General features: G+C 39.0%; 3 protein-coding genes across 9 annotated transcripts; all 3 read left to right on the top strand.

Annotated features, from left to right (window-relative positions):
* Nucleotides 1-10,055: 10,055 nt before the first annotated feature.
* Nucleotides 10,056-18,883, top strand: LOC136230148 (chaperone protein dnaJ 1, mitochondrial). 7 transcript variants are annotated; one of them, XR_010689284.1, is made up of 20 exons: nucleotides 10,060-10,217; nucleotides 10,345-10,450; nucleotides 10,584-10,676; nucleotides 10,778-10,869; nucleotides 11,350-11,433; nucleotides 11,611-11,649; nucleotides 11,879-12,049; nucleotides 12,142-12,183; nucleotides 12,260-12,347; nucleotides 13,022-13,086; nucleotides 13,213-13,275; nucleotides 13,357-13,429; nucleotides 14,101-14,192; nucleotides 15,152-15,223; nucleotides 15,734-15,790; nucleotides 16,284-16,332; nucleotides 16,413-16,482; nucleotides 17,305-17,400; nucleotides 18,084-18,263; nucleotides 18,584-18,883. XR_010689284.1 is itself a non-coding variant. In XM_066019098.1 (19 exons), exons 1-19 carry the CDS (start codon nucleotides 10,188-10,190, stop codon nucleotides 18,181-18,183), a joined length of 1,386 nt encoding a protein of 461 aa, XP_065875170.1. In that variant the 5' UTR covers nucleotides 10,056-10,187; the 3' UTR covers nucleotides 18,184-18,883. The 7 variants fall into 7 exon arrangements, 4 of the variants coding, with proteins under 4 accessions (XP_065875170.1, XP_065875169.1, XP_065875172.1 ...); XR_010689283.1 differs by having other exon boundaries at nucleotides 18,536-18,883; XR_010689282.1 differs by having other exon boundaries at nucleotides 18,376-18,883.
* Nucleotides 18,884-37,607: 18,724 nt separating this feature from the next.
* LOC136229022 (probable nucleoredoxin 1) lies at nucleotides 37,608-40,367 on the top strand. The gene is made up of 4 exons (XM_066017564.1): nucleotides 37,608-37,787; nucleotides 38,350-38,829; nucleotides 38,906-39,385; nucleotides 39,526-40,367. Exons 1-4 carry the CDS (start codon nucleotides 37,686-37,688, stop codon nucleotides 40,186-40,188), a joined length of 1,725 nt encoding a protein of 574 aa, XP_065873636.1. The 5' UTR covers nucleotides 37,608-37,685; the 3' UTR covers nucleotides 40,189-40,367.
* Nucleotides 40,368-41,760: 1,393 nt separating this feature from the next.
* Nucleotides 41,761-46,869, top strand: LOC136229023 (probable nucleoredoxin 1). The gene is made up of 4 exons (XM_066017566.1): nucleotides 41,761-42,059; nucleotides 43,551-44,039; nucleotides 44,526-45,005; nucleotides 46,040-46,869. The coding sequence occupies exons 1-4, from the start codon at nucleotides 41,967-41,969 to the stop codon at nucleotides 46,457-46,459; spliced, it is 1,482 nt and encodes a 493-aa protein (XP_065873638.1). The 5' UTR covers nucleotides 41,761-41,966; the 3' UTR covers nucleotides 46,460-46,869.
* Nucleotides 46,870-72,089: the final 25,220 nt, after the last annotated feature.

Raw genomic sequence — 72,089 nt, 5'->3', positions numbered from 1 at the left:
ATGTGCCAGATGAAGCACTGCTCGAAGTTCGACGTTGAGGAAGTGGAGTTGACCTTTGGAAAGAGGAAGTTGGTCAGTATGTAATGGGCCATCTTTTGATTCTGACCCATGGAGGTACTCGAGATTTCCCCGACATAAGCGGCAGGTTTGCAAAACTCAGTGGGATAGTCAATTTTTTCATGGTCACCTGTTTTTCAAAGTTTAGCTCCTTCAGTTTTCAGTTTTAGCAGTTTGGCAAGGTAAGGAGGGTTGATGAAGATATCTTTCCCTTGAACCTTGGTGACCATGTAGTCCCGGTCATCATCAGTGGCTCTTAGGTTAGCGTAGAACTCCTTCACTAACTTAGGATAGGTGGCTTCTCGAGTCGAGAATAGCTCGGTCCAGCCGTTCTTTGAGATCCACTCACAGAAGGATTGCTCAGCTTCCACAAATCCCTTTGAGAACCAGCGGGAGTGGTCAACCTTATATCCCCTTATGCTGTTGTAAACTAGAGAGTAGGTACGTTCCATTAGTTTCTTTCCCTTATCCTGCTTCTGTTTCCCTTTCGAGGAGGTAGCTTGGTCAGCGTGGGATTTCTTGCTTGGTGTTGTGACCTTAGAATGGTCATGCTGACCTTCTCCTTGAGATTCAGTTAAGGTCTCCTCGTGTTCTTGCTCAGTTTGGTACGATGGATTTTCATCGGAGTGGTTGTCATTGTAACCGCCTCCGGAGAGATTCTGAGAATCCGACATGATTTTCAGAGAAATTTGAGAGGTTTGAGAATTTTAGAAAAGAGAGGATTTGAATACCAGAAATTTCTAAGCGTAAAGAGGTACAAGTGGGAATTCGTCCACTATTTATAGAGGTGTCGAGTTGATCTGAAGCGTTGAGGTGGCAGTTTGACCTCGAGATACCGACAATGATTCTAGCATTTATGACACAATCGACGCATGTATTTTCTAATTATTGCGCTTACGTCATCCTAGGTGGCTATTTAATTTGCGTGTTTAGCATTAATTGTGCAATGGATCTTTACTCAGTGTTAAGAATTCTAAACGTTTAATGTTTTGAGTAGTCAGTTTTACGCAAAGGAATTATTCGTGTGCTTAGTAACTCAGCTTAAGATAACCACTCAGCGTGTATATCTACTCAGCATGTAATAGTTATTGATTTAGCACAAATCACTCAGCATGGTAATCAACTCAGCATGCATATATCACATATTATACTTGGAATTTATTGAAGAGGATTAAACATACCAATGGCTTCTCTAAGTATGTTGAATTGCTCACGAGCCAGTGGCTTTGTGAAGATATCAGCAAGCTGCTCACCCGTTGGGACATAGGTCAGCTTGATCTCTCCCTTGAGTACATGATCTCTGATGAAGTGATGTCTTATACTGACGTGCTTCATCCTGCTGTGTTGGATTGGGTTCTTTGATAGGTCAATAGCACTTTTGTTGTCACATTTGACTTCAATTGTTTTAGTCTGAACACCATAATCTTCCAGCTGTTGCTTTATCCAGAGGACTTGAGCAACACAGCTTCCAGCAGCAATATACTCAGCTTCAGTGCTTGACAGGGCTACTGACGACTGCTTCTTACTGAACCAAGACACAAAATAGCTTCCAAGGAAATGACATCCTCCTGAGGTGCTTTTTCGTTCAAGATTGTCTCGTCCGTAGTCAGCGTCAGTGTATCCAATGAGTGTGAAGTCATCAGTATTGGGATACCATAAACCTGCATTCACTGAGCCTTGCAAATATCTAAGGATTCTTTTTACAGCTATGTAATGAGATTCCTTAGGGTTAGATTGATATCTAGCACAATAACATACTGAGAACTGAATGTCCGGCCTGCTAGCAGTTAAGTAGAGTAGAGAGCCAATTATACCTCGGTACAGTTTGCTGTCTACTGACTTACCATTTTCGTCAGCACAGAGGACAGTGTCAGAGCCCATTGGAGTAGATATTGACTTACAGTTCTCAAGTTCATACTTCTTCAATATCTCCTTAGCATACTTGGTTTGACTGATAAAGATGCCATTTTTCCCTTGTTTGATTTGAAGTCCAAGGAAGAAGTTGAGTTCTCCCATCATTGACATTTCAAACTCAGTCTGCATCTGCTTACTAAATTCCTTGCACATGGACTCATTATTGGCACCAAAAATAATGTCATCAACATATATCTGAGCCAGTAGGGTATCTTTACCCTTCCTCTTAATGAATAAGGTTGTATCAGCTTTACCTCTGACATAATTTCTAGTCAGCAGGAAACTGGCCAGCCTCTCATACCAAGCACGTGGTGCTTGCTTAAGACCATACAGAGCCTTTTTGAGCTTATAAACGTGGTTTGAGAACTTGGGATCCTCAAACCCTGGAGGCTGATTAACATAGACTTCCTCGTTTATAACTCCATTAAGGAATGCACTTTTAACATCCATTTGAAATAACTTAAAGTTCATGTAACTTGCATATGCACATAGAATTCTTATAGCCTCTAGCCTTGCCACTGGGGCGAAGGTCTCACCGTAGTCAATACCTTCTTGCTGACTGTAGCCCTGAGCTACAAGTCTTGCTTTGTTCCTGACTATGTTCCCTTGCTCATCTAGCTTATTGCGGAAGACCCATCTTGTTCCTATGGTCTTCTGGCTTCTTGGGTTTGGCACTAAGTCCCATACTTCATTTCTTCTGAACTGGTCAAGTTCTTCTTGCATTGCACCCATCCAGAACTCATCGTGCTCAGCTTCAGAGAAGTTCTTTGGTTCCAGAACTGAGACGAATGCTACATTGCTGAGGTATCTCCTGAGTTGATTTCTGGTCATCAGGGTGTTTTGAGCAGCATCAAGAATAGCACTCTCTGAGTGTCCTCTTGGTATTCTGATCTCCTTTGGTAGATTGATGTCTTGAGCTGGTTATGTTTCAACAATCTCTGCAGGTATAGATTGGTCAGTGAAGATAATTTGAGTTTCGCTTTTACCGTTGGTCAGCCCTTGAGGTAGTGACTCAGCGGCTGTTTCTTGGTCAGCAGGTGCTGAGTATGGATCATCCTCAGTTATCTGCTTGTCTTTTCCTGCAGGGTTAGTTTCATCGAACTCAACGTGTACGGACTCTTCTAAGACCTGAGTTCGTTTATTGAAAACTCTGTATGCTTTGCTGTTTGTTGAGTAGCCTAAAAAGATAGCTTCATCTGCTTTTGAATCAAACTTAGCAAGGCTATCTTTAGTATTTAAAATGAAACATTTACAGCCAAAGGCACGAAAGTATCCAATGTTAGGTTTTCGTCCTTTCCAAAGTTCGTAGGGAGTCTTCTTTAATATGGGTCTGACTAGAGCCCTATTAAGTATGTAGCAAGCTGTGTTGACAGCTTCTCCCCAAAAGTACTTTGGAAGCCTATTCTCACTCAGCATTGTCCTGGCTATTTCAACCAAGGTTCTGTTTTTCCTCTCAACAACCCCATTCTGTTGAGGCATTCTAGGAGCAGAAAAATTATGGTCAATGTCGCTGGCTTCACAGAATTCAACAAACTGTTGATTTTTGAATTCTCCACCATTATCACTTCGGATGTGAGCTAACTTTAGGTCTTTATCATTTTCAAGTTTTCTTACTAATGTTAAAAACGTCTCAAAGGTTTCATCCTTGCTACTCAGCAAGATGATCCAAGTGTACCGAGAAAAGTCATCTACAATGACCAAGGAAAATCTCCTACCACCCAAGCTCAGTGGCTGGACTGGTCCGAAGAGATCCAAGTGTAGCAACTCTAGTGGACGCTTAGTTGAGACGATGTTTTTACTATGAAAAGATTTTTTGGTTTGTTTTCCTTGCTGACAAGCATTGCACAATTGATCTTTTTCGAACTTAAGTTCGGGCAATCCCTCAACTAATTGCTTTCTTGCTAATTTGGCCAGGAGGTCCATTATTACATGACCAAGTCTCCTGTGCCATAGCCATGAATTTTCTTCCTTTGACACTAAGCATACATTTTTTGAAAATTTCTTTTCCAAATTCAGCATAAAGACATTATCCACACGAGTGGCAGTTAAAATTACTTCATTTGTTTTTCCCTCGAGTATTTTACATCCAGTGTTATCAAATATAACTTATCTGCCGTTGTCACATAGCTGAGCTACGCTCAGTAAGTTATATTTAAGTCCACTGACTAGGGAGACTGACTCAATAATAGGATTACCACCAACGGTTCCTGACCCTACTATCTTACCCTTTTTGTTGTCTCCGAAACTTACGCTTCCACCTCGTTTACGCACAAGTGTGATGAACTGAGTTTCATCACCAGTCATATGCCTCGAGCACGCACTGTCAATGTACCACATTTTTGACTTCTCAGCACACCTCAGGCTTACCTGCAATATAGCTAGTTATCTTTAGGTACCCAAGTCTTTTTGGGTCCTTGTTTGTTAGGCTCAGCAGGTAAAACATCATATTTAATCTTATGACGACACACTTGGATAGTGTGCCCATTTTTTCCACAGAAGTCACAGCTGACCTTCCGTTGGGGATATCTCACTGACTGGTCAGCACCCCAATGCTGAGCATGCCAGCACACCTTTGTGGTGTGTCCTTTCTTCCCACAGAAGTCACACTGGACATTCCGCTGAGGATTCCATCTCTGCTGACTAGTACTTCGGTACTGAGTGTTCAGAGGAATATTTCTTTTATTCGAAACTTTGAATTGGTTCTGAATAGATGTGATGTCCTTTCTCAGTTTCTTAGAATCTGATTGGACCTTTGAGACAAACTTGTGCATAGTTTCTATGTTGCTATGCAAAGTTGAGTTGTCTTGGAGAAGATATCGAAGGTCACTGAGTTTGACCTCTTCAATCTCGTCACATCGCCTGCTGAGTGCTCTAACCTTCTTATTACACTTTTTGATAAGTGTGTAGAGGTCACTCAAGGCATTTATCATTTCATTTCTGAGCAGGGGTAGTGATATTACCTCAGTTGAGTGTGCCTCATCGTCAGATGTAATGGAAGGGTCAGCATGCTCAGAAACACAAGGCTCAGCAAGCTCATCAGCCATGAAGCAAATCTTTGCTGACTTAGTGGCATCAGCTTCTGATGATGATGAATCATCACTGTCACTCCAGGTTGCCACCATTGCCTTCTTGCTGTTCTTCTTTTCCTTCCTCAAGGTAGGACAACTTGATTTGATATGGCCAGTTTGATGACATTCAAAGCATGTAATAGGCTTTGAGCTGTCCTTCTTGTACTTGCTGTCGCTGGACTCAGCTTTGTACTTGTCAAACTTCTTGTAAGGCTTCTTAGAATATTTGTCATTCTTTCTGAACAACCTTTTCATTTTTCTAGTGAACATGGCCATTTCTTCATCGTCCGTTGAGCTGCCATCAGTGGAGTCAGCTTTCATGACAAGAGACTGTTGCTTCTTGTCCTCAGACTTCTCCTTTACCTCAAAGTTCTTCATTGAGATCTCATGGGTCAGCAGAGATCCAATGAGTTCATCATATTTGTAGGTGGTCAGGTCTTGAGCTTCCTCAACAGCAGTTTTCTTGGCTTGCCAGCTTTTGGGAAGACTCCTCAGTATCTTCTTGACTTGCTCTTCCTCAGTAAAGATCTTGCCAAGTCTTTTGAGCTCGTTGATTATGTTTGTGAATCTTGAGTTCATTTCAGAGATTCCTTCATCATCATTCATTTCAAACAGCTCGTACAACCTCATGTGCTGGTTCACCTTGGACTCCTTAACTTTGTTGGTTCCTTCATAGGTGACCTCCAGTTTCTTCCAGATTTCCTGTGCTGACTCACAACCTGAAATTTTGTGGTACTCTGCAGCATCTAACGCACAGTGAAGCATGTTTATAGCCGAAGCATGATTTTGTAGCTTCTTGAGGTCATCCTCTGTCCACTTAGTTTCGGCTTTAACAACCGTTTGGCCGTCAACAGTTTCAACAGGAACAAATGGGCCTTGGACTATGGAAAGCCATGCACTCATATTTGTTGCCTGAATGAAGTTTTTCATTATGTTCTTCCAAAAGGTGTAGTTAGACCCGAAGAACAGAGGGGGCCGAGTAATGGACAGTCCCTCAGGAAGAATCTGAGTTGTCTGATTTCCTGGGAGAAAATGAGTGCTGTTCTCAGCCATTGTGGGGATCAGCTCAAGATAGTTATATCCTGCTCAGTGAGCTTTTAAGCTCTGATACCACTTGTTGGTCCCGTGTAACGTGACAAGATTAGTTCCAAGGGGGGGGATATGAACTATTCAAAAATTTTGTCCGTTAAGGCTGACTTCTTTTCTTTAAGAAAAGGTTTACACAGCAGTGCTGAGTGGTTTAAGACACAAGCTTAGTCAACTGGTGACTAAGTTTGTTTCTTTTGTTGAGTTAGGAGATAACACTTGAGTCTATCCCTGAACTCAGCTTCTCAATGCACTTAACTCAGCGTGAGTTCGTTACTTAGTCAGTTTTATAGCAAGCAATATATAAAGGAGTTAAGGGTTAGAAATATGTTACTCAGCAAACATATCCTGGTTCGGCCTCTCCGCCTACGTCCAGTCCCCGGAACTCGTTCCGAGCTTTTTGAATCCTCTACTGAGCTCTTTACAGGTAGAGCACGAAACCTTTTACAACAGAAGCTGAGTATACAAGAGTACCTTCTTCTATTCCTCTACTCACTCCTATTACTACCGCTGAGTACTATAACCGAGTACTCAGCTTCTCCTTTCTATACTTCTAGAAATGATAAGTGTTTGTCTTAAACAACAATTGCTAAGACTCTTTAGATGAATAAAATCACTCTAGACTTTTACACAAGATTGGAATTGGTGTAAGATTTGCTTTGCTTTTCTCACAGAACTTCAAGTATGTATTTGGTCAGCGTTTCGACTTAATTGAAGATCTGCATCGAATGAAGCATTTGAGAGGCCTATTTATAGTGACACTTCAAGCACCGGTGATTTCGAATTTCGAAATAACCGTTGGAGCCAAACGGCTTCCTGTCGCTTTCACTCAGTACATGCTCAGCGTCTTCGGCCAATCATATTCTTGTATCTTCTGTCTTCGCCAGTGCTCAACAGCTTTTCGTCAGATGAAACAGAATGTTCCCACATTTATGGCAAAGTCTTCCAGACAGCTTCCTGCGCCTTCTGAGCTTTACCCAAAGTAGAAATACTTTGTCTTGAAGTTTGTTCTGTTTTGCCACTGACCTGACTACCTTGTCGCTCAACTCAGCAGCTTCGTCTTGAAGCCATTTAGCTAAAGGCTTCTCGATCCTTCTTCATGCTGGGCTGGCATTTTACTTAGAACGACTGTGTTTTGTCTTCATGGGCCGTGAGGTCTTGATCTGTTGACTTGGGCTTGACTTCCACTTATGGGCTTTTAGGCTTTTTATCATCTTAATGTCTTATAAATCAAATAACTCAACATTGAACAAACACATCAGTATGAATAAATCAAAGCATTTAAATTTAATGTGTTGGAATATTTTTATCATACATAAATACTTTTGTCAAATCAAAATCATGTGGAAAGGTGTTTCAACACGAGTAGATTGAAAAAAATCGACGCCAAGCAGATGTCTGGAGACGCCACACGCACGCGCCACACACACTACGCGTGTGGGAGGTGGCCGACGACATTTGTAGGCCACGCACCGCCTTCCTGGCGTCCGACAGCCTCAAAACTTTATCCCATGAGAGGTTTTTCGGGGTCTATGAGTTTGATGGTGTGGTCGGTTTCGGTTTTTGGCGACTGGACATAGGCGTAATAACATAAACAGACCCTAATTGGTATGCGTTAAATCCTTAAATGCGCAGAAAATTTCATCAGCCACAGGGAGATTTCGGCAGACTAAAAACATCCCGAGATACATTAAAAACACATATTTAAGACATGACTCAACCAAGCATGCATTCATCCAATCAAACAAATTAATAGAATCATAAATCATTATAAAAAGTTCGTAACAGATGGAACACGGAGCTAAAAGGGCTCTGATACCAATGAAAGCTCTTTAAAATAGCCATAATGGATTTCTCTAACCTCTAAGGAACGGGTAAGGAATCCGGATACATGAATAAATAAATCAACAGATTTAGGATTACCTCTTGTAGCGCATATTCGTTGAACAATGTCGCAAGTAATCAACCTTGACTTCGTATCACCAATCTAGGAGGTTACACACTAAAGGAGCAATCTCCGTTGTTCCATGAACTAAAAACACAATCCGAGAACAAGAGGGGGCGGCAGCTATGCGAGAGGGAACATAGGGATTGTCTTATGCAGTTTCTCTGAGTATTGTGCTATTAGGGTATTAGGTTTAGTCTCCATAACTATCTATTTATAGGTTAAACCTAAAGACCCTAACTCTAACTGATTAGGTTACGAACGGGCCATAAATGGATCAGTAAATGGGTTAGAGACCGTTTACTCCATTTATTCACAAACACACACACACATATATAGAGTGTTAAGTGTCCACATCTTTTTTTTATATAAATCATTTTTCAGCCTAATAGAATGAAATGAGAGAATTGAAAATTTAAATGAGTTCTTAGATAGTTTATGATAAACCACTTAATATCAAATTTATAAACCATTAAACCCATCCAATAAATTATAACTAGTTTCATGGGTTAGATGAGTTGAGATAAGGTGGATTATAATAACTCATACAATTTTGAACAACCTTAATTCATCGTACTGAAATTTTATGTTACAAAAATGTTCTCTCCGCTTTAAATAGGAAGTAGGGCTGTACTCATTTTATCATAAAATACAATAGTAATTTTAACATAATTTTATCTTTATTTACCTTTAAACCAAATACAACAAACTTTATTAAACTTTTACCTTAATTTACCTTATAATTTAATGATACCTTATCTAAATACAATATAAGCATAAAATCTTATCCTATACTATTATGCAATCTTCACATTTTAATATAACTTTACGCTGTCGTCCATGGCTAATATGCTTAACCATTGGCGTTCCCTTATCGAAACACCTTTCCAGTTCTCATGCTAGACACTAATGGCCTTTTTTCATTCTCTGCCAATTGCAACTTACAAGTTAATCCTAATCTTTTCCATTGTTTTGATTTGTATTCAAGATATATGGTCTATTTTTTTTTGGAAATTGGATCTAGATAACGAGACATATACCAATTTTGAATTTAGATAAAATAAAAATCTTACATAGGGTCAAAGGTGGAGGCATATGGTGTCACACACCTCAACCATCATAAACTATATTTTATAGAGATAATCTCCATTTTCATTTGCGGGATGCTCATATATCCTAACAAATGAAAAGTTGTCCGTCTTTTTTTTCTTCACTAATCGTATCGAGATAAAAAAAATGGTACAGTAAAACCTCTATATAGGAATACTCTATATAGGAATAACCTCTATTTTGTTATAAAAAAACTCGGTCCCAACTTGGGCCAGTTATAAATAGGAATAACCTCCCAAACGTTATTTGTTATACACTTTTCAAGTCCCACCTTTAGAAACTATGCCTCTATATAATAATAATGATATATATATATATATATATATTGAAATTATCTATGAGTTGGAAACACAAACTACAACTTGAAATTATAAATATTTAGTATTCTCGTTGGTGTTTACATTTTTTCCATAAAAATCTTCCAATTATCTATATTTTGAAAACCTAAACTCTAAATTGAAATTCTAAATATTTAATTTGTTCTATTGTTATACATTATATATAAACCATGCATGCCTATGATAAAAAAAATTAAAATTTTATGTGTTGACCAAACTCTATTTAGTAATAACCTTCCATTTGTTATACAAATAGCCCGGTCCCAAGTGTATTCCTATATAGATGTTTTACTGTATCATGTTGGTCTTAGTAGGGCAAAAAGAATTTAAACCCAGGCTGAGTTTGCTTTCGACATTCCAATAAGTCAAATGTTGACTCTTCCATTGAGCTAAAAAATGCTTGGTATTAGAAATGTTGTGTTACATTAGTGTGTATATATACTTGCCCTAAACATCTAAGCAAATTTACACTTCTATTCCTTAATTTTTAATAACTAAACGACGCCGTTTTACTTTACTTTGGACCTAGAAGCCTCTGTACAGATATTCGTGAATAATCGGAAATTCATTTCTTGCTCAACACTACGGCAGCACGGCTCCGTTCCAGTGCCACCCTCATTTCTTTTACCTCTTTTCTTCTTTTCCGATTATCACTGTCTAAACTCCAAAATGGGAAGATACGGTTGGATATCAGCGCTAGTAAGTCTTGTAAAACCTATGTACTTAAGAAATTACAACCGATTTTTTTTTAAGCTCTTTGAAAGCAATGTTCCCTGCAAATTTGATACTTCTCATAGTTATTTGCTTGGAAATTTCTTCTGCTCAGTGCCGGCGGCATTTGATATCTTCTTCTGTCGTAGAATCGGCTGTCGATGGAGGACATTGGCTCCGGAATATCTCTAATTTACACCAAGACTTTTATCGTGATCGATGTATGTTCTTTGTCTCAAACTTGAGCTAATTTATTAAGTGCTAAATTTTGTGCGCTTGTAGTACTTCCATATGTGATTATATTTTGTCCTAATTTGTAATCCTTTAGCTTAAATTTATTTTTTCTTGGATAAGTTTTGCACAGTTGTTGTTTTGATACTGGGAAACGTAATGGTTTTATGACGGCTGAAATGCAGCTGATCAAGTGCAGATATATCCATGGCACAGGTCTTTAACTCCTTTTGCACTGAAGTAGGAGAATGCACCTTTATTTGAAGTTGAATTCATTGATAATTATATTTAATTTTTAATTATTATTCTGTTTTCAGGAATCCATTGCTCTAAGGAACCGAGTTACTATGAAGTTCTTGGTGTTTCTGAAAATGCTAGCCAAAGTGAGATAAAAAAGGCTTTCCATTCGGTGAGTACAACTTGAGAGTTGCATCTCTGGCCAAGATGCGATTTTGTGAATCTATTTCTTTGCATCAGTTTGACCTATGTAATATAGTTGCATCCATTTTACATACGACTTTGTAAGTGATTCTATTAAATGTGTTTCTACATAAAGAGCAATAATATTGGGTGAAGTATGGGAATACCTTATGGACTACTCCATGAAATTAATTAAACATTTATGATGTGCAATGGAAAAAGCTATTTGACTTCATGTTTATAATCAGTGTCAAATGTCCACCAACTAGAAGTTCCCTTGATTGCTCAGAAGATATATGCTGTGATCTTTGTTTTGCGTTTAATATTTGGAGAAAGTTAATGAATATAGGTTTTTAATATCACGCTCTCTTGGAGCCATAGAACATTTCTATCAAGATTTCTTTTAAAAGAAAGAAAAGAAACGAGTTCTACGCCTTTCTTCTCATTGCTCTTTATATTATTTCTGCAGCTAGCAAAGAAGTATCATCCAGATGCAAATAAGAATAATCCGTCTGCAAAGAGAAAATTTCAAGAAGTACGAGAAGCTTATGAGGTTTGTATTGTTTATTGGTTGATATATCATTTGTCATGATTTTAGTGCTTCCTCCGTGGTTTCTCTTAGCAAGGAATTACTATAGTTTTATCTCCTTGACGGTGGGAAAGTTTATCAGTTTGTTAGAAATTCAGTTATGTGATATTGATGTCTTTACCCTTGCTTTGTAAAATTCAGACATTGAAGGATTCTCAGAAGAGGGCCGAATATGACACTGTAAGAATTCTCTTTCTCTTTGAAGTTTTGGAAGTTCCAGAGGTTGTCCAAATCAATTTATGCTTTACTGAGTATTCATTAACTCTTTTCTTGTCTACACTGCTTTTATGCTGACTTCTAGATTCTTAAAGGTAACAGTCAACATGTGTTGACTTGAAAGCATGCATTTTGTGTTAACTCCCGTAAAGAACTAACTTAATTGCTCTTTTTATTCTTATGTCTTGTGAAGAGGCATTCTAGAAGCTCAGAGAGACCAGAATATGGTGGACATAATGCTGATTGGTTTGGATATGGTGCCGATGATGCAGCAAGGAATAGGTATGGTGCTGGAAATGCAGGGGGCTTTACATATTCATATCAAACTATTTTCTCTGATTCATTCCAAAAAATATTCTCGGAGGTACAGTGTAATCTCTATTAAACAGTTCAGCTTGATCTAGTAGTCCTTCATTATAGGGATCCTGAAACTACAAGTCATTTCATTCTTTGCAGGTTTTTGAAGATGAAACCAATCAGCTTTCACCAGACATCCAGGTGATTGTGCTTATTTTGAACTGATTTTTTTTTTTTTTTTGAGCTTGACACATGTTATTTTGTTGAAATGATATAGGCGGAGCTAGTTCTCTCTTTTACAGAAGCTGCAAGTGGATGCGTAAAGCACTTGTCTGTTGATGCATATGTTCCATGTGATTCATGTGGTCAGTAATTAACTGACACTTTATTAAAATCATATCGCATATGTGAGATCCTTGAAGCAAAACATCTTGAATAATGTGTTTAAAATTATGAATAATTTCTTTGCATGTTATCACTATTTGTTTTTCATATTTAATGAGATTGGGAATCTTGTTTCAATAATGTAGCCCTCACTGATTTGTTTCATTTATTTATTGGGTGGGAGAGAGGGCGAGCCTTGGCGCAACGGTAAAACGTTGTTGCCGTGTGACCAGAGGTCACGGGTTCGAGTCTTAGGAGCGGCCTCTTGCCAATTAAATTGGCAAGGGAAGGCTTGCCCCCAATACACCCTTGTGGTGGGACCCCTCCCCGGACCCTCGCTCAGCGGGGACGCGTAATGCGACCGGGCCGCCCTTTTATTTATTGGGTGGGAGGGGTAATGCGTAATTTGGAGCCTTTTGAAGGCTGAAATATGCTCCATGCTTCTAACATGGAAGATAAGAATTGGTGGGTTCTTTTTTTCTCTGTAAATTCATAGGAGGAACTTTTTTTGGAAGACTGAAAAGAATAAATTGGTAGAAAACATTCAGAAAAGAATATCTAGAATTAGCTTCTCTTTTTGTTGTGTGCTTCAAGTTTTTTAACATCTTGCTACGAATGATTGATTCCTAATTCCCTGTGTATTCCCATAACGCAGATGGGCGTGGCTTTCCAGTTGATGCCACAACCAAAATTTGCCCAATTTGCAGGGGCATTGGAAAAGTAAGTTTCAGTAAGATCTAAACCGATGACAATTAGTGTGTAATCAGCATGAAAATATTAACTTTTTTGTTACATAGATTTCTTTTTGTATTATTTTTCTATTATAACATGGAAGAATTCAACCAGATCACAGTTCCACCATTTACGTCAACATGCAGTAGCTGTAAAGGGGCAGGTCGAATCATAAAGGTTAGACTTGGGTTCCAGCAACAGATCCATTTAATTTTTCTATCTTAGATCTGTTAGTTATGGTTTATTCATTTGGTGCAGGAGTATTGTATGTCATGCAGAGGATCAGGAGTAATTGGAGGTGTTAAAGAAATTAAAGTTAAAGTACCGGCAGGTTGGTTTTCATGGTTCTGTGTGAAGGTTGGATGTGGGGGACTAGATCCTCTAAGATTTTCCTACTTATAAATGGGAAGGATGGGGTTAACTAAATTATTTCCGTGGACTTGGTCTCAACACAATTATTACTGCAAATCATGGCTCAGTATTCACTAGTCACCATAATTGTTAAACCAGCCATCACATGGTGGCGTAACAAAACATGGAATTTATGTCTATGATGAGTACTTCTGCCAGTAGCTTCATGATTTAGGAATATCATATTGTATCGTTAATTATTTTGCAGGAAGAATCTCCATCTGTTATGTATGCACTACCTCTTTTAGGTTTGTCTTTTAAAAAAAACTGTTGTCCAATAAGTATGAGTTTTGTTTCTTTATTGGACTTGTATGCAAGGCACCTTACTGAAGGACTTTTAGAAATTGAAAAGAATACAACTGAGGACCAAAATTGAACATGCTCTCCATGTTTAAATCCTAAATTTACTTTGGTTTCTTTATTGGACTCGTGAGCAAGTGATATGCAGGATGAAGTAAACAGGAGACATCTTGCTTTAGTACTTCTCTGTGTTTTGTATCTTCGGCACCGTTTATGATATTGTTCATGCACTTCTAATCAGTGTTCATCTTTATGTCTTTCACTCTGATTTTTATTGAATAAATGTTTTAGGTCTCGATTCTGGAGATACAATCAGTGTTCCAGGTGCTGGTAATTCTGGCGGACGTGGGCGTCAAGCTGGCAACTTATTTATTAAAATCAAGGCACATTCTATTTTTTATATTTAAACCTTTCATGCATTTCAGTGCTAAATATCTTTCTCAAGCAAGTCAATTATAAAACTTTTATTGTTGAAATTTTGCATTCTTTATATTGCGTAGATTATATGCTATTGTTTTAGATCCTTCATTTCTCTTTTCTGTTCATCTTCTTGTCTGTAATGTCTCAAGTTATTACCATGAGGAAATGTTGTTGACTATGAACTTCTTTGATTAGATATCACCTGGCAGCTTATTTATTAACATCAAGGCACATTCTATTTTTGATATTTTATCCTTTCACGGGTTACAATGCTAAATACCTTCCTCATACAAGTCAATCATAAAGCTTTTAGTGTCGAAATTTTGCTTTCTTTCTATTGGGTAGATAATATGCTATTGTTTTAGATCCTTCATTTCTCTTTTCTGTTCATATTCTTGTCTGAACGTTTAAGTGATTACCATGAGAAAATGTTGTTGCCTATGAACTTTTCTATGAGATAATTGGTTGTAACTTTGTTTTCATGTGCCAAAAGCTTGTAATTTTTTTTTTTTTTTTATGGAACCATTAGATAACTGCTACTCTGCCTGTCTTCACTAAGAAGATAACATTATATTTCCTTTTTTAATTGATGTTAAAGCCTCTTAATACTGGGAAACTCTTTATTAAAATTATTCCTCTTTATTGGTCTAAAATTCATGGCATATCTCCTTTTTATAATGTGTGGTAATCAGTTGTTATGAGCTCTCCCTTTAGTTGTCTTTATAGTTACCTGGGATATACGAGAGTGTGATGTTTATTTTTATGATAATTGGCAGTTGCCATTTTCCAGAAATAGAATATGACTCCATTTATTCTAGAATCGCTCTCTTTTTCTAGCATTGCCTTGTAATTTGGATCTTCAATGTGGTTAATGATTTTGCATTCTCGAAATTGAAATAATTTGCCTCTTGTGAAAATGCAGGTAGCCGATGATCTTATCTTTACTAGGGATGGAGCAGATATCTACGTGGATGCTAATATTAGCTTTACTCAAGTAAGAACTGAATTCACACGAAAAAGTAGCTTTTTTGTTTCCTTTAGATTATTTCCAGGGAATAGATATATACTCACTGCTTTTGATCACAAGTCTTTCTATTGAGCATTGACATGCATTGTTATTGTTTATGTGTTTTCTTTTTTGAAACATTAGTCAAATTGTCTGCATAGATTAAGCTTTACGATGCATGTGACATTAGAATCTAAAACGGATGTCTCTGTACTCTTTTGTGTTCCCTAAGTTTTGCATGTTGATGATCACTCAGTGCTGAGCTTTTGAAAATACGATTGAAGTTAGGTGGTTCTGAGTTTCTGGCATGGTAACCATTGTCTCATCCATACTGTTAATGCAACTGAATTCATAATATTCTGTCTTGGATCTTCATTTTAGTGCTAGGGATAAGTGCCAAAAATCCATGCATATTTATGCATTCATAGATTTTTCAATATAGGTATTTTTTGTCAATGGATCAAATTTTTTCTTTTCTTCTATATATTTCTCTTGCAGGCCATGCTCGGTGGTATGGTTGATGTACCAACTTTGGCTGGAAAATTCCAAGTGAAGGTAGAAAGTTTGTACCTTACAATTTTTTGAGTAATTATCAAAGTGAAAAACATGAACATTTTTGCTTGCAATTTTGAATAAGTTGGAGCATCTACATCTACTGTGATCAAGATTTAATGATTTCTACTAGGATTGGAAATGGATGCTTTATTTTGCTGATAAGAAAGATGAGAGGGATTCACAACATAGTCCAGTGTGCCTTGAATTCCTGTAGTTTGACGAGCTAAGTTTAGTAAAAAATACAATTTGCTTGAATATGGAAGCATGTTAAGAACTGGCATGGTTTGCTTGTGGATGTGGCAAAATTTATAATTGAAGGATATGGACAGTAAAGACTAACGATGAGCAAGTTAAAAATATATTGCCTTGTCCAATGATTTTGACCCCATAAATTATTTCTTCTGAAAATTTGTAACCAGCAACACTAGTTGTTTTCATAAGAGTTAACGCATTGTTCTGGTTACTGATACAAACTCCTCATGCCCTCTTTCAGATACCAAAGGGGGTTCAACCTGGACAATTGCTTGTATTGAGAGGCAAAGGTATATTATTGATACTCTGGCTTCTTCAATCTACACCTTTCATTCCTCAAAAATCTTCTTACATGTTTGAGTTCTTGTAGGACTACCAAAGCACGGTTTCCTTGTAAACCATGGGGACCAATTTGTTCGGTTTCGTATTAACTTCCCCACGTAAGCTCTCATGTTTCCTTTATCTTTTCCCTGGGAGGGAGGTTCATGTTAGTCAAGTTTCAGGTATCTTGTTCATATAAAGATGGGAGTTGTCATTTCAAGCTAGATTCTTATTCAAATTATTCTATAGCATGAATATAGCTTTGGGATCTGTTGTGGAACTGTGAATTTCTAAACCAAGATGTATTACACAAGCTAGATTCTTATTCAAATTATTTTATGTATGAACATATGCTATATATGTTACATAGTGCTTAGCAAGTGTGGAAATGAGATTACTTCTAAAAAGGTGCTGAACACTTGGGGCAGCAACAAGACTTTGGGATCTAGAGTATTCAAAACTAATGCCTAGTGGGTAGAAGTGTCACACATCTATAACATAAGCTGTGGGATTGGACCCAATGAAAACCTAAGACAAGTTTCAACTAAAATAAACCACCTTGATTGAATATGTCTCAGCTTAGCACATTTTTGTGTGTAATCAAATGCATGCCTTCTGGTTCCTTGGTGAATTCCCATTTAGGGTTATTTATATTTTGTTGCTGCAAAAGAGAGTTTTCACGACTAGGAGTGCAAAACTTTTTTTCTGTCAGGATACGCAATGCTTGTATCAATTTTCTTATGATCTACATGCATTGGTCAACCAGTGTGGCTCTCTTGATCACTTGATCTTTACAAATTTGTTTTTAGAATTAGTACAATATCTGAATAGGAAGCTCCATAATTATGCACTGGCATATGTTTTGCTATCATGTTACCAAGAGCAAAACATCAAAATAGAATGTGCAGATGATCTCATATCTTTTTTTTTTCTTATTCTAGTTATAGCGCACTAAATGAACGCCAACGTGCCATATTAGAAGAATTTGCTCTGGAGGAGATAAACAATCATAACAGAACCCTCAATGATAGTAATTGGTAAGCATGTGTTTTCGACAATGTTTTTTCTATCAGAGTCTGCCTGTGCTATATTTTGTACTATATTTGCTTTTTAATTTAATATATTTTAACCATGGTGTGATTGTTTATTGATAATCTGCTAAATTTACTTGCGTTGATGATCATGCACAATAATCATCTGATAGACGAGGTCTAGAGTGAAACAAATGCAAATTGATGTTTGACTTGGTAGTATGTACTATGCATGAACATGAACATGAATATGAACACTTCAAATAAATTAAAAGGAAAACTATTCAAATTGCTGCTGCTGTTAATATATAATTGTGATTGGTAATTTCATTTGGCCTCTTTTGGATCTTAGATGGAACTAAATTGACACTGATTGAATAAAGTTATTAGTTACAGATCTGTTTTACATTCCTTATCTTAATGACTGTTCTTTTGTCTTCCAATTGCGGCATTCCTTTCGAACTTAATCAATTTGTTAGCATTTTCGAGTAGTAAACTAGTATTGGTTAAGAGAACTAGATCGAACGAGTTATCTGATATTTCAATTTGGAGTAGTATATATCAAATGCCTAGATATTAACTGCAAATGGTTGGCTTCTTCAGTAAAATTTTCTTCTCACTTTATTTAATGAGGATCCTGAAATGGGTAACAGGCTTTACCAGCAGCTATCTACTGGTTGAACTTACAGGTGGCAGCATTTTCTTGAGCATATGATGAGCCCGAAATTTATGCTTGAATTTTCCGTGTTCATGCTAGTCCTGCTGTTCCTTAACAAAATCACAGGATGAATACGGACTGGAGGTGGCATTCCATCGAAAGAAGCATTAAACCCTCCATTTACATATAATGAGAAGTCTACTGATGGAAGGTATCTATTTCTAACACTGACATCAGCAGAAACACGATAGCATTTTCTCTTCGTCAATTTAAGTCGTCTTGCATTTTCTAATTTACGCCAATTGATCTACTTATTCGGGGAGGGGGAGTGCTTGTTTGGTATTATCAGAAATGATAGTTCCAAATCACAGTTGCAGCATTTGATTTATCAGTGATTCAAACTTAATCGAATAAAGACGGGGAGAGTTTTCCGAAAGAAAACTAGATGAAGATGAAATTTGAAAATTAGTTCACATTTTTCAGATGGTGGATAGTGCAATCTCTTTTATAACAACTCATTTTTACACTCAGATGAATTGGTGAGAATTGAGAAAAAAGCATTACTCAAGAAGATATGGATACAGACAGAATAAATCAATGTATATGATTCTTGAATCAAAAACATTATTTGATTTCCATTTGCGATGTAAATACCAGAAGCAGAACTCTAAAAATATTTCTCTGTTGAAGTAAATACATACAAGACTGTAACTTTACAATTGGGCCCGAATGAGCTTATTTGGGTGATTTTAGAATGGATTAACGTCGCTTGTCATTAGTATTATGTATTATGCTGGTCTGGATATATCCAATGGTATCTATGAGTCAAAATTTTTTTTTTTTCCGTTGTAATGCTATTTTTAACCATGTCAGATTACGTATGATACTGGTTGTCAGATTTGAGGTTCGATAACTCGGTCAAAATTTAGCACCTTATTGGTAGGTAATTTGTAAATTTCACTTTAAATATTTACGGAGGTTTGTGGTTTGCCTTGATTTTGAGAATGGGAGCGGGTAGATTTGTCCTTATCTAATTTTTTTTAATTGGATTCCTATAAATGTCTGTTTTGATATCTGGCAGTGTTAGTTCTGACACCTGGCACTGGCATCAGACGTAAAACCTGACATATAACATTTGTATTCAATGGATTATTTATATTGAAACAGGCATGAATTGTATCAGATATGACATTCACAAGTTCATTACATTTGAAAGCAATGTTTTAAACTTGTTTTGTACAACTTTAGGCCTGGTTTTGTACAACATCAGGGGAATATTTTTCTCAGCAAAGATTATTTTGTAGAAAATTCTCATCCTAAGGCTAAAGCATCAAGTTCCTTTTCACTTTCTCTTATTTTAGAATAAAGGGATAAAGTGCAAAAATACCTTTAATGTTTACAGCAAGGAGTAATTTTACCTCTAACGTTTAGAATGATGCGATTTTACCTGTAAGGTTGACAGTCTAGAACAATTTTTACCTCTAAATTGGACCAATTTTAAAAATAATTCATCGAACGGTTTTATCGGTCATGGATCTTGTCATCTACATTTTCTATATGTCTTCTCAGTCCCGCTCAATTGGACCTCAAGGACTGATAACATCGGGATATTATCTAAGGGATCAAAGAAGATATTTACCCAAACGACCGCGTATTGAACCGGTCAAAGAAGGCCATGGCGTATCAAGCAAAGACATCCGACGGGCGGATCATCAAAACTCCGCCACACGAGATCCGTAGTCCAACCTACGTTAGATCCGCCATCACCCTTCGATCCGCCAGTTGAACAGCTGAGCCGATTACTCAATAAAGGCAATTAATGAGCTATTAATAAGCTAACAGACATACTTAAAGGAAACCAGTAACCGCCATTAATAAAGCATTAATGGAGATTTTCTAGTTACTAAGGGTTACAACTTCATGACTATATATAGCTTGCATCTCAAGCTATCAAGGTACACATTCTCACAATCCTAGAATCCCTACTTTGTCAATTCAATTTATTCCCCCATACTTGATACTGACTTTGGCATCGGAGCTTCCCCCGTCGAACCCAACGACGCCCCCACAGGGACGGAAGCTAATCGAAAATTCTCCACTAGTCATCAATTGGTGCGGTGAAGGTGGAACCCTAACCAAATAAGGGTTTCGTTCACATTGTAAGATATGACGAGTGGAGGGTCTAATCCCTCAACAGGGATTGAAACACCATTAGTAACACCATCAGCCAATCCTATTGCGAACGCTGGTCGCGTTGATCCTGACGCTCCTACGGTACATGGTGAGGGAAGTATGTCACCAGATTCATTTCTTGAAATATGTGCGGGATCCATAGGAAGAGAGTTTGGCCCTGAGATGGAAAGCCGCTTACGGTCGTACATGTTAATTCCCCCGCTTAGACGTACGACACCAACTCCTACGGCATCCCAATGGCAAAATGTCACCATAGGACCAAACGCTCGTGATTCTTCGTTTTTTCAATCTCAACCCGCAGATTCCACAGTGATTACTCATGTAACAGCCAGTGACCCGCCAATAAATCGGCGACTGTTTTCTGACGGAGCAGAAGGGAGTCGGAGGAATGATCAAACTTTTCCTGAGGGATCTGCAAACCCCAGGATTAACATTGACGGTTCTCGAGCTCTTAATAACGCCAGGTCTAACCCCCCCGAGGGCGGACCAGAGGGTCGGAGACACAAAAAGCGTAGGAAAACGGATGGCAGGGGACGATCTAAATCTCCATCTCGCTTAAAGCATAGGTCTTCCCAACGAGGTAGATCTCCTCCACCCCCCGAGCGTCGGAGAAGTAAGCGGCCAGTTGAGGAGCCTCGTCAAGATAGGCAACACCCACCTCCGAATCAAAGAGCTAATGGGCAGGCTCCACCAAGAGGACGTGACGGGCGTGGTTCGCCATCGGATCCTTCATCTAATTCCAGTTCTTCATCTTCTCCGAGCAGATCCCCACGTAGAGGATGCTCCAGGGAGAATCCCGGGAATATAGCGGATCTAATTAGAGACGAGGTGCGCCGCCAGAATGAAGAGAATATAAGACATAATCCATTCGCCAATAGGGATTTGCCCTTTACAGCATGGATCGAAGCTGAGGAAACGGATAGGCATTTTAAATTCCTAATATCCCAGTCTATACGGGCGTGGACAACCCTGAAGCCCATGCCAGGAAGTACCGCATGTTGCTTAGCCTTAACCGAGCCAGTGAAGCGGTATTATGTCAGATGTTTATCACCACGCTTGGCGGACCCGCTTATGATTGGTTCCAATCTTTACCTCCTAGATCAATAGACAGTTGGGATCAGTTTAGTAGAGAGTTTTGTGCAAAATTCGCCGGGTGCATCCCTCCAGTGGTCAAATCGCGGAAGCTTTTTGAATTGAAACAGAAAGCAAATGAACCCCTTCGAGAATATGTAGATAATTTCAACAAATTGTGTATACGAATTGTTGATGTGGATGTCTCCATGGCAGTGGAAGCTCTAGTGAAAAACACCACGTGTAAAAGCTTGCAGGAAGATCTGATCAGAAAGAAGCCTAGAGATATGGCAGAATTGATAGAAAGATGCAAGGATTTCATGGAGGTAGATGACATCCGCAGGGAGTCGATTTCTCCGTCTAAGAGGGACAAGGGCGAATCTCGTAGACGGGATAAGGAGAAGGACAAACATCCGGACTCGTCATCCAGAGGCAGCCGTAGAGGCTCTAAGAACAAATCGGCATACATACCATCGTTTACACCATTAAACGCCTCCAAAACCGAAGTGCTGATGTGGATAGAAAACAGCCAGCACAAGCGGAGCATTTCATACCCCGAACCAAAAGGAGGGGAGTACACCAACACGGGGAAAAATCCTAAAAATTATTGCAAGTACCATAGGAGGAATGGTCATGATACAGACGCGTGTTGGGAGTTGGCCAGGGAGATAGAAAGGCTTATAGAAAGGGGAAAGCTAGACAGGTTCGTCCAAAATGATAATAAGAAAGGAGATAATGATAAGTCAAGGGATGATCAGAAAAAGAAGGCGAAAGGGACCATCAATGTCATAGCAGGCGGACCAGGATATCAACCCGTGCTGAAGAAGGCAAAGACCACCGCTATGGATAGAGCATCACTCAATCGCCCTTTTGCGGACGTAGGCCCGGAGGTTCCCCCTCACGCAGATGCTCTAGTCATTACCATGATGGTAGAAGGATGGGAAATGAAAAGAGTAATGATTGACACTGGAAGTTCGTGCAACGTCATTACAAGAGGAGCATTCGCCAGGCTTATGGTCGATCCTGTCCAAGTGGAAACCACTATTGTGGACATCCTAGGAGTAACGGGGCACACAATCCAAACGAAGGGACAAGTAACGTTAGATTGCGAGTTGGCGGACGAAGATCAAATCTGGAAGGGAGATCTGGAGTTCTCCATTATAGATGGACAATTGGCCTATAATGTCATCCTGGGTCGGCCTTTCATCTCTGAAGCAGCAGCTCTCATCTCCATCCGCCATCTAGCCATTTACATCCCCACGGCTAAGGGAGGAGTAATGGTCAGAGGAAATCAAAAAGTTGCTCAGGAGACATATTCGGCATCCTTGATGATTCGCCCACAGTCTAAAGATGAGGAAGAAGAGGAACTTGTCACCATGGCTCTGGGTGAAACAGAGATGTACCTTATGGCGGATGAAAAGCAGGTACGAATCGCTAAAGGGCTAAGAGGTGAGGTTAAAGAGGCTATTACAAAGGTTCTCCATGAGTCAGAAGATGTTTTTGCATGGAAGGATGAGATTCTCCCAGGGATTAATCCAGATGTGATCACTCATAAGCTCAATATTGCCGAAGACGCTGTCCCAATAGCACAAAAACGGAGAAACCATAGTCCTGAAAGACAGAAAGTAATAGAAGAGGAGATTGCTAAGCTTAAAAAGGCGGACGCCATCAAAGAAGTACTTTACACACAATGGCTGGCGAATGTGGTGCTAGTCAAAAAGGCAGGCGGATCATACCGCATGTGTATTGACTTCACAGATCTCAACAAAGCTTGTCCCAAAGACAACTACCCTCTACCGTGTATTGATATTCTAGTAGATGGAACTGCGAGACACACCATGTATTCCTTCACTGATGTCAAGTCGAGTTATCACCAGATCCCGATGGAGCCTTCCGACAGAATCAAAACTTCGTTCGTGACGCACCAAGCAACCTACTGCTTCAAGGTCATGCCCTTTGGGCTTAAAAATGCAGGAGCGACCTATCAACGGATGATGAACAAAATATTCGAAGAAAGCAAAGGTAATAACTTTTCTGTCTACGTGGATGATATGATCATCAAAAGTTCCACTGTTGAGAAACACGCGGATGATATAAGGGAGATCCTAGGTGTACTCCGACATCACAACATTAAATTGAATCCAGAGAAATGTACCTTTGGGGCGGCATATGGAAAATTCTTGGGATTCATGATCAGCCAGAAAGGAGTGAGCCCAAATCCGGATAAAGTTAAAGCAGTCCTGGATATGAAAACACCACAGAACATCAGAGAGGTGCAACGTCTGAATGGGCGTATCGTGGCCTTGGGCAGGTTCATCTCTTGTTTGGCTCGCAGATGTCAACCCTTCTATGAGGTGATCAAAAAACAAAAGACATTCGAGTGGAATGAGGACTGTAAGAAAGCCTTCGAAGGGATCAAGCGATTTCTCACGGAACCACCTCTGATGAGTCGGCCCTTGAAAGGTGAGAATCTTTACATGTATGTTTCAGTTACAGACAAAGCTGTTTGCACAGTCATGATCAGGGAAGAGGATGGACAGCAGTATCCAATCTATTATGTGAGTAAAGTGTTAAAAGACGCCGAGACCCGATACTCCAAATTGGATAAAATGGCACTGGCCGTTGTCACCACCTCAATACGTCTCAGGCCCTACTTTCAGGCACATACTGTCATAGTCCGCACAGGCATACCCATGAGGAAAGTATTACAAAAGCCAGAAACTTCGGGAAGATTGATGGAGTGGGCAATTCGCTTAGGCGAATTTGATGTTCGTTATGAAAGTCGATCTGCCCTGAAAAGTCAAGTCTTGGCAGACTTTGTGAATGAATTCACTGAGGAAGGGATGAATCTCCCTAAATCTAAAGTCGAAGAATGGACGATGTATACAGATGGGGCTTCTTCGGCGGAAGGCGCATGTATAGGCATCGTGATCAAAGGTCCCCAATATATAAAACTGCATTACGCAGCAAAAATGGACTTCCTCGCAACCAACAATGCAGCGGAGTATGAGGCCTTAATATTGGGACTACGCCTGTTGAAGGAAATCACTCCCGAGCGGATCGTAATCTACAGTGATTCCAAATTAATGGTCAACCAGGTAATCAAAAATTTTGAGGTGAAAGATGACATTCTGGCCAAATATGTTGAAAAGGTTAAGAAATTGCTGAACCACCTCGAAGCCAAAGAAACCAAGTGGGAACTGATCCATGTTCCCCGAGGATCTAACACCGAGGCCGATCACCTAGCTAAAATGGCTTCAAGCAAGGAACATTGGGCGGATCTACAGTGCCCGTTCGAGGTCAATACAGCACCGACATTCGCCTCAGAAGAGGTATCCTTACTTGCATCCGTCGAAAGTGATTGGAGGTCACCAATTCGCCAGTACCTGATAGATGGAACTCTGCTTCAGGATAAAGAAGAGGCTCGACGGACGGTAAGGAAGGCCGCCTATTTCTCCGGGATAAATGATTGCTTATACAGAAAGTCTTTTGGCCACCCCTGGTTGAAATGCATCGTGACAGAAGAGGGACAACAGATCCTCAAAGAGTTGCATGAAGGCACATGTGGAGCCCATGAGGCATCTGCCACCATTTTGAAGAAGTCCAGGTTAGCAGGATTTTATTGGCCCACAGCGGAACTTGATGCCCAAAAGTTAGTGGAATCTTGTCATAATTGCCAGGTGCATGCAAATGAATCCCACACAGCTAAACACCTTCAAAGGCCCATCATTGAAGGTCGACCCTTTGCATTTTGGGGAATTGATATCGTTGGTCCCTTTCCTCCTACCAAAAGACAAAGAAAGTATGTAGTGGTGGCTGTGGATCATTTTACTAAATGGGTAGAGGCCGAAGCTGTCTCCTCTATCAACGCCGAACGAATGGTGGAGTTCGTCAAGGATAATATCGTTGGAAGGTACGGGGTTCCCCATACAATTATCACAGACAATGGGACGCAATTCAATTGTGGAGAGTTCAAAACTTTCTGTGAAAAGCTGGGCATTCAAAACAGGTTCGCCTCTGTTTACTATCCCCAATCTAATGGGATGACCGAGGTTACAAATCGGACAATCGTTAAAGGAATAAAGAAAAGGTTGGGGGAGCATGATAAAAAATGGGCGGATCAGTTAATGAGCGTCCTATGGGCGTACCGAACCACTCCACGAACGGCCACGGGCGAGACACCATTCGCTCTTTCTCACGGCGTGGAAGCTGTAATCCCTGTTGAAATACAGGTCCCTAGTGACAGAGTTGCATTCTATTACGAGGATGAAAATAGCCGAAGGTTGAAAGAAAGTCTCGATCAAGTGGAAGAGAAAAGAGAGAAGGCGTATGTACGCATGACAGCCTACAAGCAACGGATCGCAGCTTATCATGATAAAAATGCAAAGCTTGTAAATCTGAATGTTGGAGATCTCGTGCTCCGAAAGGCGGATAAAATCCAATCTATGGAAGGAAGAGGAAAGCTGGGGATCACCTGGACAGGTCCATACAGAATAATCACCAAGATTGGATCCGCCACGTTTAAAATTCAAGACATAGAGGGGAACACACTGCCACGTACGTGGAACATCCAAAACCTCCGCAAATATTTCATCAGAGAATAGAATGTAATCAAGGTCTTGAGTACTTTTTTTCCTTTAGTAAGTTTTTATCCCATGAGGTTTTTCTTATTAAAGGTTTTAATGAGGCTCGCATGTAAGACCCACTTGCTGTAATAAGGCACATCGCCATTCAATAAAAAGCAACTTTTGTCCTATCAATTCTTTTTTAAGTATTTTCTTCTAGCAATATAAATATTCCAGATTAAAAAAGAAGAGGGCCAACACACGCATTCCCACACATGGGATAATGCTATCATGGCATAAACTACTTTCTCCTAAAAGATAGGAGAGCCATCTCAACGGTGGATCTATCTACCTCAAAGATAGGAAACACATTGATCCCCGTCAGAGATAGAGTTAAAACATTTCTCAGACGTGAGATCTTTACACTCTCGTACACTCTTTCCAAAAAAGAGTCCAAAGTCCTAGTGGCAGATCGATTCACCTCAAAGACAGGAAGCCAATCGATCGCCTAAGGCAGCTTAACTTCCTCTAAAGGAATAAAAGCTCCAAGCCTTCACAAAGGCTCACACTCTGAGGTATGGCTGGCCACCTACTTCAATTCAATCCTAAAACCTATAGATTTACTTGCTGAAAAACATAAAGCGTAAAGTAAAGATAAAGGGTTATAGCAAGGATTAAAAATTGTACTTAGTTTTACAAAGAACTAAACATCTAAAGGAGCATCCTCCTTAGCATCTTTTACACCAGATGTGCCCTCCAGTGGGGCTTCCTTCTCTACAGAAACAGTACCCTCCTAGGGAATGGTACAATCAGTTATCAGCTCCTCACTCTTATCACCCGCCTTCTGGGACACTTCATCAAGGTCCTCTGGTTCAAGATCGACAATGGGTTTACTCTCTTCGACGGATCCATTCATCACTTTGCGAATGTGATCACAGATGTAATCCTTCACGTTTGGAATTTTGCGATACTTAAGGCAAACCTCCACGTCAGGAACCACGTACTCCGGATCGGTAAAATCAATCTCGGGGTGAGCAAGTTGAACATACGCCATGATCCACTTGCCATAATAGTAAGCTCGTTCCCCTGCCAGGATCTCCGTGTCTAGTAAGGCAGCCTTATGCTCTTTAGCATCCGCATCTATCTTCTCCTTCAATCTAAGGATCTCAGCATCCTTACTCTCATTAAGAGCCACGGCGGAAGCAGCGTTTGCATTGGAAATAGCAAGCTCTTTCTCTAACCTCTCTATGGTTGCCTTATCTGCCACTCCTTGAAGGAGATCCGCTTCCATAGCACGCATGCGAGTGTATACCTATCAAGGCAAAAGCTAATTCAAACAAAAGAATAAACAACAAACTCTCCCTAAAAGAGATCACTCTTTCATCCAAAAATGCAAAAAAGGATAGAAGAAACTTACTGTAAGAAGCTCTGTTTTTCCCATCTGGACATGGGCTGATCCAGAGATCTTATTCTGGCTCTTCCGTACCTCGCCTAGTTGACCAAGAGCTTCGTCCAAATCATTGATGACAGATTCATTCTTTAATGATCCTTTGTCACCATATTTGGCGAACCAGTAACCTCCTAAGTCCGGCTTCACCACCTATACAAACATTAAAAAGCAGAAAATAAGATCCAAGTAAGAGAAGAGAAAATGATAAGATAGACGCACCTCTTCAAGCCTCGCCATTGGTTTCTCGGCTCTCATGGCATCCGCCAGTAGCTTCCTTCCACTGTTAGACATAGATTTCTCCTTTTTTGGGAGAGGAGGATCAACCATATCACCAGTAGGACGCTTCTCAGAACTCTTACGGGGATCCGCTACCTTCCCCTTCTTTCGAGCCTCCTCCTCCTTCTATTTCTTGCGTATCTCTACAAGGGCGCGACTGGCCTCAGATAAACCCCTGGCAAGGGAACAATAAAATAATCAAAGTTCAGGGAAAAACAAAATTACCTTCATCAAGTTGTGTAAACTTCGCGTAAGTGATCTTGTCCCCTTCCCGGCGGATCAAGGGAATGTCATTCATCATGAATTCCAAGGCGTCAGCGTATGTCCAGGCATCCGCCTTGATACTTTTCATGAGATCCGCCACTTCCTCATCACTGTCCGTCAATATACGCATGTCTCCAGCCATATGTAAAGGTTTGGCATTCCAAACCGACAGGAATCCTAGAGATTCGCCCTCTCTTATCTTTACAAAGAAAAATCTTTCGTCCCAAAGATGGACATTTGACATCTTACCGCAGAAGGGTGAATAAGTTTTGAATTTAGCGAAAGTGAGGAAAGATTCGGCCTTTCGCTTCGTCGGTTTGTGAAGAGACCGAAAAACACGAGGGTTACAAACTACCCCTAAGTTTGAAGCTAAATAACAATCCAGAGCTAGATCTAACCAACCATTTGGATGCAGCTGGCAGACAGTGATTCCAAAGTATGTCAAGATGTCCGCCATCATCTTAGGAAGAGGAAGCCGGAACCCTCTTTCTACATGACAACTGTACACAGACAAATATCCCCTTGGAGGACAGACGGGTCGCTGATGGGCAGCCGCCAATTCAGTCTCATAATTCTTAATCCATGGATAACGATTCGCCAAATTCGCTAGATCCGCGGTGCTCATACGAGACGGAGTGGACTCCGCACGTGGCGCCTTTTTCCTAGACGGGGCTGAAGAAGAAGCCTCCATCCCAGAAAACTGCCTAGAATCTATTGCCGGAGCAATGCGAGAAACGACGACGGGAAGGTTCTGAGCCCTACTTAAACGAGTTCTATAGTTACTACACACCGAGTTACACAACTCGGCTAGGTCACAACTGGGAGTACCTTCGGAAGAATCGGAATTTTCCGAAGAAGTAGTCCAGCTAATTACAGTTTCAGAGGAAGTGGTCAAATTAAAGAGTTCGAGGGTAGACTCAGAAGAAGAAGAACTCCTAAACATTCAGAAAACAGAGCAAAAGGATTCACTTACATGAGAGTTAAAGGCTTTGAGGATTCTAAACTCCGGAAAAAGCTCTGTAAAAAGCTCAAAGGAAGACGAAGGAGAAAGACGCAAATGAAGTAGAAAGAGAAAAGGGAGGGGGAAGAAGGCGTTTTCTCTTCCCTCGAGCATCGCGCCTATGACACCTGTCACTCAACGAATGGCATCGAACAGAGTGGCCATCAATGCAAATCATCATGACGACGCGCGAAGAAGCTCAAAAGCCCTAAAGGACTTTAAAGGAACTTTAGGGGGGCTTCTGATAACATCGGGATATTATCCAAGGGATCAAAGAAGATATTTACCCAAACGACCGCGTATTGAACCGGTCAAAGAAGGCCATGACGTATCAAGCAAAGACATCCGACGGGCGGATCACCAAAACTCCGCCACACGAGATCCGTAGTCCAACCTACGTTAGATCCGCCATCACCCTTCGATCCGCCAGTTGAACAGCTGAGCCGATTCCTCAATAAAGGCAATTAATGAGCTATTAATAAGCTAACGGACATACTTAAAGAAAACCAGTAACCGCCATTAATGAAGCATTAATGGAGACTTTCTAGTTACTAAGGGTTACAACTTCATGACTATATATAGCTTGCATCTCAAGCTATCAAGGTACACATTCTCACAATCCTAGAATCCCTACTTTGTCAATTCAATTTATTCCTCCATACTTGAAGTTGATACTGACTTTGGCATCGGAGCTTCCCCCCGTCGAACCCAACGACGCCCCCACAGAGACGAAAGCTAATCGGAAATTCTCCACTAGTCATCAAGGACCAAATTATATTTGGTCATTGACCATTAAATTAACTCTGAATCCTACGGTTAACAATTATCAATTAGTTTATATTTAATTTATTCCATTTTCTTTTTTTAATCAATTAATAGGCTAGAGATCCCTACACCAATTAATATCATAAAATAATTCTTCTTGAAAATAAACAACTGTTTATAGGGAGAGAAACCACCTCTTTCAAGTTCCATTTCGAAGTTCCATTTCGATCAAGTGACTCTTACTGATACAATCAAATTTCTATCTCAAATTTTCTGAAGTTTCAAGACCTTTTTCTGAAATTCTTTTGGTATTTTCGTTTAGGAGATTGAAAACACTTACAAGCATCGAACAACAAAAGCACAGAAAATTTATCAAACCCAGAACAATAAAAGCACATAAAATTCATCAAACCCAGAAAATTCATCAAGCACATAAAATTCATCAAACGACTCCCACCTAACTATTAAATTACTAATGAAAATATTTTGTGGTTAAAATTGTTGGAACCAAAAGCCAAAAATGTTTTGAGTTGGAAAATAATTTGGGATGAGTTTTGATTTATTGGTTTTTCAATTCCAGCAACTAACCAGTTCATGTCTAATCACTCTTCTTGGTCAAATTTTGCTATTATCCATTATCCACCTCTTGTGACTCAAAATTAAAAATTACAAAGACAATCTTTGTCTTCTTTTAATTAAACCAAATTGAATTGTCTAATAATTCCAGAAATATGTAGAAAACCCGACAAAATTCTGAAAGGTTTCGTTGTTTCGTTTCAGCGGTATCAGCCATAGTAATTTGATGAATTTCCTTTGCTGTTCAATAAATTCTTGTATCAATATTCAATATGCTAAAAGAAAATAACAAAAACAACCAGAAAAATGTCTTGAAACTCCAGAATTTTTCTGAGATGAATCGATTGTATTAGTGATAATCGAAAGAGGTGGTTTCTCTCTCTCTAAACAGTTGCTTATTTTCAGGAGTTATTTTATGATATTAATTGATTAAAAAGAAAAAGGAATAAATTAAATATAAACTAATTGAGAATTGTTAACCGTAGGATTGTAATGGAGTTAATCTAATGGTCAATGACCAAATATAATTTGGTCATTGAGGTCCAATTGAACGGGACTGCTTCTCTTCTTTTTTATTACTAATTAGTAACAAATCACAAACATGATTCGACGTGGGTTTTTAAAAAAAATTCAAAGAATATACTAATTTGCCAACATTAGGGATAAAGTTGCTCTTAGCAATTAACCTCAAGGATAAAATTGCACAATTTTAAACAACTAGAGGTAAACTTGTTCCTAGCTATAACGGGGCGTTTGGTATTCTATTGGGATAGGGATAAAGATAAAGGTTGAGATATAGACAAAGATAAATGGTTAGAATAAAGATAAAAATATAATAGTCGAGAAATATTATTCAATGTTTGGTACGTGGGATATAGATAGGGATAAAATAATACATTTTACTATTTTAACCTTATTTAAACTACATAACCTTAATTTGAGGGATAAGACAGACTTTTCCATCCTATTAAAATCGCAGAAGCTTATCTCATCTCCTTATACCATCTCCCTCCTGGGTATAGGATTTGAGGGATAAGAGGCTTATCCCTCATCTGTCTCACTCTTCTATCTCCCAAACAAACACGAGATAACTTATCTCGTATTTTTTATCCCCATCCCACCTCCTATATCCCTTCTAACAAACATCCCGTAAATATTAGGTGTATTTTTACATCTTATCCCTAGAATAAAAGTACGACCTAGCAAAAGAAGAAATCGCCCCTTCATCAGTATTTCTAAACTATTTATTTTTTTCTATGTCATTTTCTTTTTATTTTTTTCTCAAAATTTTAAACTATTCTTAGTGCTATTACTTTTTCATACTCCTTTTAAATAAGGGATAAAGTATTAAAATATGCTTATGATTTTTTGGAAAGTATCAATTTAAGTTTCACGTACAAAATAGTACTAATATAGGTTCAACGTTTAAAAAATGATACCAATTTAGGTCTCGATAATGAAATGTAACACATAATTCACATTACTCTGTTAAGTTCTGATTTTTCTCTCCACATACGATTGACAAAACTTAACGAAATAATGACTGATGTGTCATGTTCTGTTAATGAGGTCTAAATTGGTACCTTTTTAAAACGTCTGTATTGATACTATTCCTGAAATGATACTATTCCTAAAATGATATTTTTCCATGATACCTTTAAACAATAAAGAGCTTATATCTTAGGTGTTAATTACAATCGTGAAACAGTAATTTGCAACAATTAGCAATTCTGGCAATTGAAATCTTCGGAGATCCTTAATTTAGCTGTAATTAATAAAGAATTGAATTTAAAAATTTCTTCAGCTTTCATGCAAGTGCCCACACTTTCATTTTTTTTTTCCATTACATCACTTTAGAAATTGAGTTGATTTTTTTTAATGTGAACAAATCTTTTAAACATGATTCGCTAACAATATCAAATCTTCAATAATTATTCGATCATGGTCAATTAATTATTTGAAAGTTCTAGAAGAATAAAAATGTCTGAAGTAAGTACTGTAATTTATTCGGAGTATATACTTAGAAAATATAATCGGAACATGGACGGTGGTAGTAAATTTTATATAAAATGATTAAAGAATTTTAATACGTGGAAATGAAATTGCAAGTTAATTCGAAGTACAATTTTTATACGTTCGACTGATTTTACCTAGCTCTACAGGAAAAAGAAAGTATATTCTGAGAGTCAAGACTATAAAATTAAAAAAAAGGTTAATTTTGTCATTTCAGTAATTTTAACGGTGTTAGATATTTTGTTTTGATTTTGATAATAGAGCAAATCATAAAATTAATTTTAGGTAAAAAGAATCACATATACCAATTTACGAATTCATTTTTTTTGGTACGAATAGGAAAGGAAAAAACAAAACAAAGAACAATTAACCTGGGATTAGCCTAGGGAAGCTAACCCCAACCATATCTTCTAAAAGAAGAGAAGAGAGAAAGGTAGGGGGATCAGAAAGGGTAGTAACACCTAACATCCCCTCATGGTCAGCCGCAGCCAAGCGATCCGCAACACGGTTCTGCTCTCTGAAAATGTGACTGAACTTTAAAATCTCAAAGGAAGAGCAAAACCTCTTAATAGTTTTGATAAGGTTGCGGCTATTAAGACCAATAGCATGATTCTCAGTAATCATATTGATGGCCTCCATATTGTCAGACTCCACAGACAGCTTCTTAACGTCCAGGCTTTTAGCAAGCTTGATACCAGAGAGAATACCCCAGAGCTCCGCAGAGAAGGAAGAGCCCAACCCAAGATTCTGTGTGAACCCAGAGAGCCAGACGCCCCCCGCATCTCTAAGAACACCTCCGGCAGCAATCTTACCATTGATAAGGCAGGAGCCATCCGTATTTAATTTTACAACCCCCTCGCTCGGCCTGCTCCACCCCACGAGATGGACATCACTTTCCTGGGTAGACCTGGCAATGGAATCCCCTTTAAAACTCTCAATAATAGTGGAGAGTTTTTTCGAGAAGAATTCAGCTAAGTTTGGAATAACAACAGTTTTATTACCAAAAATCTCCTCATTTCTCCACTTCCAGATTTGGTGACAGATGATAGCAAAGAGAATGTCCCCATGCTCCATGTAAGTCAGTAACTTCCCACTAATACCATCAGAGAACCAGTCATACTCAGAGTGGGTCAGGAAGGAAGAGAGAATATGGTGAGGGAGAATTTTCTTCCAAACCTCTTTACTTTTAGAGCAAACCCTAAGAGCATGGCACAAAGATTCAACATGGCCACTGCATCTACTGCAAGCTCCTGAGTCCGCCAAATGCCGTCTGTGCCTATCCGAATTAGTAAGCAACATGTCCTTAACTCCCAGCCACAGGAAACTTCTAATACGGTAAGGGACTTTGAGGGCCCAAATAGATTTCCAAATATCCGAGGGAGGATCGGATCTGTTGAGGGTAGAAGCTTCAAAGGCAGACTTGCAAGAATAAACTCCATTATTAGTCAGCGCCCAGCAATGCCTATCCATGTCCTCCTCTTGATTACTAACCTTCACTCCCCGAATTCTAAGGAGAGTCTCCAGGCTAAAGAAGGTATCAAACTTTGACCAGATCCAGTCCCCCTCAAAGTCCACTACATCTACAATCCTCCAGTTATGGATGTCACTAGGAGGGGGGAGCTACAAACATCAATTAACGGTTGATCCCCAATCCAGGTGTCAAACCAGAAGCTGATGGTCTTACCATTACCCACCTCCAGACCAACCCCCAAGCAGAACTCTGCAAACACGGCGCTAAGCCCTTTCCAGAGGAAAGAACAATTGACAACTCTCTCCTTAGGGCCCCCAAAGATTTTGTCTTTCCTATACTTACCACAGAGAAGGCGAACCCAAAGAGAGGAGGGGCTCTGCCACATACGCCAAAGGAGTTTCATTAATAAAACTTTATTATTATCCTTTGCTTTCCTAATGCCCAGACCACCAGAAACTTTCGGCTGACAAACCTCACTCCAAGGCACCAGATGGATCTTTCTTCCCTCCACAGCTTCCCCCCACAGGAACCTACGGTTGATATTATCAAGATCATTAAGAACAGGACCCGGAAGCTGACAAGCCTGCATAATGTGATTGGGAGCTGCACAATTAACTGATTGAAATAACGTGAGGCGTCCAGCGAGAGAAAGAGTCTTGGCTTTCCATGTGGCACACTTCATATTAGCTTTGTCCAAAGTATCTTTAAAGGAAACTTTAGATACTCTCTCACTGTGGAGGGACATGCCTAGATACTTCCCAAAAGAATCAGTAAGAGGAATACCAGAGAGATCACTTAACCTTTTACAGACTCTCGGATTCATATTCTTAGAGCACATCATTTTGGATTTCTAGATATTAAGTTTCTTCCCAGAGGCCGAACAAAAGCAATCAAGAATATCTATAATAATACTCAACTGCTCTTCCTTACCTTCCAGGAAGATAAGGACATCGTCTGCAAAGAATAAGTGAGTCACCTGGGACAGAAGCTATTGATAGCTATCGGGTGGAAACTCCCATTATCAATTGCATCTTGAATCAGGTGCGATAACCTCTCCATAGCAATAACGAAAAGGAAGGGACTCATAGGATCACCCTGACGGATACCCCGGCCCGGGGAGAACTCCTCCGACATATCCCCATTAACCATAACTTGAAACACAGGAGAAGAGATACATACCTTAATTAACCTTCTCCAGCTGTCCGGGATCCTAGCTCTCTCCAAACTCTCCATCAGGAAATTCCAGTTGATACGATCATAGGCCTTCTCCAGATCCAGCTTCAGAGCCACAATGCCTTTCTTCCCCTTCCTAATCTTCATAGTGTGGACCATCTCTTGGGCAATCACCATATTGTCCATCATTTGTCTACCGGGCACAAAACTACCCTGATTCTGACAAATGATTGCAGGAAGAATGCCACAGATTCTATTAGCCACAATCTTTGTTTTTTTGAAAAAAAATTGATTTCATGAATTCATCAATCTTCACAAAAATAGAACTAAGTGTAAGAGAAACAATTAAAAAAAACTACTTTGCACTGTGAAACTAAAGTATGTGTATTATAGGTCGCAGTTGATGTAACTGCGAAACAGGAGTCAAACTGTGACTCCGTAATTTATTCAATCTCTTCATAGTTTGTAACTGTGAAACCACAAATCACCTTAGCACTCATGAATCTCTTCCTCAGTGGACACAATTGTTATGATTTTGTTTCACAATTTGCATCCACTCAGGAAGAAATTTATGACTCCGAAAGTGTCTTTATGGTGAAATAAGGTCATTTTTAACATTCAATATGCAAAAATACATCACAAATAACATTCTAACAAGAAATGACACTAAAAACGCAACAAAACCTTAAACCTTAAACCAAAATTGTAAAAAAAAAAACACTAAATGCAAACATACATTAGAAATAACATTATATATACATAAACCTTAAACTCTAATCGCAATATATATATAAAGAAATCGCAACAAATCCTTAAACCCTATATCAAATCGCAACAAAACAAAAAATGCAAAAATACAGTAAAAATAATGTTATAACTTATCTTGTTTTTGACCATTGCCATTGAAATCACAAAAAAAAAAAAAATCGCATAGAGAATTCGTACAAATAATAGAATATGTTTTCGCACAATGGTGAAGTGAAAGAATTGGTTAAGTTATTATATATATACACTAAAGATACAATGGTAAAGTCTAATTTAAAAGGTCTAATGCTCCTCCAGCCCCTTAACTTGTTCAAATTGGTAATTTTACCATTCCAAATCATCGAATGTTCTATTTACCCCATTAACTTTATAAAAATGATATTTCTCACCTCTTTAAATTGTCCAAATTGGTCATTTTACCCATCATCAACTCATCGAATATCCTATTTACCCCATTAACTTCATAAAAGTGATATTTCTCACATCTTATGTAAAGTATAACATTGTAAATCATAGAATAGGCAGGGGCTTTTATGTAAAATACTTCAACTCAGTTAGTTACAAATCAGTTGCAATTATGACTATATAAATGCAACTGATTCGCTAGATTAAACAAGCCGTCTTCTTCTTCCTTCGACTCTGTAATTGTACAACTCTTTCTCATTCTCCATTAATGAATTCTCCTTTCATATTCTTTTCATCTATGATTCTTTATATGTTGACATGGTATCAGAGCATTTAGTTTTCCGCATTTAGATTTTTTTTTATCTCTTGTGAGATTCGATTTCATTGTTGAAATTCCAATCGTTATTTCTTCTTTCTATTTCTCTCGATCCCAATTTTCTTGTGAAAATTCATCAATGGCGCAACGAATTACAGGGACTAGTCCGTATTATATACACCCAAACGAGAATCCTTCGCTTGTTCTGGTGTCTCCAGTGCTCACTGCCGCGAATTATCATACATGGTCGAGGAGCATGAAAATGACGCTTTTATCCAAGAACAATCTGGATTTCGTTGATGGAACCATAGATAAGCCTAATTCTACAGAGTCTTTATATCATTTCTGGAAAAGATGCAATAACCTCATCTTATCTTGGTTCGTGCACTCAGTTTGGCCCAATCAACTCCATAAAAGTGATATTCCTTACCTTTTATAGTGCAAAGTTAATAGGACTTATTCAAATGAGTTTGAAAATATATTTTTTTAATATCAACTTTTTATTTTTTGTAATTTGATAATTATATTGATCCTTCATGTGTTTATTAGAATAATATTGTATTACAATAATTAGATAATCAAAATTTAACTAGACAAAAAAGTTGAAAAGAGAAGAAATGAATAAAAATTTCTAGTAACAAAATATTAATATAAACAAGTTAAAAGACATTATATTTAGGAATAAGGTACCAAAATAGGCCTAGGTTTTTGAGGAAGTATCAGTTTAGGTTCCACATACAAAATAACACCAATATAGGTTTAACGTTTAAAAAATGATATCAATTTAAGCCTCAATAACGGATTGTAAGGGGTGAGTAATACCACTTTTATTGAGTTAATGAGGTAAATAGGGTATTTTATGAGTTGAAGGGATAAATGGACAAGTTGATGGGTGAGAAATATCACTTTTATGGAGTTAAGGAGGTAAATAAGACATTCGATAAGTTGGAGGGATAAAATGATCAATTTAGACAAATTAAAAGGGCTGGACAAGCATTGGGCGAATTAAAAAATGTCTAGTTTTGTAAAAAACGTACTGTAATGAGGCCGTTTTATAATTTATACTTTTGGAACATGTTTTCCATTTGTTGAAGAGAAATTCCAAGAAATTTCTGTAGAGTGAGAAAAGAACAAAAAGGAAAGTAGGATGACGATGATGGATGATGTGATGATCCTACTCGATGTGACGCATAAAACTCTAATTTGGTCATCTTTTCTTAATCATCAAGCAAATCATCTCATACTTGCTTCCTTTAAATACTTTTCACTCCAACCTTTTCTCTTCATCTTTCTTCTCTGTTCTACTCCGTAAAAATCCATTTCACTACTTATGGCCGCCGCCGATACGGAAGCTACCGGAATTTCTCATGATTTTGTCTCTCTTCTCTCCTCCTCCGAGAGGGATTACCTCATCCGTAACAACGGTGATCAGGTTTTACTCTCTTTCTCTCTTTTATCTGATTCCTTTTCCTTTTATTTATTCGGGACGAGTTTGTTGTAATTCCTTTTCGAACTATGAATTTCGTTTGGATTTGAATTCGGCTTCACTTTTTGATCATTTTTTTTATCAACTCGAACTATAGAAATGTTTTTTTTTTTGGCGAATTTACTGAACTAAGATTGACGATTGAAGGAGAAAAAGATGGTTGGTTATACTGTTCATTGAGTGTTTGAAAACGATTTTTCTGGTGTTTTTGCGTTTTAAACTTGGGTAAATTCTGGATTTGAAAGGTTTGGTCCTTTTGTATAGCTCGTCAATTGGAATCAGAACTCTCGCAATGCAGATAAAATGCTTGATAGATGGCCTCTTCAGACAGAACTACAGACTAGTTATATACATCAATTTTTATGAACTAATTTGAGTGAATTTGTGTATTGTTATTGGACTGTGTCTTTGATGTGCATTATTTCTAGGTTTATTGCTGTTTAGTAAAAATTGTTCGTTATTGGGATGACTTTGAAGGGGGTAATTCATAATGTTAAGCTTTTTACAGGTTAAATTAGACCAATTGAAGGGGAAGAAGCTTGGTTTATATTTTTCAGCATCATGGTGCGGCCCATGTCGAAGGTTCACCCCTACCTTGGTGGAGGTTTACAATGAACTTGTTCCAAATGGTGATTTTGAGATTGTTTTTGTCACAGCTGATGAAGATGATGAATCATTCAAAGAGTACTTTTCGAAGATGCCGTGGCTTGCAATCCCCTTCTCTGATTCAGAGACGCGTAATAGTTTGGATCAGCAATTCAAGGTCCAGGGCATACCTCACCTTGTGATCCTTGATGAACATGGAAATGTTTCAACTGAAGATGGTGTTGAGATCATTCAGGAATATGGAGCTGAATGCCATCCTTTTACTCTAGAGAGGATCAAAAAATTACAGGAGCAAGAGGAGGAAGCCAAGAGGAATCAATCATTGAGATCAATTTTGGTATTCGGGACTCGTGACTATTTGATCTCACATGACGGAAAGAAGGTTCGCGGAGTTCTTGTCATAGTTTTATACACATTTGATTTTCAGTTGACATGATTTTCTTTTCTTCTGATGCTAGGTACCTGTCTCTGAACTGGAAGGGAAGACAGTAGGCCTATATTTTTCGTTGTCCTCATACAAGTCGTGTGTTGAATTTACTTCAAAGCTTGCTGAGGTCTACGAAGAATTGAAAGTGAAGGGTGAGAACTTTGAGGTTGTTTTAATATCACTGGATGATGATGAAGAAACTTTCCAGCAATCCATAGAAAACATGCCTTGGTTAGCATTACCATTCAAGGATAAGTGCCAAGCGAAGTTGATCCGTTACTTCGAGCTCTCAACTGTGCCCACGCTGGTCGTTATTGGACCAGATGGAAAAACTCTCAATACCAATGTTGCTGAAATCATTGAAGAACATGGAACTGAAGCATACCCTTTTACCCCCGAAAAGCTTGCAGAGCTTGCTGAGATAGATAAAGCAAGAGAAGCTGCACAAACCCTGGAATCTGTTTTGGTTTCCGGGGACCAGAATTTTGTCATTGGGAAAGATGGAGCGAAGGTAAAATCTTATTCTTCAAATGTTTCCAACAGATCAGCACCGCTTCGTATTTTCTTTTTCTTTATCTAATTATCTCCCACACCTAGTTTATAGATTTTTTCTGTTTAGTGCAAATGATAACCAGAGTCTTTAACTTTCAGGTTCTCGTGTCTGATCTGGTTGGGAAGAACATCCTCATTTATTTCTCAGCACATTGGTGCCCTCCGTGCCGTGCTTTTCTGCCTAAACTCATTGAAGCATACAATGAAATCAAGGCAAAAGATGATGCATTTGAGGTGATTTTCATCTCGAGTGACAGGGATCAATCCGCTTTTGATGAATTCTTCTCCACAATGCCGTGGCTGGCACTTCCTTTTGGAGACGCGAGGAAAGCATCCTTGAGTCGAAAATTCAAGGTCCAAGGCATACCCATGCTTGTAGCTCTTGGACCAACTGGCAGAACCGTCACAAAAGAAGCCAGAAGCCTCATCATGCTACACGGTGCTGATGCTTATCCCTTCACGGAGGAGCACATGAAACAGATAGAAGCAAAATATGAGGAGATGGCAAAGGGGTGGCCTGAGAAGTTGAAACATCCTCTTCATGAGGAGCATGAGCTAGTGCTTGCTCGTCGGATGGGTTATAACTGTGATGGATGTGACGGAGAAGGAAACATATGGTCGTTCTACTGTGAAGAGTGTGACTTTGATCTTCATCCAACATGCGCCCTGAAGGAAGATAAGAAAGAGAAAGATGATGAAAATGGCGAACCGAGTGCAGAGGATGGGTGGATCTGTGACGGGGAGGTCTGTCGCAAAGCCTGAGAAAGCAAGCATTATTATACTACCTTAGACTGTGCTCACCCTTTTGTTGCAGATGGTTGTGTGTTCTTTTAAGTTTTCCTTGTATCATGTTCTTTTATCTCTGGGTGATTAGTATGTTCATCTTATGTTCAATTTTTCTTACTAAAGATGAAGTGAATGAAATTTCTAATGTTGTCCAATCGAGAAATACTGCCACATCCATAAGATGTCGGTGGCGGAATGTTGGGCAGTGAAACACTGCCACATCCATAAGATGTCGGTGGCGGAGATGCGTATGTTGAGATGGATGTGTGGTCACACGAGAAAGGACCGGGTGCGTAATGAAATAATTAGGACAAAAGTAGGGGTCACATCTATTGAGAATAAAATGAGAGAAAACCGACTAAGGTGGTTTGGCCATGTGAGACGTAGAGCGCTTGATGCGCCGGTTAGGAGAACCGAAGAGTGGCAAAGGGATGTAGTGGTGAGGGGTAGGGGAAGACCTAAGCAAACTTGGAGGAGGGTGATCGAGAGTGATATGAGTTTATTGGGAATTGAGGAAAATATGGTAGTGGATAGGACGGAGTGGAGGGAGCGAATCTGTGTCGCTGACACGACTTGATTTTCACGGTTTTATATGATGGTTCATGTTAGCCGACCCCGAATCATTTCGGGACTAAGACTTTGTTGTTGTTGTTTTGTCCAATCGAGAAATACGTGTTGTCCTATCTTTATCATTTTAAAACCTAGTTTGTGTTCAGTTATGCTACTGTGGCCATTACTAATGTGGAACTTTTTTTAGACAAAAAACACATCTTGAACGTCTTAATCATTTCATTTGATTTTTTATTTCAATATATCAGATTCTAATTTTTATCAGATTCACATTAAAGTTTTTTCTTGTTAAATTGAGGTAAATTACACCCATGACTACTGAACTTTAGTTCAACGAACATTATCGCCATTAAACTTCAAAATGTAGTATAAAAGTCACTTAATTTTACACTTTCTAACATTATGATTATTAAATTTCAGAAAACGCCTCAAAATGACCATTGATAACCTCAAAATAAAAGAATTCAAGAATCAAGGATATTCTAAGAAACTTTAATACCTTAAGGTGGTTGTTTGATTAGTTGAGAGAAAATGAATGTTTAGAGAGAGCTATGAAAATTGTGATTTTTGAAAATAAAAAACATGGTTCAATGGTAAATGTGGTTTTAAACAACTTTAATTCTAGGACATTTCTATTTTGAGGTCGTTAAAGATCATTTTGAGGCGTTAATTGAAGTTTAGTAGTATAATGCTAGCAAATGTAAAATTGAGTGACTTATATGTTATATTTTGAAGTTTAATGTTGATAGTTTGAATATGATAAAATTAAGTGACAATGGGTGTAATCTACTTTGTTAATTAAATTAGTTAATTATGAACATTTAATTTAATTAAAGCAAACGTTTATTTATTATCCATCTGAATGATCATGCTAAAGATTTCCAGAAATAAAAGTACTAAAAAGGTTAAATCAGAATTGTCATAAACAGTGGAATTCCATCTTTAAAAATTGGGAATAGAAAGGCCAAGGAACGAATTTATTTTATCATTAATCTCATTGACCCCAAGCAAAGTCTTCGTCATTGCTAGGAAACCTTGGAGTTAATTAAAATAACAATTCGGCGGATGAATCAAAGGAGTATAATTTATTGTATTATATGAGAAGTGGAAACTTAAATGTTGAACAAGTCTACCCTTTGTTTTTGCAGTTAAACAGCACAGCAGGAAGAAGAAAATAAAAAGCTATGGCGAACGAGGTTGTTGGTGTTTCTCATGATCTCTTATCCCTCCTCACCTCCAAAGACACAGACTTTCTCATCCGCAACAATGGTGATCAGGTACTCTTTCCATAAATTCAAACTTCTTTTCTTCATTTTTCTTAATACACTAAAGAAAACATTAACACATTAACACCGCTGGCGGATTTAAAAGTGTTACAGAAAATAGCGACGGATCTAGAATTCACTGATAATTGATAACTTTTTTTTATGGAAATATCTTCCGGTATGGTTCCCTTTTGGATCCGTAGTCGTAGAGGTTTGTTGACCCTCCACGTAGGGAAATAATGAAAAATTATAGTACATGAATTTCTCAGTCTTGATCACATGCACCTTAATGAGCATGTAGAATTTGCTCATTCACCGTTAGATCTATGATTATTAGAATCCTAAGGTGGAGATCCAAAATATCACGAGGCTTAGATTTAATAAGCCTATATCTAACGGTAAATGAGCAAATCCACTTGCTCATTAAGGTGCATGTGAAAATTCCTGTGAATTTCTACCACTAAATGTAAATTTTTTTGTCACTAGTTACAGTTTATTCCGAATTGGTAACGGATTTGGTTTTAGACAAAATCTGTGACAAAATCACTGTTCTAATGCTTAGTCTAAAAAAAAATCTGAAATTTTTAGAATTAAGGGTCAAACTAGTTTTTAAAGTTGACAGTCAAAATCAATTTAAACCAAATTGAAGTTTAGGTATTAATTCGGTCTTGAAGTTGGTAAATTTTGACAAAGTGACACGAATAGTGTTGATTTTGACTTTACATCAATAAACATATTTTCAAGCAAAACTTGAAGGAGCCGTGAACCCCTCAAAATTCACGAGTTAAACCCATAGAAATAAAAAACCTCATTGATAAGAGAGATGAACCCTAATACTTCTCAAAGAGAAAAAACGTTGATTCGTTACAAAGAAAGAGATGAATTTATATCCTCCTTAAACTTAAAAATAACATTACATGAAAGGATAAATACATATAATTAAATATATAAAGCTTAAAGGGTAAAATGGAGTGAAGTTAAAGGGGTGACAAATTTATAAATAAGCTGATGACTTGTAAATAAAGAGGGACAAAGTTGTAATTAGGGGAAGCTCAAGTAAGAGGCAGAACTGATTTGTAAGGGCCCTTTAAAAGTCCACGCAGTGTGTGGGTTTTCCATACGGTTTGTAGGATTCATTTCGAAAAGGATTGATGCCTTTTATAAAGTCCACATGGCGTGCGGGTTTGGTTCCAGAAATAAGGAGGTGCCTTTTAAAAATCCACAATGCATGTGGGATATGTTTTTTACATAAATTTTATTCTCTTCCCCTTGATGGGTTGCTACTTTGGCTCTGCTTCTTCCACCGCTCGTTTTTACACATTTAACCGACTAGATGCCCGCATCAATAACTAAACTTTAATTGGGCTAAATTGATCATGGTTGTGGCTAAATTGACCGTGGCTGTCAAATTTGAGGGTCATTTTGACTCTTATTTGTAATTTTTAACATAGTTTAGTCTATTGACCCTTCGAGTATTTTGTTATGGCTCCACCCTGCTTACAGGTTAAAGTGTGCAACTTGGTTGGAAAGATTGTGGGATTATATTTCTCAGCCTCATGGTGCAGACCATGTAGGAATTTCACCCCAAGCTTGATTGAAGTGTATGAACAACTTTCTTCCAAAGGAGATGATTTCCAACTGGAGCTAGTTTTCATTTCTTCTGATAGAGATGAAGAATCTTTCAATTCATATTTCTCAAAAATGCCTTGGCTTGCAATCCCATTTTCTGATGACGAAAACCGAAAGCGGCTCAAGGAGTTGTTCAAGGTTAGGGGGATTCCTAATCTTGTTTTTCTTGATGCTAATGGTGAGGTTTGTTGTGATCAAGGGGTGAAAATCATTAGAGACTATGGAATAGAGGGTTACCCTTTTTCACAAGAAAAAGTTGAGTATTTCAAGAAAGAAGAAGAAAATGCTAAGAAGAATCAGGCACTGAGTTCTATCTTAGTTTCGGGTTCTCGTGATTATCTGATTTCAAAGGATGGAAATAAGGTACGTACTTTTTATGTTAATGGTTTTGTTATGATGTATGTTGAGAATGAATCAAAATTTAATTTAATTAGATGTGTTTGAAGTCAAGAATTTGTTTCGGGTTAAGCTGTTGTGTTGAAAATATAAAAGACTTTGAAAATTGGATACTAAAAGATAAACAGGTAAGTCTCATCAGCCTCGTAGATAGGGGTGGACGCTGGATAAAGTTACAAGGGCTAAAATTTTAAAAGGTGTTACTAGGCTGGACTGGGGTAAGTTGAGAATTTTGACTGGTCAAAATCATTCTCCTACCATACTAAAATGTACTTTTGGACTGGCTAAGGGGTCAATACCTCCCTCAGCCATAGTGTCGGTGCACCCCTGCATGTAGATATTGGTAAAATTAATCGAACCATGTAAATATCACGTTTTGATTAAACTTACACTTTTTTTTTTTGTGCATATTAAACTTGCTTGATCAATATCGGATCCGTATTAAATTGGCAGGTTCATGTTTCCGAGCTTGAAGGGAAAATGGTTGGGTTGTATCTCTCAGTGAATTCACATCCGTTATGCCTGGAATTTACTCCCAAACTCGTGGAGATGTACAAAAACCTCAAGGAAAAAGAAGGGAAGTTTGAGATTGTGTGGATATCTATAGATTTTGAAGCCAGTGACTTCAAACAAGGCCTTGAAACAATGCCTTGGTTAGCATTGCCATTTGAAGAGAAGAGTCGCGAAAAAATAGCACGGTATTTCGAGCTTAGGGGCCTACCGTGTCTTGTCATAATTGGCGACGATGGTAAAACTCTGCAGCAAAATGTAGCTGAGCTTATTGAAGATCATGGCATCAATGCTTACCCGTTTTCGCCTGAGAAGCTTGTTGAGCTTGCGGAGATTGACAAGGCTAGACTTGAAGCACTCACACTAGAATCTCTTTTGGTTCATGGGGATCAAGATTTTGTCATCCAAAAGAGTGGTTCTAAGGTTAGTCCTTTTAGTATGCTAATTCTTATCGAGTTGTCAAAATGGGTCATGATACTGATAACATAATTACAGAACCTGCAAATTGAACGAGTTAGGAATTAAAGCTTAATAGATTTGATAGTAAACACGTTGACACGTTTAAACCACAAAATAAATGGGTTATATCATGGGTTGACTCATTAACTCCTTGTGATCTGTATGATTTTTGATGAATTGACGGGTCATATCAACCCGATCCATTTAAAATATCAATGTTAAATATATTTATAAATAATATAAATTAGTATCGATTTTATCCTAATTTATATAAATTATTTTTGATATTTTAACATGTTTTTTTAGAAAAAAAAATGTTAATAGTGTCAAATTGGTCTTATTATTTTATACCTTTATTCAATTCATTTAATTAATGAATTAAGGATGAATTGGTTGTCAGTAGACCTGGCAATTGTCGTGTTTCGTGTCAAAATCGTGTTATCTCATATTCATGTTCCATATGGTTTTATATGTTATAAATGCTAGAAAAATGACTTTCGTGTCAATCGTGTCGTGTCAGTCGGGTTGGCTCTGTTTTCGTGTTTTCGTGTCAGAAATTGCCACCTCTAGTTGTCAGTATCAATTTAGTTCAAACCGAATTTTAGACCCAACTTTTAAATTGATAGCTTTTGATAAATTAGTCTAAATTTTGGGTATGAAGTTTGGTGAACTAGTTCAAATTTACAAATTTTAGGTATTAAAATAGATTGTGTTTGGTCTGTCAAAATTTACTATAAAATTCGATTTGGACTTAATTGGTTATGACTACTAATGTAAGAGTCATTTTGACCCTTAATTTTTTAATTAACCGTGTCAATCCCTTTAAGTTTCGTTTTTTCATCGTGTCAATCCGTTTTAAATAGACTACATTCGGATTAACATGTAACAAGTACTAGAGTAGATTGATACGACACATTTGTAACCGGACAACCTAATTTGACACCCTACTTAGTTAATCTTATCAAGCATTTGTGATCTGTTGTTATATGGTTTTGTAGGTGCAAGTGTCTGAACTAGTTGGAAGGAACATTGTGCTATACATGTCAGCAAAATGGTGCAAACCCTGCCGAGACTTTTTACCAAAAATGAGTGAAATATACCATCAAATCAAGGCAAAAGACAATGATTTTGAAGTGATCTTCATCTCAAGTGACAAAGACCAAACCTCTTTTGATGAATTCTACTCAGAAATGCCTTGGTTAGCCCTTCCATTTGGTGATGACAGAAAATCAATCCTGCAAAGCAAATTCAAAATAAAAAGCATTCCTGCAGCCATAGCTATTAGCTCAAATGGGCATGTGCTAACAAAGGAAGCTATGAAACATTTAAAATCATATGGAGCAGATGCATATCCATTCACTGAACATCATTTGAAACATTTGGAAGAGAAGATGGAGGAGGAAGTGGTGAAAGAGTGATATGAGATTTGTGGAAAGAATGAATCTTCAAGCTATCAAATCTAAAATGGCACTCTGTTTTCGTTCGTAACTAATATGTATTTTTATTACAATAAAGGACAAAGGTATATAAAATATCCCTGTTTTAATTTTAACGTTTGTGAAATAGTGCAATTCTAGACTTGGATAACAAAATGTAACTCCTTAACAGAAATGACTGGTCCACATGACAGCAGAGTGTCATGGGGCTCAATCTGAGTTAGGTCAAAATCCTGTGCGGCACCAAAACTTTCATTGGCCAACCAATTTCTACCAAAAGGGTCTATCCTCTTTAAGCGTTTCGTCAATGCATTTGTTGGTATTCCATCCCGGATGGCCTCACTGTATTCAAACCTCGCCCTAAAAGAGGCACGCGCTATGGCTTCTAGGAGCTGATAGAAACATAGAATTCCCCTTTATGGTCCGACTCTCCTGTCTTTAGTGGACTAGGGTGGATCCAATACCGATAACTGATCCAGAGAGTGATGGAGATCCAACACCAAGTTTAATCCATGTCCTCAATATTAGACAATATATTTAGTAGATAACTTTGTATCACACAGTTAGTTCCTCATATCTAGGCCTGTATCTAGATTAGGCATTAAACTCAACACAAACTGTACTCTCTTGTATAAATAGACAATTTGTCATCAATAACAATTACGGAAGAATCCAATTTGTTACATGGTATCAGAGCCTTTAGGACCAAACGGTCGAGGGTTCGAGTCCTGACAACCTCATTAATGTGTGGAATTAAAAACATATGGCGGGATGGGCCTGTGTTGTGCACGCTGCAAGCCCAAGGTCCTAATTTCTGTTCGTCAATTTACTAAAGATAATCGAGTCTCTGTTGAATTTGATCCTTTGGGTTTTTCTGTGAAGGATTTACAGACGGGTACCAATATCATGAGATGTAACAGTAGCGGGGACCTTTATCCAGTCGCGTCTAGCTCCCTTCCGTCACCGTCATCCGCTTCTGTTTTTACTACTTTGTCTTCTGATGTCTGGCATAGTCGTTTAGGACATCCAAGGCTTCCGGTTTTGAATGCCCTGTTGAATAAAAATTTGCTTTCCTGTAATAAAGTTCCAAATGTTTCTGTTTGTTCCTCTTGCATTAATGGAAAACAAGTAAAATTACCATTTCAGTCCTCCTATAAATCCGCATGTATGCCATTTGATTTAATTCACAGTGATATATGGACATCTCCAATTTTAAGCTCAAGTGGTCACCGTTATTATGTCTTGTTTCTTGATAACTACACAAACTTTCTGTGGACATTTCCCCTAGCTCATAAATCACAAGTCTTTAACGTCTTTCTTGCATTTCGTTCTTTAATTCGCGCCCAATTCGAACGCGATATTAAAGTATTTCAATGTGACAATGGGGGCGAATTCAATAACAATTCATTTCGTCAATTTTCTCACACTCACGGAATGCAATTTCGATTCTCATGTCCATACACCTCTTCTCAAAATGGTAAATCTGAGCGAACAATTCGCACAGTGAATAACATAATTCGCACTGTTATGAATCATGCATCAGTCCCGTTTAAATTTTGGCATCATGCTCTTGAATTGGCAACTTACCTGTTAAACATCTATCCACACAAAATTTTAGGATATCACTCCCCAACTAAAATCCTGTATCAAACAGACCCAACCTATGCTCATTTACGAATTTTTGGCTGTCTATGTTTTCCTTTAATCCCTTCCGTGTCACGTCATAAGCTAGAGGCTCGTTCACGTCCTTGTGTCTTCCTCGGTTATCCATCCAATCATCGTGGGTATAAATGTCTAGACATATCTGTTGAAACACCTTTCCACATAATTTTGATTTGACAAAATTGTTTAAGTATAATTAAAAACAATATTCTAAACACACTAAGTTTAAATGCTTTGATTTGTTATACTAATGTGTTTGTTCAATGTTGAGTTAAATTGTTTATAAGACACAAAGTTTAAAAGGCCCAAAGCCCAATAAGGAAGTCAAAACCCAAAGTCAAACAGTTTAAGGCAACTCGGCCCGCGTATGTCAAAACGCTGTCGTTATGTAGAAAACGTAGCTCAGCGGAAGAAGGATCTAGAAGACCTTCAAGGAACAACTTCGGGACGAAGCTGCTGAGTTGATTCGACAAAGAGTACAAGACAGCAGCTTGCTAAGAACAACTTTCAGACAAAGTATTTCCATTTTGGGTAAAGTTCAGAAGACACAGTATGCTGTCCAGTTGACCTTACCATAAATGGAGAGACATTCTGCCGAGCTGACCAAAAGCTGACCGAGGACAGAAGATACTCAAATCTGATTGGCCGAGAGCTCTGAGCAAGACAGGATGACAACGACAGGAAGCCGTTTCTCTCCAACGGTTATTTCGAAATTCGAAATGACCGACACCTCAGACATCTCTATAAATAGAGCCCTTCAGTTGCTTCATTCATACAGAACTTGATCAAGCCATTACGCTGACCAAATTTCTACGCAAAGTTCTGCAAGAAAAAGCAAAGCAATCTTACACTAAATTTCATATCTTTTGTGTAAAAGTCTAGAGTGATTATTCAATCATCTAAGGTGTCTTAGCAATCATTGTTTAGGACAAACACTTATCATTTCTAGAGATTAGAAAGGAGAAGCTGAGTACTCAGTTATAGTACTCAGCGAGAGATTAGGATTGAGTAGAGGTATAGAGGAAGGTACTCTTGTTATACTCAGTTGCTAAGATTGTAAAATGTTTGATGCTCTACCGTTAAAGAGCTCAGTAGAGAATTCGAAATCTCGGAACGTGTTCCGGGGACAGGACGTAGGCTTGGAGGCCGAACCTGGATAAATCTGCTGAGTAACATATTTCTAACCTTTAACTCCTTTATATATTTATTGCTTGCTTAAACAAAAAACTGACCAAGTAAAGAGGTCAAGCTGAGTTGTGCGCATTGAATATCTGAGCTCAGGAATAGACTCTAAGTGCTATCTCCTGACTCAAGTAAAGAAACTGACCTAGTCACTAGTTGACTAAGCCAGTATCTTACTATTCACTCAGCGCCGCTGTCCAAACCTTTTTCTCACGAAAAAGAAGTCCGCCCTAGCTTAAAATTTTTAAATAGTTCCTAACCCCCCCTTGGAACTATACTTGTAACGTTATAAGGGACCAACAAGTGGTATCAGAGCTTAAAAGCTCACTGTAAAAGGTTTAACCACCTTAAGCTGATCCCCACTATGGGCGAAAACAACACTCGGTTTCTCCCAGGAAACCAAACAACTCAGATCTTACCTGAGGGGCTGTCCATTACTCGGCCTCCCCTATTCTTCGGGTCTAATTACACATTCTGGAAGAATAGGATGAAAAATTTCATTCAGGCTACAAATATGAGTGCCTGGCTATCTATAGTCCAAGGTCCATTTGTACCTATCGAAGTTGTGGCTGGCCAAACAGTTGTTAAAGCTGAGGCCAAATGGACAGAGGATGATCTCAAGAAGCTACAAAATCATGCTTCGGCTATAAACATGCTTCACTGTGCGCTCGATGCTGCAGAATATAATAAAATCTCAGGTTGTGAGTCGGTGCAAGAGATCTGGAAGAAGCTGGAGGTCACCTACGAAGGAACCAATAAAGTAAAGGAGTCCAAGGTGAACCAGCAAATGAGACTGTACGAGCTGTTCGAAATGAACAATGATGAGGGAATATCTGACATGAATGCAAGGTTTACCAACATCATCAATGAGCTCAAGAGACTTGGGAAGATCTTCACTGAGGAAGAACAAGTCAAGAAAATACTCAGGAGCCTTCCCAAAGGCTGGCAAGCAAAGAAGACCACTGTTGAGGAAGCTCAGGACTTAACCACCTATAAATATGATGAGCTCATCGGCTCGCTGCTGACCCATGAAATCTCGATGAAGAATTTCGAGGTGAAGGAAAAGTCTGAAGACAAGAAGCAAAAATCTCTTGTCATGAAAGCTGACTCCACTGGTGGGAGCTCAACAGATGATGAGGAGATGGCTATGTTCACAAGGAAGATGAAAAGGCTGTTCCGAAAGAATGACAAATATTCTAAGAAGCCTTACAGAAAGTTTGATAAGTATAAAGCTGAGTCCAGCGACAACAAATACAAGAAGGACAACTCAAAGCCCATTACATGCTTTGAATGTCATCAAATTGGCCATATCAAGTCAAGCTTGTTGAAACACCTTTCCACAAGATTTTGATTTGACAAAATCATCCATGATTAAGAGGCAATTAAATTTAAATGCTTTGATTTAATTGTACTAATGTGTTTGTTCAATATTGAGTGCAAGAATATATATATAAAGTAAAGACAGGACAAAATTCAGCACAAGCAAAGCTGAGCAAAACGGAAACTCAATGTAAGCGGAGTGGAGTAGAACTCAGAAGCAAAACGAAGCTGACTAAAGTTAAAGATTTCTTCAGAAGCGGTTAAACAGAACGGAGCTGGCCAAGAAGGAACTCAGCTCAGAAGTTGAACATCCAAAGACAAAGCTGAGTGACAGTCAGGACAGCATGAAGGATCCGTTCACTAAAGGACAAAGTCAGCCAATCTTCTGCACCAATAATTGGAACCTCGAAGACACACAAAAGACTAATTCCAAGAGACATGGGTCATTGGATTATTGGTAAAAGACAACTGGCACAAAAAGGCAAGCCAAACGCAAGAAGACAAACCTGACGCCTGAAGAAAATAGAGAAAGGGAATGGCGGAACAGTCTGAAGCTGACCAGAAGATGTTCCCCAAAAGAGCCGTTTTGATGTTAACGGTAACAACAATTCAAATGATCCAAATATGCAATTTCCTTCTATAAAAGGACAATGAAGAACCTTGGATCATCATAAAAGTATCAAGAGAAAAATACAAAGAGAGAAAATCTTGAAAGCACTCAAATACAAAAAGATCTTACACCAATTTTTCTATTCTCTGTGTAAATGCTAGATTGATTGTTGTGTAATCATCTAAAGTGTTCTTTAGTATAAAAAGAACAAGTTTCGTGATCAATAGGAATATTGAGAGTGTTAAGCTGAGTGCCTGGTTGTAAGCATTCAGTGGTAGAGAAATCTAGGTGCTGGGTTGTAGCACTTAGTAGGAGTTGAGTAGACGAATAGAGGAAGGTACTCTTGCATATTCAATTGCCTTGTAATTGGTTTGTGCTCTACCGTTAAAGAGCTCAGTATTGGATTCAAAAAGCCCGGAGGACTCTGGGGACTAGACGTAGGCAGAGAGGCCGAACCAGGATAAGTGATACTGAGTAATCTCTGAACTCTCTCTTATATTGTATGTGTTGTTTGCTATATTTACTCAGCATATAAATTGCCTAAGCTGACCTTGAGTAAATAAGTGGTGCTGAGTTAGAAGCTGACCTCCAAGAGTGTCAATTCTTAACTCACAAGAAAACAACTTTAGTCAACATCTGACTAAAGCTGTCTTGAAATATATCTCACCAAGCTGACCAAAAGCTGAGTTAATAAACTCTCAAAATAACTTCCAGTCAGCTTAATTAAAACGCGAAAAAGTTATATTAGTTCCTAACCCCCCCCCCCCCCCTTGGAACTAATTACCAGGGACCAACAAGTGGTATCAGAGCCTAAGCTCACTACTCAAAGATTTGACAATCTTGAGCTGATCCCTAAAAATGGGTGAGAATAGCACTCGGTTCCTTCCAGGAAACCAAAAAACACAGATACTCCCTGAGGGACTATCAATCACTAGACCTCCCCTATTCTTTGGGTCAAATTATACATTCTGGAAGAATAGGATGAAAAACTTTATTCAAGCCACAAACATGAGTGCATGGCTTGCAATTGTTCAAGTCCACATGTGCTATACAAAACTGTTAACGATGAGAAAATTGTTAAAAGTGAGGCTGAGTGGACAGAGGATGACCTCAGAAAATTACAAAATAATGCTTCGGCTATAAACATGCTTCACTGTGCATTAGATGCTGCAGAATACAATAAGATTTCAAGTTGCGAGTCAGCACAGGAGATTTGGAAGAAGCTTGAAGTAACCTATGAAGGCACAAGCAAAGTTAAGGAGTCTAAAGTCAATCAACATATGAGACTCTATGAGCTGTTTGAGATGAATGAGAATGAAGACATCTCAGAAATGAACACAAGGTTCACAAATATTATAAACGAGCTAAAAAGGCTTGGAAAGAACTTCACTGAAGAGGAACAGGTGAAGAAAATTCTGAGAAGTCTGCCTAAGAGTTGGCAAGCAAAGAAAACAGTCGTAGAAGAAGCTCAAGGCTTGACTACCTATAAATATGATGAGCTGATCGGATCCCTGCTGACCCATGAAATCTCTATGAAAAACTTTGAAGCTAAAGAGAAAGAAAAATCAAAAGATAAGAAACAAAAGTCACTTGTCATGAAAGCTGACTCGACTGAAGCTGAGTCAACTGATGATGAGGAAATAGCCATGTTCACCAGAAAGATGAAGAAGCTGTTCAGAAGGAATGATAGAAACGGCAAAAGGTCATTTAGAAGAAATGACAAGTATAAAGCCGAGTCAAGTGACAAGTACAAGAAGGACAGCTCGAAGTCTGTCACATGCTTTGAGTGTCATCAAACTGGGCACATCAAGTCAAGCTGTCCCAACCTCAAAAAGGAGAAGAAGGGAAGCAAAAAGGCTATGGTAGCCACATGGAGTGACAGTGATGTGTCAACATCATCCGAAGCTGAGCAAAATGAAACAGCCAACATATGTTTCATGGCAGATGATGGAGCTGACCAATCCCAATCTGAGCAAGCCGACCTCTCTGAAGATTCCGAGCAGGAGGAAAACAACAATGAGGTAACATCCTTACTTTTGCTTAGAAATGAAATGGTAAATGCCCTGAGTGACTTATATACACTAACTAAGAAGTGTAACAAAAAGATTAAGGCACTCAGCAGGCGCTGTGATGAGATTGAAGAGGTCAAACTGAGTGACCTCCGATATCTTCTCCAGGACAACTCTGACTTGCATACCAACATGCAAATCTTACATAAGTTTGTCACGGAGGTTCAATCTGAGTCAAAGAAACTTAGAAAGGATATCACAATGTTACAGAGTCAAGGGAAGGGCTCAAATAGAAATAAACCCCATGCTGAGTACGCAAATACTAGTCAGCATACGCAATTTACTCAATGTGAGTGTTGTGGAAAAAGGGGACACACAAAGGATGTGTGTTGGCATAACAAGCGGATTGTCCAATGTGACTTTTGCGGAAGAAAAGGGCATACCACAAAAGTATGTTGGCATGCCCAACACAATAATGCTGACCATACTCAGTTCAACCCACAAAGGGTACCTTTTTGTGATTTCTGTGGTAAGCCAGGCCACACCATAAAAGTATGCCGTCACAAGTTAAAATATGATTTTGCACCTGTTTATACTAACAAGAAAGGACCCAAAAGGAATTGGGTACCTAAAAATGAATAGTTTAAACTGCAGGTCAGCTTGACATGCGTGGAGAAGTCAAAACTATGGTATATAGACAGCGCATGCTCAAGGCATATGACAGGTGATGAAACTCAGTTCATCACACTAGAGCTTAAACGAGGTGGAAGTGTAAGCTTTGGAGACAACAAGAAGGGTAAGATAGTCGGCTCAGGTACTATCGGAGGTAACCCAACTATTGAGTCTGTCTCCTTAGTTAAAGGTCTCAAATATAATCTGCTGAGTGTAGCTCAGCTTTGCAAGAGCGGCAGAAAGGTTGTATTTGATGATACTAAGTGTCAAATACTCGAGGGAAATACAAATGAATTGATTCTAACTGCCCCTCGTGTAGAAAATGTATACATGTTAAACCTAGAAAAACAGTTTTCTAAAAACATATGCTTGGTGTCTAAAGAGGACAACTCCTGGCTATGGCATAGAAGACTTGGGCATGTCAGCATGGACCTTCTTGCCAAATTAGCTAGAAAGCAATTAGTTGAGGGATTACCCAAATTAAAGTTTGAAAAAGATCAACTGTGTAAAGCTTGTCAGCAAGGCAAACAAACTAAAAAGTCATTTCATAGCAAAAATATTGTCTCAACCAAAAGACCAATGGAATTACTATACTTGGATCTTTTCGGACCTATCCAGCCACTCAGCTTGGGAGGTAAGAAATTTTCCTTGGTTATTGTAGATGATTTCTCTCGGTACACTTGGATCATCTTGCTGAGCAGCAAGGATGAAACTTTTGAGATGTTTACCACACTGATTAAAAAGCTTGAAAATGACAAAGACCTAAGAGTAGCTCACATTAGAAGCGACAATGGTGGAGAATTCAAAAACCAACAGTTTGATGAATTCTGTGAAACCAGTGGTATTGACCACAACTTCTCTGCTCCTAGAACACCTCAACAAAATGGGGTCGTTGAAAGGAAAAATAGAACTATTGTCGAAATAGTTAGGACAATGCTGAGTGAAAATAGGCTTCCAAAGTACTTCTGGGGTGAAGCTGTTCACACGGCATGTTACATACTGAATAAGGCTCTAGTTAGACCTATACTTAAGAAAACCCCATATGAGCTTTGGAAAGGACGAAAGCCCAACATTGGATACTTTCGTGCCTTTGGGTGTAAATGCTTTATACTCAATACAAAAGACAACCTTGCTAAATTTGATGCTAAAGCTGAAGAGGCGATCTTTTTAGGGTACTCAATAAACAGTAAAGCATATAGAGTATTTAACAAAAGAACTCAGGTTGTAGAAGAGTCTGTGCATGTTGAGTTCGATGAAACTGACCCTACAGGTAAGCCAGCTCAGCCTGAAGAAGATGAACCAAGCTCAGCTTCCGCTGATCAACCAGAAGCCTCTGTGTCATCTATACAGGACCTGACCGAAGGTAAGCAAGAAATTGAAATATCATTTGATGACCAATCTATTCCTGTAGAGATTGTAGAAACACCTCTTCCAAACGACTCAACATTGCCCAATGAAATAAAGATCCCAAGAGGACATACAGAACATGCCATTCTTGATGCTGCCAACAACAAGTTGATGACCAGAGATCAGCTTAGAAAATACCTTAGCAATGTTGCCTTCGTCTCAATGCTTGAGCCAAAGAATTTTGTTGATGCTGAGCAAGATGAATATTGGATAAATGCCATGCAAGAAGAACTTGACCAGTTCACCAGAAATGAGGTATGGGATCTAGTACCTAGACCTAGGAATCAAAAGCCCATAGGAACCAAGTGGGTCTTTAGAAATAAGCTAGATGAGCATGGAAACGTGATTAGAAACAAAGCTCGACTTGTAGCCCAAGGCTATAGTCAGCAAGAAGGTATAGACTATGGAGAAACATTTGCACCTGTTGCTAGGCTAGAAGCTATACGTATATTGTGTGCCTATGCTAGTTTCATGAATTTTAAACTATACCAAATGGATGTGAAAAGTGCATTTCTTAATGGACTTATAAACGAAGAGGTATATGTTAATCAACCTCCTGGGTTTGAAGACTCAAAGTTTCCAAACCACGTTTATAAACTCAAAAAGGCCTTATATGGCCTGAAACAAGCTCCAAGAGCTTGGTATGAGAGGTTGACTAATTTCCTGCTGACCAGGAACTATGTCAGAGGAAAAGCTGACACAACCTTGTTTATTAAGAAAAAGGGTAAACATACCCTACTTGCACAGATATACGTAGATGATATAATATTTGGTGCTACTAACGAGTCCTTGTGCAAAGAATTTAGCCAACAGATGCAAACTGAGTTTGAAATGTCAATGATGGGTGAACTCAACTTCTTCCTTGGACTTCAAATCAAGCAAGGTAAGAATGGCATCTTTATAAGTCAGTCTAAGTACACCAAGGAAATGTTAAAGAAATTCAGCATGGTAGATTGCAAACCAATATCAACCCCCATGGGTACTGATACTGTCCTATGCAAGGATGAGAAGAGTAAGTCAGTTGATAGTAAACTCTATTGAGGTATGATAGGTTCTTTACTCTATCTCACTGCTAGTAGACCGGATATTCAATACTCAGTATGCTATTGTGCTAGATATCAAGCTGACCCCAGGGAATCTCATCTAACTGCTGTGAAAAGAATTTTTAGATACTTGCAAAGCTCAGTTGATGCAGGTCTATGGTATCCAACCTCAAATGACTTCACACTCATTGGATATACTGATGCTGACTATGGACGAGATAAGCTAGAACGGAAGAGTACTTCGGGAGGATGTCATTTCCTTGGAAGCTGTCTAGTATCTTGGTTCAGCAAGAAGCAATCATCCGTAGCTCTGTCTACAACTGAAGCTGAGTACGTGGCTGCTGGAAGCTGTGTTGCACAAGTCCTATGGATAAAGCAACAACTTGAGGATTATGGAGTCAAAACAAAGACAATAGAGATCAAATGCGACAACAAAAGTGCCATTGATCTATCTAAGAATCCAGTCCAACACAGCAGGATGAAGCATGTTAGCATAAGGCATCACTTCATCAGAGACCATGTACTAAAAGATGAGATCAAGCTGACCTATGTGCCAACAAATGATCAGCTTGCAGATATCTTCACTAAGCCCTTAGCACGAGAACAATTCAATATACTGAGGGAAGCCATTGGTATGTCAAATCCACTCTAAATAATTCTGTATGATTGAATGACTGCTATACTGAGTGGAAATTTGAATGAATGTGCAAATGCCATGCTAAGTAAATTAACAATAAATATCTACTCTCTATTAAGTTTAAAAATAGAAAAATAATCTCATGCTAAATAGACATAAACATTGAGTGGTTATACTGAGTAGATACAAATGTTGAGTAAATATCCTATGCTGAGTAGATAGACATATTGAGTCTTCATCTTATGCTGAGTAGAAGCACATACTGAGTGCTAAAACGTATGCTGAGTTATTTAGAGATAGACAAAACATGGGCACTCAACATCACGAATGCTTCGAATTCTAGAAAAATCAAAAAGAAACCCACTCGCGTAAAATGAACCTACACGTGTAACCTCTGACACCTTGGAAAGACGCACATTAATGGAAAATCCGATGCGCCGAAGATGTCATAAATAACAGAATCTTTGTCGGTTGAACGTCCCTAGGTAAAACGGCTAGTTAATGAATAAGGGCCGCCGTAAATCTATATAAAAAGTGGAAGAATCCCCACTCTTCACTCTTTACGTTTGTAATCTCTTGCAATCGAACTTCTCTCTCTCCTTAAAACCTCAAAACCTTCAACAATGGCTTCCGGCAAAGACAAAACCCCTAAAACTCAAACCTCAAACAAACCCACTCAGGCTGACCATGCGGGTCCTTCGACGCAAATAGAAAGGAAAATGATCAAAGTACACAAAAAGGTCAACAATCTGGAGGTTCTGAAATGCAGATGGTTCTCTCCAGGATTCGTCACCTCTGAGAAGCCCTTTTGTGACTGGATCGAGAAGAACAAGTGGACGGGGTTCTTCTCTCTCTCAGGAAAAACTTACCCCAGGTTAGTACGGGAATTCTACTTGAATCTGCATGTTGATGAGGACGATTCTGATTATTTGGAGACCTCGGTTAAAGGTCAGAAAATCACCGTTACTCCTGCCTATCTGGCCACGTTACTAGACTTACCAGACGAAGGGATTGAGTTTAGGACAACTAAGGAGAAAGTACCAAAAGAGACGCTTGATAAAATAAAGGGGTTCTGTAAACCCAAGGATCACAAAGGCGAAATTCCCAGCACGTGTATGGGGCAAGCACAAAAGATGGCTCACTACATGCTGACCAACTTTATCTTCCCCAAACTCAACTCAGCTTCATCCGCATCCAACTTCGAACAGTGCTTCATCTGGCACATGTTGACCTACACTCCGCTTGGGCTCTCTCATTACAAAAATTATTGAGGACAAGCAGATGGAGACGGTGAATGAAACAAGTACATTGGGGAGTGAAATCACTGCAGTTCTACTGGAAGGACTGTTGTACAATCAACCCTTAAAGGGATATGAAGGAGCTGGAGATGCTGAGGAAGATGAAGAAGCTGAGCATCCAGAAGTTGAGCTTGAACCTGAAAAAGAAGTGGAGGCTCATGCTGAGTCTCCTAAGACAGCTCAGCCTGAGCATAAGAAGAAGAAGGCTCTTGAAACTAGCTCTAAAGATATTCATGCTGTCCCAAAGAAGGTAAGACTTGTGTCTCAAGAAAAAGCTAAAGCTGACAAGGCTAAAGAGCAAGCTGAGTTAGCTGAGAAGAGAAAGAGGCCAGAAGGGCCTGAAGATGAGGAAGAAGACACTCCTGAATCCCCTTTAATAAAAAGGAAGAAGGGTAATTCCTTAAAACCAGTTGAAGCTGATCTGATAGATTGGATTGTATCCTCCCAAGGTCATGGAACTAACCTAGAAAAGGACACTGAGAAAGAAACTAAGCAAAGGGATGAACAAGAGCAGGAAGCTGAGAAAGGAACTGAGCAACACGTTGCAGATAAAACTCATGCTGAGGAAGAATTTAATACTGAGCAGGAAGAACCTACCAATGTTGAGAAATCTCAGGATGATGCTGAGCAGGGAGAAAGAGAAAGTAATGCTGTTGAGGGTCAAATTGAGCAACTTGTAGAAGAGGAGACAGTTGCTACTGAGTCAAGTGAAGGTATTCAAGCTGATCCTTCACCGCCAAGAGCTGAGACACGGCGAAGACTAAAAAAGAAGGCACAAAAACAAATTGATCTCATGGACGACTTTCCTATTGATGAGCTTGAAACTGACCTCTCTCCAATCCAGTTCCAGTACTTTTCTAATGAGACTGAGTCACCACCAGAAAATCCTGTAGAAAAACAAGCCTCTGTTACTCAGGATGAGGAACAAGCCAAAAACCCTGACGATCCAATCCAAGCTGCTCAAGGTGGCACACCCTCTATCTCAACTTCACCTCTCCAAGCTGAGCAGACTGACTTGTCTAATCAAACTCCACCTTCAACACAACATGTTGATGACTCAGCTCATCCAATCAATCAAAGTCCAGGTACCAATCAAGGCACTCAATCTGGCAGAGAGCCAACTCGTCCACCACCATCAAACTCAGTACCAGCCTCTGAGTCTAATGCTGCTACATTTGCATACTTGAATGCTACTGAGTCTGGCCGACGTGTCATTGCTTCTGCTCAGTCCTTGCTTCAAGATTTCAATACTACTCAAGCTGATGGTCACCAATCTACTCAAGCTGAGTCCTCCCACCTATCAGGTATTACTCAGCTTCTGAATGAACTTCGAGGACTAAAAGATCTGGTTAGCATTATCACTACGGTTCAAACTCAGCAACCGAATCAAGGGCAAATAGCAAAACTGACCGAACTGATGCTTACAATGGCAACCCATATGAATTCACTTGAAGGGCAAGTTCAAAAATTATCGGCAGTCAATCCAGGGTATGCAACTTCCACTGAACTGCAAGAATATTTTGTTAAGTTAAATACGAAACTGACCAAATCTAGCGCCACTGCCCATACTAAGTATGCTACCTCTGCTGAGTTGCATGATTGTTTTACCAAGCTGAATGCTGAGCTGACCAAATCAAGTCCACCTGGCAATGCTGAGTTTGCCACCTCTGCCGAACTTCAACAATGCTTCACCAAGCTTCATGCTGAGCTGACCAGTACACATGACTTAGTATCCTCCTCTTCTCAGTATACTATTGACCAACTAAGTGAAGCTGTCAGGTTACTCAACATCGACAGAGCACAGATGGATGTTGATCCAATCTCCAACAGTGAACTCATGAGCTTTTCACAAGCTATCATGAAGGCAATGCGCATCAACAATGTCCAGCGCATGTTTTATGATTCTGCCCTGCTAAAGCTGTACCATCAATCTTTTGGTCAGATCACAAGCTCGCTCACCTGGCTGAGCAAATCCCATGAATGCCTCCTTAGCATGATCAGCAGCTCCCTTCGGGTTTCTAGGCATGTCCAGGACGATAGTGTACCAGTCATTGATGGCTTGGGTGAAAGCACTAAAAGGCTTCAGCGTTACTCCCATTATCTCTCATCTGTAGCTCGAAATGAAACCTTCCTCTACAAACCCGATGATGGCAAAACGGGGGAGACAAGTCAAGGAGGAACTCAGCCTCAGGCTTCAGGTAATGCTTCTGGAAGTAAAGAGAAAGGCAAAGGAATTGCTCATACTGATCACTCGGCTCAGAAAAAGAAGAAGTAGAACTAGATATAGTCTAGTAAATGTTGTTTGTTTAGAACTTGCATAGAAACATTCTGCTTAGCTTTATTGTTTAGTTTTATCTTTTTGCTTAAATCTATGGCAAGTACAAACTGGTCGATAAAATTGAACAAACAAATTAAGAAGTAAAGAATACTCAGTTACAATAACACCCAGGTAATAAACTGAATAACAACATACTTGAAAGCTGACTTAAAATTAAAAGAAAAATATTTAACTAAGTCAGCATACACAAATGTCTTAAAACTAATTCAATTAAACATTGGAAGGTTTAGAATTAAGTTAAGACAAAATGTGCAACCCTTACGGGGGAGTCATTTCAAAAATATCAATCATGGGGTAACTTATAACTGAGTTCCATAATTATGTATTTTGCCAACATCAAAATGGGGGAGTTTGTTGAAACACCTTTCCACAAGATTTTGATTTGACAAAATCATCCATGATTAAGAGGCAATTAAATTTAAATGCTTTGATTTAATTGTACTAATGTGTTTGTTCAATATTGAGTGCAAGAATATATATATAAAGTAAAGACATGACAAAAGTCAGCACAAGCAAAGCTGAGCAAAACGGAAACTCAATGTAAGCGGAGTGGAGTAGAACTCAGAAGCAAAACAAAGCTGACTAAAGTTAAAGATTTCTTCAGAAGGGGTTAAACAGAACAGAGCTGACCAAGAAGGAACTCAGCTCAGAAGTTGAACATCCAAAGACAAAGCTGAGTGACAGTCAGGACAGCATGAAGGATCCATTCACTAAAGGACAAAGTCTGCCAATCTTCTGCACCAATAATTGGAACCTCGAAGACACACAAAAGACTAATTCCAAGAGACATGGGTCATTGGATTATTGGTAAAAGACAACTGGCACAAAAAGACAAGCCAAACGCAAGAAGACAAACCTGACGCCTGAAGAAAACAGAGAAAGGGAATGACGGAACAGTCTGAAGCTGACCAGAAGATGTTCCCCAAAAGAGCCGTTTTGGTGTTAACGGTAACAACAATTCAAACGATCCAAATCTGCAATTTCCTTCTATAAAAGGACAATGAAGAACCTTGGATCATCACAAAAGTATCAAGAGAAAAATACAAAGAGAGAAAATCTTGAAAGCACTCAAATACAAAAAGATCTTACACCAATTTTTCTATTCTCTGTGTAAATGCTAGATTGATTGTTGTGTAATCATCTAAAGTGTTCTTTAGTATAAAAAGAACAAGTTTCGTGATCAATAGGAATATTGAGAGTGTTAAGCTGAGTGCCTGGTTGTAAGCATTCAGTGGTAGAGAAATCTAGGTGCTGGGTTGTAGCACTTAGTAGGAGTTGAGTAGACGAATAGAGGAAGGTACTCTTGCATATTCAACTGCCTTGTAATTGGTTTGTGCTCTACCGTTAAAGAGCTCAGTATTGGATTCAAAAAGCCCGGAGGACTCTGGGGACTGGACGTAGGCAGAGAGGCCGAACCAGGATAAGTGATACTGAGTAATCTCTGAACTCTCTCTTATATTGTATGTGTTGTTTGCTATATTTACTCAGCATATAAATTGCCTAAGCTGACCTTGAGTAAATAAGTGGTGCTGAGTTAGAAGCTGACCTCCAAGAGTGTCAATTCTTAACTCACAAGAAAACAACTTTAGTCAACATCTGACTAAAGCTGTCTTGAAATATATCTCACCAAGCTGACCAAAAGCTGAGTTAATAAACTCTCAAAATAACTTCCAGTCAGCTTAATTAAAACGCGAAAAAGTTATATTAGTTCCTAACCCCCCCCCCCCCTTGGAACTAATTACCAGGGACCAACAAAGCTGCCCCACGCTGAGGAAAGAAAAGAAGAGCGGCAAAAAGGCAATGGTGGCAACATGGAGCGACAGTGATGAGTCTTCATCAATAGAAGCTGAGGCCACCGAGTCAGCGAAAATGTGCTTAATGGCTGACGAACTTGCTGAGCCGTACGTCTCTGAGCATGCTGACCCCTCCATTGCATCTGATGATGAGGAGCAATCAAATGAGGTAATATCACTTTCCCAGCTCAGAAACGAAATGGGTAATGCCCTGAGTGACCTTTATACACTTGTCAAAAAGTGTAATAAGAAAATTAGAGCACTCAGCAGGCGTTGTGACGAGGTTGAAGAGGTCAAGCTAAGTGACCTCAGATTCCTTCTTCAGGACAACTCAACTTTGCATGATAACATGGAGATCATACATAAGTCTGTCACTGAAGTCTAATCAGATTCAAAGAAACTGAGAAAGGACGTCACAAATATCCAGAACCAACTAAAGGTTCAAAATAAAAGAAATATTCCTCTGAATGCTCAGTACCGAAGTACTGGTCAGCAGAGATGGAATCCCCAGCGGAATGTCCAGTGTGACTTCTGTGGGAAGAAAGGACACACCACAAAGGTGTGCTGGCACGCTCAGCATTGGGGTGCTGACCAGTCAGTGAAAAATCCTAAACGGAAGGTCAGCTATGACTTTTGTGGAAAGAATGGCCATACTGTCCAAGTATGCCGCCATAAAATAAAATATGATGCTTTACCTGTTGAACCTAACAAGCAAGGACCCAAAAAGAATTGAGTACCTAAAAGTAACTAGTTACAATTCAGGTAAGCCTGAGGTGTGCTGAGAAGTCAAAGATGTGGTATATTGACAGCGCATGCTCAAGGCACATGACTAGTGATGAAACTCAGTTCATCACGTTTGAGCGTAAACGAGGAGGAAGCGTAAGTTTTGGAGACAACAAAAAGGGTAAGATAGTAGGGTCAAGAACCATCGGAGGTAATCCTACTATTGAGTCAGTCTCCCTAGTCAGCGAACTCAAATATAACTTACTCAGCGTAGCTCAGCTATGTGACAATGGAAGAAAAGTTATATTTGATGCTACTGGATGTAAAATATACGAGGGAAAAACAAATGAGTTAATTTTAACTACCCCTCGGATTGATAATGTCTTTATGCTAGACTTAGAGAAAAAGTTTTCAAAAACTGTATGCTTAGTTTCAAAGGAAGAAAATTCCTGGCTATGGCACAGGAGACTTGGTCATGTAAGCATGGACCTTCTGGCCAAATTAGCAAGAAAGCAATTGGTTGAGGGACTGCCTGAACTTAGATTTGAAAAAGATCAATTATGCCACGCTTGCCAAGTTGGAAAACAAACCAAACAATCTTTTCATAGCAAAAACATTGTCTCAACTAAGCGACCGTTAGAATTACTACACTTGGATCTCTTCGGTCCAGTCCAGCCGCTGAGTCTGGGTGGAAGAAGATTTTCCTTGGTCATTGTAGATGACTTCTCTTGGTACACTTGGGTCATCTTGCTGAGTAGCAAGGATGAGACCTTTGAGACATTTTCAAATTTGGTTAGAAAACTTGAAAATGATAAAGACCTAAAATTGTCTCACATCCGAAGTGATAATGGTGGAGAATTAAAAAAACCAACAGTTTGTTGAATTCTGTGAAGCCAGTGGCATTGACTATAACTTTTCTGCTCCTAGAACGCCTCAACAAAATGGGGTTGTTGAAAGGAAGAACAGAACCATGGTTGAAATAGCCAGGACAATGCTGAGTGAGCATAGGCTTCCAAAGTACTTTTGGGGAGAAGCTGTTAACACAGCGTGCTACATTCTTAATAGGGCTCTTGTTAGACCTATACTAAAGAAAACCCCCTATGAGCTTTGGAAAGGACGAAAGCCCAACATTGGATACTTTCGTGCTTTTGGCTGTAAATGTTTTATTTTAAACACTAAGGATAGCCTAGCTAAGTTTGACTCAAAAGCTGATGAAGCTATCTTTTTAGGCTACTCAACAAACAACAAAGCATATAGAGTTTTCAATAAACGAACTCAAGTTTTAGAAGAGTCAGTACATGTTGAGTTTGACGAAACTAACCCTGCAGGTAGATACCAGCCGCTGACCGAGGATGATCCACACTCAGCATCCGCTGATCAAGATACAGTCGCTGAGTCATTCCCTCAAGGGCTGACTAAAGGTAAAAGTGAACCAAATATTATTTTCACTGACCAGTCTTCACCTGCAGAGATTGTTGAAACACAGACAGCGCAAGACATCAATCTACCCAAAGAGATAAGGATTCCAAGAGGGCACTCAGAGAGTGCAATCCTTGATGCCGTTGAGAATACCCTGATGACTAGAAACCAACTCCGGAGGTACCTCAGCAATGTAGCCTTCGTCTCAGTTCAAGAACCTAAGAACTTCGTGATGCTGAGGAAGATGAATTCTGGATGAGCGCAATGCAAGAGGAACTTGACCACTTCAGAAGAAACGATGTATGGGAGCTAGTGCCACATCCAAGGAGTCAGAAGACCATTGGAACAAGATGGGTCTTCCGCAACAAGCTGGATGAGCAAGGAAATGTAGTCAGGAACAAAGCAAGGCTTGTAGCTTAGGGCTACAGTCAGCAAGAAGGTATTGACTACGGTGAGACCTTTGCCCCAGTGGCAATGCTAGAGGCTATTAGGATTTTATGTGCATATGCATCTTACATGAACTTTAAACTGTTTCAAATAGATGTTAAGAGTGCATTCCTTAATGGAGTTATAAACGAGGAAGTTTATGTTAATCAACCTCCAGGGTTTGAGGATCCTAAATTCCCAAACCACGTTTATAAACTCAAAAAGGCTCTATACGGCCTCAAGCAAGCACCACGTGCTTGGTATGAGAGGCTGAACAGTTTCCTGCTGACTAGAAACTATGTCAAGGGCAAAGCTGATACAACCTTATTCATTAAGAGAAAGGGTAAAGATACCCTGCTGGCTCAAATATATGTTGATGATATTATTTTCGGTGCTACTAATGAGTCAATGTGCAAGGAATTTAGCAAGCAAATGCAGACTGAGTTTGAAATGTCGATGATGGGAGAACTCAACTTCTTCCTTGGACTTCAAATCAAACAAGGGAAAAATGGCATCTTCATCAGTCAAGCTAAATATGCCAAGGAGATATTGAAGGAATATGATCTTGAAAATTGCAAGCCAATATCCACTCCTATAGGCACTGATACTGTCCTCTGCGCTGACGAGAATGGTAAGTCGGTAGACAGCAAATTGTATCGAGGTATGATAGGCTCTCTACTTTACTTAACAGCAAGTAGATCGGACATTCAGTTCTCACTATGCTAGATATCAATCTAACCCTAAGGAATCTCATTACATAGCTGTAAAAAGAATCCTTAGATATTTGCAAAGCTCAGTGAACGCAGGTTTATGGTATCCCAACACTCATGGATTTACACTCGTTGGATACACTGACGTTGACTATGGTCGAGACAAGCTAGAACGGAAAAGCACCTCTGGAGGATGTCATTTCTTAGGAAGCTGTCTTGTATCCTGGTTCAGCAAGAAGCAGGCGTCAGTAGCCTTATCTACCACTGAAGCTGAGTACATTACTGTTGGTCACTGTGTTGCTCAAGTCCTATGGATTAAGCAACAGCTTGAAGACTATGGTGTACAAACAAAGACAATTGAGGTCAAATGCGACAACAAAAGTGCAATTGATCTATCAAAGAACCCAATTCAACACAGCAGAATGAAGCATGTCAGCATAAGGCATCACTTCATTAGAGACCATGTACTCAAGGGTGAGATAAAGCTGACCTACGTCCCAACGGATGAGCAGCTTACGGATATCTTCACAAAGCCACTGGCTCATGAACAGTTTAGCATACTGAGAGAAGCCATTGGTATGTTTAATCATCTTCAGTAAATTCCTGTTCTAAAATGTAAATTTATACTGAGTGAATTACTATGCTGAATGATTCATGCAAATGCATGCTGAGTGATTGTTATGCTGAGTACTTAACGCAAAATACATATCAAAACTGAGTAAATATGCACACCGAGTAGTAATCTCAAACTGAAAAATCATCCTTTCATATACTACTGACCACTCAGAATATAAAACGCTTAGTATTCTAAACGCTGAGTGTTAGACCCGTTGCATTAAATGCAAAAGCACGCGAATAGCCACCTAGGATGACGTATGCGCCGAATGTGTCATAAAAGCCAGGATCTTTGTCGGTTGACAATCCCAAGGCAAAACTGACACATGGATTCGATAAGATCCACTCTTCACCGCTATAAATAATGGGTAAATCCCCATTTTTTATTTTCTTTACACTTACCGAATTCTCTGGCAAAGCATTCTCTCTCTCTAAGAATCTCAAAGCTTCCCAATCCTTTTTCTGAAACAATGACTAGAGTTTCCGTCAACATCTCCGGTGCCGGTCACCCTAAGACCAGCTCCAATGAACCCTCCAGGCAAACTACTGTGCCTGAAACCACCAAGGTCACTACGCCGAGCAAAGGCAAAGCTGGCCAAGCTACCTCAACTAAGGGTAAGCCGACCAAGGCCAGAACCTATACCAAGGTATTTGAAGACATTAGCGAATGGAAAGTAGACTTCTCACGATGGGTTTCTAAGACCTTTGTGACATCCGAGCAACCCTTCTACGAATGGATATCGCAAAATGGATGGACCGAGCTGTTCTCCATTAGGGATCACACCTATCCTGACCTAGTAAGGGAGTTCTACCACAATCTCCGAGTTGCTGATGATAACCAGGACTATCTGGTAACTGTGGTAAAGGAAAAGACCATTTTCATAAACCCTACTTATCTCGCTAACTTGCTGAAGTTAAAGAATGAGGGAACAACACTGAGGCGATCTGGAGATCATGAAGGTACTGGGTACGATACCACCTTCTGTAAGCCCGCTGGCCACTCTGGAGAAGTCTCAAGTACCTCAATGGGTCAGCGCTAAAAGATGGCTCACTATCTGCTGACCTACTTCATTTATCCCAAGATCAACTGCACCACCTCAGCAACGAATTTTGAGCAATGCTTCATATGGCATATGCTTACATACAAGCCGATCAACATACCAGTATTCTTGATTGCTGGGTTCATAAGGAGCACTGGAACTCTCAGGCTGGGATCACTCATCACCAGAATCCTCTTAGATCATCAAATTGATCTATCTGAGGAAACTAAGGCTAGAGGATCTGAGATAACCGCGGCTTCGCTGAGGGCTTTGAAGTTCAATCAGCCACTAAAGAAAGGAAAAGCTGCTGCTGAACAACAAGCTGAGGAAACAGCTCCAAAGCAAAGCCAAAGGACAAAGGCTCCAGCTGCCCGCAAGAGGAAAGCTGCTGTGACTCCTTCAAAGAAGGCTGAGCCTCAGGCCAAGAAGTCGAAGTCAGCTGCTGAACCAGGTTAGGAGAGACCTAAGTCAGCTGAGAAAAGGAGCAGGCAAGATGAGCCTGAATTTGAGGAAAGAACAAATGCTGATGAGCAACCTCAAAAGAAGCAGAAGTCTTCTACACTGACTCCTATTGATGCTATTCCTACTGACGTCGTTGTTCCTGGTGATTCTCACTACACACAGTGTCTAGGAACTGTAACTGAGCATCAAGAAGATGATGTGCATCTGGACGATCAGTTCATTGCACAAGTTGAGGAAGAGTTAGATGGCGATAGTGAAGAAGATGAAGAACAAGAAGAAGCAAGAGGTCAGGATGACGATGAGGACACTGAGGAGACATCTAGTGAGATTGGAGCTGAGCCAATCAATACTAAGCTGGCTGCTGGAGATGAACAAGAACAAGCTAACCAGCTTAATGCTGATCAAGAGGAAAGTTCTCCCTCTCACTCAGGAGAATCTATACAAGCTGACACTCCTCCTCCAATAAGAAGATTAATCAAGACAAGTCAGAAGTCTGTCATTGACCCTCCTGTTCAGAAACCAACTGTCCCTGACTTTGTTATCCAGAAGCCGACCTAAGACCCTTCTAAACTCAAGCTGAAATTTTTCAGAAAACAACCATCTTCTACTCCATCGGCTTCCCTTGAAAAGCAAGCCTCTGTCTCTTCACCAAAGGAACACGCCGACTTGAATGCTTCCGCCAACTCTACAAGCCAAGTGGAGCCAATTCCCGTCAATGCTGTCACTACAAGCATTGTGCTGACTCAGAACATCCCTGCTTCAGTCAGCACAGACAGCATTCGGATCACTTCTTCTCCAATCAACACATCTGCTGATCAATCAGCTCTACCAGAACCTCAAGTGAAGATTGAAAGCACATTTCCAGTCACTGACCACGTTCTTCCTCTGACTCCTCTTCCAACCGGTCATACTGAGGCAACAAGGCAAGTTAATGAAGGCCCTCTTAGCTACTTGCATGCCACCGAGTCTGGAAAAAGAATCATCGACTCGGTGCAAACACTAATCAAAGACCTTCATCAAACCACTCCACCTGCTGCTGGGTCTTCTACTGTTGATACCACTCAGCTCTGCCATGTAACTCAGCTTCTCAATGAAGTTAAGGGATTCAAGGACTTGCTGAGTGTCATCGTTACCTTTCAAGCACAGCAAGCTAAGCAGGATTCCATCACAAAGCTGGCTGAGCTCCAGCTGACAATTGTTCAACATCTCAATTCTCTTCAAGGTCAAGTTCAGACCCTGTCAGCTGCGAACACGCGATATGCCACTTCTGATGAAGTTAAAATGCTCTTTGCTCAGCTTCACACCGAGCAAATCAAGACCAACGAGCAAATGGTCTCCTATTCTCAATGCTCAGTGGAGCAAATTGGTGAGGCTGTTCGACTGTTAAACTTGAACAAGCAAGAGATGGACACTGACGCCATGAAGCAAAATGAAATACTGTCTATCACCAGACAAACCTTCAACCATATACGTCATAGCAACATTCAGCGTCAATACTATGACACATCCTTACTGAAGACTTTTCATCAAGTCGTTGCTGGTCTGACCGATGCACTTACCTGGATAGGTAAATCTCAAGCTTTCATAGTAAGCATGATCAGCGCTGCTGAACTCAATATACCCGCCGAGGTATCAGATGATGGAGTTGCTATCTTTGACGGCGTCAATGAAAGCGCCGATAGACTTAAGACGCTATCCACAGAACTGACCAGAGCCGTCTTAACCGACGCCTTTAGGATTCCTCCTCCTGATGCTGACAAAACGGGGGAGAAAGAACAAGCTAGAACACAGCATGAGCATAAGTCAGTCCAAACAAAAGAAAAAGAAATAGAAATTAGGCTAGCTCAGTTATGCTAAGTTTGTAGTCTCTATGTTTATGCTTTTCTTTTGTTGTATACGCTGACTACTTCTAGTAATATCAATACTTGCATCTTTTTATCCAAAAACTGAGTTATGAGTTATTATATACGATGCTGAGTATTAAGTTATTATGTATCTTCAATCACACCCAATGCTGATAACATGTTTGACATTGACTTGTATGTTTATAAAACATTGTCTTATAAAACTCATTGAACAACAAATTACTCAGCGCCCTCTGAATGTTAAAACTTCCTCTTAAACACTGAGTAAAATAGAATATGTTTCATGAGCTGACCTATATCTGAAAACTGACTTACTCGATTAAACCTTTAAATGTTTAGAGTAAAACTAAGTCAGTAGCTCAACCCTTACGGGGGAGTTTGCTAAGTTATATTAGGTCAACTATCATGGGGGAGCTCAATACTGAGTTCTTCGCTGAATAGTTTTGCCAACATCAAAATGGGGGAGTTTGTTGAAACACCTTTCCATATAATTTTGATTTGACAAAATTGTTTAAGTATAATTAAAAACAATATTCTAAACACATTAAGTTTAAATGCTTTGATTTGTTATACTAATGTGTTTGTTCAATGTTGAGTTAAATTGTTTATAAGACACAAAGTTTAAAAGGTCCAAAGCCCAATAAGGAAGTCAAAGCCCAAAGTCAAACAGTTTAAGGCAACTCGGCCCGCGTATGTCAATACGCTGTTGTTAGACGAGGTGCCGCGGCCTAATCTCCCGGACGGACCGGGGGGTGGACAACCTCATGGCGACGTAAGCGGTGATTGGCGCCGAAAGCAACCAATCGTGGAATCAAGCTGCTCGGCAGGACCGGAGCTCGGAGATATGGAAGAGTCGCCACCCACGAATGGGAAAATGAACACCGATCCCTTGCGGGAGACCGGTGTGGGTTCGGGAAACTTAGGTACGAGCCGAGAAGGCTAGCTCCTTTCCGGAGAAAGGCTACTAGGCACCCCGACATCGCCCGATTATGAACCACCGGCCTCCTACTCAGCATGTTAGGCGATAACGGACTAATCGTATACTTCTTTAAGTTTAAAATTCATTTGAAACCTTTTCTTTCTTTTTTCAGAAACCGTTTTGAGCATATATTATTGGAAAGCCATATTAGTAAAGAATCACTCATTTATATTATACATACACAGAGAAGGGGGAAGAAAGAAGTGATTTATTTACAACTTTATTTAAATGTCATGCCGTGTGTTTATTCTACACTAACTTATTTCCCCAAAACGAGTTTATTTACATGGTTCGCACCTTAATCACCGTTGGAACGATTTAGGTGCGTTTTAAAACCCCGATTAGTGAAGTTTACTCGAGTCACCGTTGGAGCGACTCAAGTGCTTTGGAAACGTTTGAGACAAAAACCTTTAGTTAAGAAAACGTGGTTAAACATACAAGTCAATTTTATTTTGTACAAATCCTTTAAGAAAATGATTCGAAAACTCTATTATTCACAAAGAAAGCGATTTTAATTACAATGTTCACTTAATCCGCCTTTGGAACGGATTAAGGTTTTAAAACGTGGTGTTTTGGAAACGATTTGAAATATTAACAAAAAACAACTCCATTTATTTACATTAGGAACCTCTAAAAATTCATTAGTTTAAATAATCAAATTGAAAACTCTCTTTCTTTTGATTTATTTTCCCCTCTTATTTAATGGACTCTCTCTACCTATTATAATTACAATAATAAACCCATTTAAAGCAAGATTCATAATCAAATAAAGCCCATTTGAAACATGGACCCATGAATGATCCAAAAGAATAAAGAAAGTAATTCTAGCATATATATATACATTTAAATCAAAAAGAGAATATGAAAATAAAAGTTAATAAAAGGAAACTATATAATACATATATGAAAATATTAGATAAAATACATTTATACTTTAAAGATGTGAAAATAGTAAATAAATCTCATAAATAAGAACCTAACATTTACCCAAAACAATTTCATTCAATAACCAATAAAATAACTCAAATATCCCAAAACTACATATATACATAACTATTATAGTTTTAAATATCAAAAAATAACATATACTAATATCTATTGATTATTTCCCAAAATGCCCAAGTAAATAATCTTCAAAATAGGATCTAATATAACTCAAATGAATAAAAGAACAAATATATATATATACTTATGTTTTAAAAATTAAATAAAGAATGATATACAAACATCCTAAATAATTATATACACTAAACATCTAAAATAATTTGAAACACATATATTACATAACTATACATATATATATTAAGGATTAAAAGCTTAGAAGTTGGGAAAAAGAGACTGAAATGGCATTTTTTGCGTTTTGGCAGATTTACCGACGGAAAATCCGTAGGTAAACAGCAAT

Source organism: Euphorbia lathyris, chromosome 5 (assembly GCF_963576675.1).
Source record: "Euphorbia lathyris chromosome 5, ddEupLath1.1, whole genome shotgun sequence".
NCBI classification, from domain to species: domain Eukaryota; kingdom Viridiplantae; phylum Streptophyta; class Magnoliopsida; order Malpighiales; family Euphorbiaceae; genus Euphorbia; species Euphorbia lathyris.
This window is presented reverse-complemented; position numbering and strand designations above follow the sequence as displayed.

Coding starts and splice junctions, on each gene's coding strand:
- LOC136229023 (XM_066017566.1), top strand. CDS start 41,967: ATGGCGAACGAGGTTGTTGGTGTTTCTCATGATCTCTTATCCCTCCTC. Junction 42,060..43,550: donor TCCGCAACAATGGTGATCAG/GTACTCTTTCCA, acceptor CCCTGCTTACAG/GTTAAAGTGTGCAACTTGGT. Junction 44,040..44,525: donor TTTCAAAGGATGGAAATAAG/GTACGTACTTTT, acceptor TTAAATTGGCAG/GTTCATGTTTCCGAGCTTGA.
- LOC136230148 (XM_066019101.1), top strand. CDS start 10,188: ATGGGAAGATACGGTTGGATATCAGCGCTA. Junction 10,870..11,349: donor TAAAAAAGGCTTTCCATTCG/GTGAGTACAACT, acceptor TTATTTCTGCAG/CTAGCAAAGAAGTATCATCC. Junction 11,434..11,610: donor AAGTACGAGAAGCTTATGAG/GTTTGTATTGTT, acceptor TGTAAAATTCAG/ACATTGAAGGATTCTCAGAA.
- LOC136229022 (XM_066017564.1), top strand. CDS start 37,686: ATGGCCGCCGCCGATACGGAAGCTACCGGAATTTCTCATGATTTTGTC. Junction 37,788..38,349: donor TCCGTAACAACGGTGATCAG/GTTTTACTCTCT, acceptor AGCTTTTTACAG/GTTAAATTAGACCAATTGAA. Junction 39,386..39,525: donor TTGGGAAAGATGGAGCGAAG/GTAAAATCTTAT, acceptor TTTAACTTTCAG/GTTCTCGTGTCTGATCTGGT.